The sequence below is a fragment of the Pogona vitticeps genome, chromosome 4 (genome assembly GCF_051106095.1).
Source record: "Pogona vitticeps strain Pit_001003342236 chromosome 4, PviZW2.1, whole genome shotgun sequence".
In the NCBI taxonomy this organism is placed as follows: domain Eukaryota; kingdom Metazoa; phylum Chordata; class Lepidosauria; order Squamata; family Agamidae; genus Pogona; species Pogona vitticeps.
In genome coordinates, this window is record NC_135786.1 from 48,300,854 (window position 1) to 48,372,942 (window position 72,089).

A 72,089-nucleotide genomic window follows, 5' to 3' on the forward strand; every position below is an offset into this window, starting at 1 on the left:
TTCTTCTGTGTAAATGAATTTGAGTGATGCATTTTCATCACTAGAAACAACTGTGAGTCTTTCAAAGACACAGCTGTGACCTTTAAGGAAAACAATCATGAGACAGTATTAGGGTTTGATTTAAGAATTCTACATTGAAAAAAGATTTTACTTGTTAAGCCTTTTCCTTTTGCTGTTCTGCTTCCAGCTGTCTGACATACCTGCAACTGTTGAACTCATCTATGGAGGTAAAAGCATGAACTAGCAAGGGAAATCAGGTTGGGGAGTCAAATATTACAGACAGAATGGCACCCAAAGACATTGTGATGCCTAAAGCACAATCTTTTATTCACCTCTCCCCATAATACACCAGACAAGGTAGGAGAGCTTTAGCCCTGATGATCTAGCACGAACAGGTAAAGGCAAGCTATCAAAAGATACAGGCCTCCCTGGATAGTACCCTTTTTGTGGACTGGAATCTGTAAACAAAAAAGGTGCCATGCAAGCAGGAGCCTGCCACTTGAGACTTTGCCTGCAGGATTGAGAATGTGTACATGATATTGGCCATCATCTGTTTTCAGCAACTGAATCCAGCTTTGCTCTGGGTCCTTTCGCAACACATAATCTATGTAGAGTTTTTCTGGTTTTGTGCTATACTGATTTTTTCCTTTCTTCATAAATCATCAGAAGTGAAATACTGCACCTTCCATATTAAACATCCAATTTATTCTTTCTATGTAGACCACAGTAAGTGCAGCATGCCCTGTAACATGTGCTAACCTAAACTGGCCCATTTGATCTGTGATTGTAGATGGACTAGACAAAGGAGAAAAATACACTTTAATTCTGAGAGAAACTCTTGGTTGCTCAAAAAACCAGTATTTTCCCACACCATGAAATGAGACTATCTGCTGTTGTTGCTATATACAGTTTAAACTATAATTCATGTCTTGTCGTAAGTTATGATCTCAAAATACATATTTATTTCTGATTTTTTTACATAGAAAGTTGCACTCTAAACACCTTAAAATGTAACACCAAATAGTGTTTTTTTTTTTTTTTAAATATAAGAACAAGCAGGTATAAACATAGGCTTCTGCATGCCTTTCTCACTGTGTATTGTAGGATAAGATAAAAGGCTTCCAGTGTTAAGTTTATATCAAACAATGGTTTGGTTCACACCTAGCAAACTGTGGTTTGTTACAAACCAGGAGATGCTTATACTCTCCTTGCAGGTCTGGGAAGGAGGGAACATGAACACCCAAGCCTTGGGTGTACTTGTTCTAGTAACGTCTAGCTGTCAAGTGCAAAAGGTTCAATAACCCCTGTTAAAGGAGGCTTTCCTGCTTTGTCTTGTTGAAGATCATGCTTTGCTGAATCAGATTACAGTCAATTTTGTATTCTAGCCCAAGAATCCCACTGGCCGGTAGACACAAATGGTCCTCCAGAAAGGTTCAGTGTCCATGCTATACAAAAGCCAGAAGAACACACAAGCTCTGTAATCAAGGAAGGTGTATATTAAGGTTTAAACAACATGGAAATCAAAGATGAAAGTGCATACCCATGCAACATAGCAATCTGTAAGCTGACTGGAAACACAAATTCCTATAAATGTACAATTTTGAAATGAGCAGTGCAACAAGCCTCCTGAAGGGGAAAAACAAACTCTGAGTGAAGTTGCTGGGCCCCATCATAAGTCACTCCACGAGTTCATGCGACAATGACAATCAATATCAAAACATTCCTTTATCTACATACACAAGTATATCCATGGGACAGCATTTGCAACAAAAATGAACTTAGCATTAGCAGAACTATGTCTTGAAATTGTCCCAATACCTTCATTTATAGCAGCCATGAAAATGACTGCTACTGTCTGGATATTTAGTACCTCTCAAGCTCTACTCCTGGAAGGCACCTATTATTATATTGCACAAATGGGGGAAAAACTTGACATTTGGCTTCATGTGCTTCAGAACTTTCATACTTCATAGGAGTTAGGCCATTCTGTCTAATAAAAAAGTTAGGACCTCTTATTCCTTCTACTGTGCTAATTTTGAAAAATCAGCATACTCCAGCTCAACAGAGCTTTAGCCATCATCAGCTATACTATACCATCACCTGGACCATTCCACCACATGGACATAGTAAAATCTCATCTGAGGATGCAAGATTTGATTACAGAAACCCTGGGTCAAGATTTGATCAATTTTTTAAAAAAATTCTAGCTGGCTGTATACAAGCCCAGGGACAGAGTTTCTTTATTGTCCTGGAAGGAACAGTTTGCAGCTTATCACATTATGAAGGGGTATCCCCTGTATATACCTGCCTCCTGGTTATACTGCTCAAAAACTCTAGGAGACCCCCAACCCACCCAAGGCCTATAAAATGATACTCCTCCCCCCCCCCAACCTGCACTCCTAAATGGATGTAGGAGTTTACCAGAGGAGTTAAAACTTCCCTTCTGGTATTCTGCAGTTTGACTTTTGGTTCTTGCTGAAGTCAATTTTCTCTGGTAATAATGGATGACTGGTTGATGGGAAGAGTTGTAGCCAGCAAGTCTGGCTGTAGAAAATTCAGGTAGTTTTAAACCCTGGTGGCGAGAACAAATCTTTCAGTTGGAGAGTGGCTTGTGTGCTAGATCCAAATACAAACTTAGCTCTGATAAAGTCCATGTTCCCCTACTGGTGGTGGTTTGTCAGGTGATAGATCCATATCTGCAAAAAAGAAAAAAAAAGAGAGTTTCCTTTCAGTTCCTGTTTGGCAGCGACAGTGGCGGGGGTGGGAAGAAAGCACAAAAGCCATCCATTAAGAAAGAGAATACTACATGCTTTCTACCTATTTCCACCCCAGATGTGGATTTTTACTCCAAACTCACTTCCCACCTATAAAATAGGCTTCATTTTCCTGGACTACCGATCCAAAAGTAAAACGGCTGTTTGGAGGCTGGAGCATTGTGGCCCACTCCAAGCAGGAAGAAAGAACAGGAAGCAGCTGTAAAATAAGCCCTTCCTTGCATTTTTAAAATTCAGACAGCTACATGCTAGCACAGACACCCTTTTCCCTTTCTTTTCAGAAATGCAAGGGGCTGGCAGTTCTTACCTGATTGGGGATGAGGGTGCATCCTGTGGCAAAAGAGGAGGAAGATGTAGAAAATAAAGGCCAAGGTTCCAAAGATGGTGCCACAGACCAGGAAGCTGTAGCTGCCCAGGTCGTGAATGATCTGTCAACGAAGAAAAAACAAAGCCCTGTTGAAGCCCTGGAGTACAGCCTTAGAAACTAATGAGAGCAACACAGTGCCACGGTAAGCAAGCAGCCAGATTAGAGCAACAGCAATATCAAACTGCCCCAGCAGTGCTGACGGAGGTTATATGGGAACCATTTCCCCTGAGTGGGTTGTCTCAGCCAGACTGTCGGACCTTCCGTGGAAGGTGGCCATCTGTTTCCCCAGGGTTTCTACCTGCCAGGGGACTAATGGGAGAAAGCTTAAGAAGTGTACCAGCTAGCTTCTGTAAGAATGCCATAAACCTATTCCTTTTAAAAACCTAATGTGATTATAAACAGAAGAATATTTCCTCCTGTTTTCCAACCCGGAACATGAAATGAGGCCTCCTGTTCCCTCAAGAAAATTTGCATTGGTTGTGTGCCAGTATATATTAACTACATTTATATCCTGTCTTTCTTTACAGGAATTTGGGACAATATATGTTGCGCTCTCCACACAGACCTCAGTTTTCCTCTCATAACCATCCTGAGAAACAGGTTAGGGACTGAGACTTGACTCATCCAGTTCACTCACAAGCTTCATTGCTAAGTAGGGATTTGAGCCTTGTTCTCTCTGTTCTATTAGTCTAGTCTCACAAACAGCTGGCTGGATAGCTCAAAGGTATCTGGCTGCAGAGCCGGAGGTTGGGAGGTTCAATGCCTCACCATGTGTCTCAGGAGAACAGCCAGCCTGTAGAGCCTTGGGTGAGATACATAGTCCCAGAATGCCTCCAAAAGAGAATAGTAAACCACTTCTGAGTACAGTATGCTTAGAAAACCCTGGAAAGGGTCACCATGAACCAGGCTTGACTTAATGGCACATGATAATAGTTATTAATCACATTAAGCTACCTGAGTGATTTTGGTAGCTAGATGGGAGATGAATGAATGAATGAATGAATGAATGAATGAATGAATGAATGAATGAATGAATGAATGAATGAATGAATGAATGAGAGCTATTTGAGCTCAATGGGAAGTCAGCTGGAGAAGCTAGACTGGTTATGTTGCTGTTTGACTGTCAGTTGTCAACAAGCCTGGTTTTCCAAAACACTTAGAAAACATGAGCAGCACTTGCATAAATAAAGAATCCCCCCCCCCCCCAGTGCAAGAGCTCTTTGCTATTCCCCACCAGCTGCCTGCCACTTAGGATTGTGGAGGAAGTGATTCTTCAGACATTGACTATAGTTCCCATCAGCACCAGCTGGCTTGACCAAAGTCAGGAGAGTGGGAAGTGCTAGTCAAAAACATTTGGAGGGCTGGGCTTCTCCATTTCTGTATAACCAAGAGACAAGCCAACTGCACTACAGACCATGTTCAGACTTGGATATGGCCCAGTGGTAGACATTTAGATGGCCCTGGTTCAAATTCTTAGCGTCTCAAAATTAGGGTAAGGAATACTCCCATCTGAAACCCAAAAGGGGTACTGTCAACTCTATCCAGACAATACTGAGCTACACAGACTACCGACTATGCTCAGTTTAATGCAGCTAGCTGCTTTCCTTCTTATGATGTTCTCTGGCAAGAGTTCATGAGAATCCATCAGAAGTGGTGACAGATGGTCACTGGGTCATTTAAGATAGCTCACATCTGTTAGTCTTGGCATTTTGTCTAATGCACTTACCGACCCGACCAGCAACTGTAGAACCATCTCTCCAATTCCTGCTCCTGTCACCAACACAGTAGTGGCACAACCTGGAAATAGAAAAGACACAAGTTGCATTCTTGGTTTAAACCAGGAGTTCATATTTATTGGATTGAGCTCCTCAAGGGGAGACTCAAGCTTACACCAATTAAAAACAAGTGCAGATTTTAAAAAACACCACAAAATGATGTAATGAAGACTGCACCAACATAGCAGAATGCTTATGTCCCATCTTTAAACACACATAGAGAGCTTTTTCCATCTTGAGCATGTTTCTCTCAGGGAAACCAGCATCAACACTGAGGGCAAGTGGTCATTCACAAGTCACTTGTCAATGCAAGGAATAAACTTGCTTTAGGAATTAAAATAAATCTTCCATTGCGAGAGCTTTACTTTCTCTGCTGCAGCTTTTTTCCCCTTGGTAGAGAAAAATGGGAGCCTTGATTTATTTACCTTTATATTGAAGAATGTCTTCTGTGTAAGCCAACACACTAGGGAAAGTGCTGCTGAGAAACAGGCCAAGGGACGCTGTCCCCACAAATAAAAACACAACGCTGGAGGAAAAGATCAGTAGCAGGAAGAACGTTACAACCACTCCAACCTGCAATGATATAAAATGGAAAGACAGGGTGATCAACTGAAGCTCTAAAAAGGATTTATTTTTTTAACAAAATGACCAATATGGATCCAACCTAATGTTGCTATCATCATCATCATCATTGTCTTTTTATTCATATCAGAGCATTGTAGATTTTAAAATTATGGACATATAAAAATATAAGTAAAGTTCAAACAAATTAAAATATTAAAATGATTAGTCTCTTTTTTACTGCACTGGTTGAATTTCACAGAAAATCTGTCCCATATCTAAGCAGCTCGTGGTTAGCTCATTGCTATTTGAATCAGAGCATGAACATTTTTAAACATTTTATTCCTTTTTTAAGAACAATGGACACATTTTGGCAAAATACTGTAACAGACTAACACCACTATGTAATAGAGAGACAAAACATTTGTAGACAGGTAGATAGACAGCAAACACTGCCATTTCCAAATGAGATACTAGTTCCTGATTAGACCAGATAGTGCAGTCACAAGAATTTGCCTTCTTGACAAAAGTTATTCCTTCTCTGCAGCATTAACAAGAAAGAGGAGCCAGATCTGGCCGTACCACATTGATGAAAACCATGGTTGCTGGTTTCATTCTGTAGGACACAGGGATGGAGATGAGCCTGCCCAGTGTAATAAATCCCCAGAAGAGACTGGGCAGATAGCCGGCCATCTTGTGCCCCACTGAGAGGGGCTCCTCCACAGCATAGCTGTATACAAAACCAGAATACTCGCCCTGGAGGAGATATATAAAACCTTATGTCAGAATTGCTTGCACAGGCGCTTCTACAACATTGCATGTACCTTTCTTTCTTTCTACATATAGTTAAGCAGAGCCTGATGGACAGTAAGGCAATAACTACAAAAACATAAAAGCACACACTCCTAACGTCCTCAGCATAGTGCATGGAAGGATGACATGACAGAGCTTTAATAGAAATTATAGTGATATTTAACTAAGCTAGAATTCCACATGTTGTGAGGAATTACTGAAACTTGCAGCTTCAGTAACAATTGCACTGCCAGTCTTGGGCAATTAAATAAAGGTCCGATTTTCTACATTATAAGTAGCTGAAATTAAATCAAATGAGAGAATGCAAAATCAAATATAAATGACAAATGATATTACAGAGTGGTTGTTGTAGGTTTTCCGGGCTGTTTGGCCGTGTTCTGGAGGTTTTTCTTCCTAACGTTTCACCAGTCTCTGTGGCCAGCATCTTCAGAGGACAGGAGTTAGAACTCTTCTCTGTGTTCTCACTCCTGTCCTCTGAAGAGGCTGGCCAGAGAGACTGGCGAAATGTTAGGAAGAAAAACCTCCAGAACACGGCCAAACAGCCTCAAAAAATAAGTAAATAAATAACTAAAAAAAACAACAACAACCCTACAGCAACCATTGGATCCCGGCCATGAAAGCCTTCAAGAAGGTATTACAGAGTGTTTGTTTGAATATAGGTTTCACAAACTTTGGACTGAAGGAATGTTATCAATAATGACCTAGCAGCAAGTAAATAGTGTGTTGGACGGCAGAACAGTTACAGAACTGCTAAAAACAGAATAAGCTACTTTTTAGATGAGAACTCCCAAAATCCCCTTATGTTGCCACTGAGGAATTCTGGGTGTTACAGTCCAAAAAAGAACTTTTTGAACTCTGCAACACGAAGGAAAATGAGACATTCTAGAAAGAACCCATTCAATCTACTCTAGGAAACTATTGTGTAGATGCGAATTCAACACAGTCCTTACCAGGATCCCATCAGTCATGAAGAGGAGAAGGGCTCCAGTCACATGGACAGCAAAGTAGGAGTAAGGAGCTCCTCTGAAGTTCTTGCTCTGGCAGCAACCAAAGAGGTCATTGTGCCCTGGGAGAGAAGACAATGCCCTGTGAGCTTGGGTGCCGATTTGCGGTTAGTCAAGAGCTCTTTTGATTTGTACCACAGCTGCCGCTAAATGTTAGGAACTTTGACTCATTATAAAGGCTGGACAATAGCCATCACCAATTTTTGCTGGAAGTTTCTGGTTCTGCTATTAGTTTATAATGCCCACAGGCAAGAGAGAGACTTGACCTTTATTACAGGAACACAGGAGTCAGGAAGGGAGAATATTGTTGAACTGCTGTGTCCATCAGCCTTTGCCAGCATAGCTGGTACAGAGGGATAACAGAAGATGCAATCTAGCAGTGTAGAGTGGACCACAGATTTCTCCATCTCCAACATAAATGAGTAAACACTGATGTGTGTGTTGGAATGTACTTAATGTGACATTCAAGAGTTTGGATTCAAATGAAACTTGATTGTCTCATACATTGTAAAAATCATCAGAATTCTGCTTTGATTTAGCTTAGATTTCATATCAGATTAGTACACTGATGTTCTGGATTTTTGAGATATCACAGCAGCTTTAGAGGGAGAGGTTGCCTCTCAGATGTGGGTCCTCGTGTGCCCAGTTCCTCTCGGAGGTCCATGGTGCTGTCAAACCTTGTAGGTGTTTCCTTTTCAATTCGTATTCATCTTGACTTGGAAAAATCTTCATTGTTTGCGGATGCTCCTGCGCTGCTAAGGCTTCCAGTCACGGGCTATCTCTAACATCTGTTTCTGGCCTTATACTCTAAGGTCTAGGAAGATGGAGACTTACCCATCTATCGCTCAATGTTCTAGCTGTTGCATTGCCCCTTCCCCCTCCAAATAGGCATCTTATACATGTCATTTCCAGTTGGACACTTTTTTAGGACATTCATAATAAATTACATGTTGCCAAGTTGATTTTGACTTACGGCAGCTCTTTTCAGGGTTTTCTAGGTTTACCATCCCCTTCCTCTGGGGGCAACCTAGGACCGTGCAGCTTGTCCAAGGCTGGCCTTTCTTCCAGCAAACACAGTGGGGAATCGAACTCTCAGCTTCTGGCTCTGCAGCTGAGTATCTTACTTAATGGGCAAAATGCTGTTGGCATAAAGTTATGCCACATAAACCAGATTCAGCACCAGAAATAATTAATTTAAACTAGTTTCCTGTCCACCTGCCCTGCTCTCAGGTTCCAAGGCACCCTTTTGCCCCAGAGGAGCTTTTTGGGAGACTTAGGATGGAGTTGGAGCCTGTAATAGTCAAAGATCACCACCAGGTCACTTGCTGGTGGTCCTGATCCCAGCAGTGGCCCTCCAGTGGTGATTTTTTAAAAACTATTGAAGACTTCCCTTCCCCACATCTTGAGGCTCCCAAAGGTTTCCTCAAGACAAAAGGAAGCTCTAGGAGCCTCAGAACCTGAAAGTGGCAGGGATGGGACATATTTCTAGCACTGAGGCAAAATCAAAGTACCTGTTAGCCTTAAAAGATGCGATGAAGAATGTACCTCTGGCACCTTAACTCCCCATCTGCAGAAAGAAAACAAGCACTTCCTTGCTTACTACAAGGGTGGGGTGCTGTTCGCACCCAAAGGACTGCATTCCTTCATAGATAAACTTCTCATGGCCATATGCCAGCAAGGAAATGGGACGAAGCCACATTACACTAAGGAGGCGGAGAATACGTGCAAAAACTTGCATTTGTAGAATTCCTCACAATCACAGCGAGAATGACATACAGACAGCTGCAAGTCTGTTTTTGCACTGTTTTATGTGCAAAATTGGCTACTTTTGTGCATGACTACAGTACAAGGCTATTTGGGATACAAAGACACTCAAGAGGAGAGAACGTTTGCTGTTGTTTGCCTTAGCAAGACAAAGAATGTGTATCTCCCTGATTTACACACATGTGATCAATATGCACATACAGTAATTAGGCTATAAACAGTTTCTCCCCCCATTTGAAGGGCCTGTTTTCAAGTCTGGGTTTTGTAGGAACAAACAGAGTGATGTTTCTGGGGAAGGAGCACATGCAGAAAATGAGGTGGGAACAATGAACCTTTAACCCTCACAGAGGGGTTTAATGTGCTTCCATCAAGACTTTAAAAAGCCTCCCATTGGAACTGATGGGGTTGTTCTTTGTCCAAGGCTAACTGCTAGAGATGGGCAGCTGGGAGGATCCGCAGAATCACTAGAATCTCACCTTGGTTTAGTTCTTAAGTCCTTCAAATATGAGACAAGTTGCACACATGCACAAGATGAGGGCGAATAAATTGAAACTCCAGACCAGACAGAGGTGCTCCTGGTCAGTCAAAAGGCAGTGCAAGGAATAGGGATTCAGCCTGTGCTAGATGGGGTTACCCTCCCTCTGAAAACAGAGGTGCACAGCTTTGGGTGCACCTGGATCCGTCGTCTCTCAGCCTGGATGCCCAGGTGTCAACAATGGCCAGGCATGCCTTTGCACAATTACAACTAGTATGCCAGCTGCACTCATTCCTGGAGAGTTCTCTATCTGGTCACGGTGACACATGCCTTAGTTACATCACTGCTGGATTACTCTAACTTGGTCTATGTGGGGCTACCTCTAGGAAGGTTCAGAAACTCCAGCAGGTCCAAAACACTGCAGCCAGACTGTTAATTGGAGCTGGTCACAAGGATCACAGCAGTTCCACTGGCTGTCAATCCATTCCTGGACAGAATTCAAAGTCTGCTTGGTGGAGACACAGGAAAGGGCCTTCTCTGTTGCTGCTCCGAGACTGTGGGCTTCCCTTCCACAGGAGGCCAGCTTGGCCCCATCTTTGCTCTCCTTCCGCAAGCAGACAAAGAACTTTCTCTTCAGGCAAACTTTCCTTGAATGACTAGCTGTCTAAGACAGTTTTTAAAATGGGATGGATTTAATTTTTGTCACTTCTAAATCTGTTTTAGCAATGCTTTTACCTAGCATTGTAATGTAATACAGTGGTTCTTAACCTTTGTTACTCAGATGCTTTTGAACTGCAACTCCCAGAAACCCCAGTCAGGACAGCTGGTGGTGAAGGTTTCTGGGAGTTGCAGTCCAAAACTCCTGAGTAACCCAAGGTTAAGAACCAGTGATGTAATGTTTATTTAATTCTCTTTTAAATATTTGAATAATTTACCATTTTTAGCTTTTAATGATGTAAGCTGCTTTGGGTCCTTTTTTAAGAGAAAGGCTGGGAGGGGGAATGAAATAGTGTAAATAAATAAAGAATGTGAATGGTATCTAAATAGGATGCAAAAGACTTTCACACACAGCAATTTCACTCAGAAATAAGTGAATTTTGGGCAGCAGTTGAGTATAGTTGCCTTCACATCTGATGGAGAAGCTTCCCAGAAGCCTTGGGCTGAATGGTAGAGGTTGATCCCCACACCATGTATGCTGAATATACACCTGTGGCTCGATATTGTACTTCATGTGTCTGAAGAAGTGGATTGTAACTCATGAAAGCTCACACAGGAATGTATTTGTCACATCTTGGAAGATGCCACAAGATTTTTTTGTTGTTGCACATTGTTGCCACATGGGTTGGGGGCCCTGAGTTAGAACTGACACGAAATTGCAGCGCGCATACATAATATGTTGGTGCAAACAGAGCAACTGGCCTGAATATGAACTGCCTCCCATCCTCAAATACGTATGTCCACATATGCATGTACGTAAGCTGCTACACAGTACAGCAAAACCACCAAGCAAATACAGATGCCATTAGTAGGCACACAGGAATGCCTTACCGTAAGGATTCTGTAATACCCTTCTTGGAACCCACCATCTGCTCTTCATCTTAAAGCAACCCTGTGTGAGATGATAATTGCTCTTCTTTTATTAGTGAAAGTCACTGCCAATTAGGGAAACTGATGCCTTTACCCAGAGGGTAAAACACCACCCTTATGTGGATGCAATGTGGGCAAAATACATTGCCCCAAACTGACAAAGAGTCCCTCTTCTACTATCTCTAAATGGTAGTTCGAGAGAGATCCTACTGCAATGACACCCAAGGCGTTACTATCATACTGACTGGGTAAACAACAGCAGAAGAACCTGCCATGGATGGTGGGAAGGGACGTCAAGGATAAACCATTCTGGGGATGGGATGGGTTTTACTTCACACATCCATGGACGTTCCAGGGATTATGTTAGAACTACCAAGATAGATTAGGATGTTGCTGTCACACTCAAGATGATGTTGGTTGGGTTTTCTAAACGGTGTGAACATATAACTTTGAATAACTCACATTCCCTGCATACATACGGGATACAGAACCTTTGGCCTCCAGGTGTTTTAGCCTACACCATCTCCCTCATCAGCCCACCCAATACAGATGAGGAATTAGAGGGGCTTTGTCCAAATTATCTGTATCGTCAACAGTTCTCACCCCGGCAGTCATTTTAGAAGATGCTTTGGGGGGTGGACAGGCTGGGATTTGAGATTAACACCAACTAACAGCACTAGACTTTTTCTACAGAAACAATCCACAAACGATACCTTCTGCCATCATTTGTCTCAGCCCTTCAAGCAGCAACACAGTTACTCTTTCCTGTTTCAGCACCAGCTCATGCAAGGAGAAGAGACACGGGGGACTCCATCTGTGTCAAACTTGGTACAGCAGCTCTCACCTATTTCTGACTGAAGTTTTGGTGAGGAAGTAGACGAGTCATCTCTGTCAGCTATTCGCGTTTCCAATGCCAGCTCATCTGCAGGCAGCAAGGGGGGGCTGTCCTTATGACAGCAAGGCACCAGCCTTTCCTTGTAGAGCAGAAGGAACACTGCAATGGGCACGGGGAGCTGGAGAACAAAACAAAGAGCCAGGTTAGCCGGACACAGCCATTCCAAATACAGACCGATAACTCGTCTGCCCACTAGATGGCACTGGTCTGTTAACACAGATCAATTGCTGCTGTTACTGTTGTCACCATTGCTGTTTTGCATGTGTAGGCATTGTGGTTATTGGAACTTCATCATTTCTCATTCATAGGAGAAAGGTATGGTGATCATATATATGGGACAGGAGATGGTCACCAGAAAGTTACTTTTTCAATCACACTTCTAGCATCTCCTTGACCACAGTGGCTGGAGGATTCTGGGAACTGCAATCCAGAAAAACTGAGTTTCAAAACTCAGGGTATGGGGAAACAAGCTTCCCCAGTCTTCCTAATTTTGTGGAAGATATGATTTTAGTAGCTACAGTTTGCTGTGCAAGGATATGTAATGAGGCCACTATATGAAGGTAGAATGTTGGTCTTTTTGCATCTAGAAAAGAAATGGCAACGGGTTATATGGGAGAACAAGCCCACACCACACTGGGAAGATGCTGACATCAATACAGCTGCATAGCCTGGGTGTAGGAGGAGATGTGCAAAAAAATACATTCAACCTGTAGTTGACATATGGAGCTGTGTTATCTTAAGAGGAAATGCACCATAACCATTTGCATGAGCATGTTATATTGTAGCAAGGCAAGCTGTAACACTCAGCCTGGGCCAGAATGTAACCTTTAAGCAAGTTTCCAGAAAGACTTTACACACACCTGGCTGCCAAATGACTCATTCTAAAATTGCCCCACAAATGCCTACAAAAATACCAGTTGATTGGAATGTCGGCATTGGTTTGTAATGCTGTTTCCTATTTGGCCAGCAGGTGGCAGGCTAGCCCTGCAGATCTCAGCAACATGTCAATGACGTAGACCTTTTTCAAGTTAGACTTGGAAGTATGTATTGAAAAGGCTGCAGCAAAATCAGGGACTCCAGTTTGGAGGAGTACTGCCTATAGACCAGCTATAATAGCTCCAGAAGACTCATGAGTACCCCTGTTTCCTCACCCAGCAGTGTGTTCAGCTGCTATATTGCAGGAGTGCCCGCTGTTGGTCCCTAGGGCACCAATTAAAATACCCAAGCTTAAAACTCCTTCACGAAATACATTGCTGCTTTTCATGACCCTTCACATGCACATCTGTGTGAGACAGATGGGGGAATAGTATACAAAAGGAATTAAGTATTATTTGAAATTGCCTTCCTTCCATAGTAAAAGCCAGGACCCCCATAATTAACCGCTGGTCACTCAAGAGTTTGTTTTCACTCTGCCTTTGAATTCATTTAAAGAATGGTAGCTCCACATTTCCTGGTTTTTGTTGGCTCAAGGTATTATTTCAACTCACTCCCTCTCTGTCCCCCTCTCCTCAGCCCTATTCATTTAAGAGGTCTTCATTGTTCACAGAACAATAGAACAAGAACAGCCAGTTCAGTCCCTATGGAAGAAAACTCTTTTCCCCTAATAGTTAGAATCCTTCCGGAGGTCAGGGCCCGTTTGCGTTAATGGCAAGTTTGCAACGCAAGTAAAGGGCACAGCGGTATAAACAGAAAGAGATCTCAAAAGCCCAGTCCGACAACCTTGGGTTAGACAGACATAAAGCAAAAGCTCAGGGCCTGTTTGTCTCAGCCCATCCTTCTCTTCTGTAAAATGGGAACAATGGTCCACCTTGCTGAATGCTGTGAAGATGGCACAAAAATTGCTTTACCTATTTGCAAGAGCCATATGAAAGTAAGAAAGCTGGGATCTTCCACCCCACAGAGGAACTCATTATTATCCAAAATGGACTTTAAAAAAAAATCTCATAATTCAAGAACAACCATGGCTGTAATGAGCTCCTCAAGCATTACATGGCTTTGATTTTAAATGCTTGCTGAGAATTTCAGAGAAATTGCATTTTGGCTATGACAGCAACACATTAATGTCTTGTGGCAAAGGCTTGGAGATCATCCAGGAGAAAAACTACAATAGTTTTGCTTAACTGGGTCAGAATATACATTCCGTTAAAGCACAAGAAACACTGAGCTGGCAGAATTAGGTAAAGTCTTTGCTATGGTTTCTCTTCAACCAATTCAACAAAATATAAGTGAGGCTGGAGAGAGAGGAAAGACCATGAACATGCACAAGCAATGCACTGCTGGCTTCTGAAGCTAGAATCACACAGCCCCATACATGATTGCCCCTCACTTTGGGTCAAAATGCAGCTGCTGTAAAATCAAAGGGAGAACTGGTTGGGAAATGCATGCAAGCTTCAGATGCACCTCCAAGACTTACAAACCATTCCACCCCAAAGTCCTCTTCTGCTGACATAATAAGAAGCATGAGGGGAACGCCTGAACATCTGGATGGCTATATGTGCTACAACATCTTGGAAAAGTCACTCAAACACTGAGCTCAGAAAAGTTACTTTGGGCCTACAACACCCAGATCTGGGTGGGTGAATTCTGAGAATCATAATATATAAAAGGACTTCTCCAATCTCTGCTCAGATATGACTTTCATCAGAGCCTTGAATTCACAATGGTGAGGAAACCATTGGAATGCTTATCTGCCTCTAAAGTTCCCAGTATTGATTTCAACTGGAAAACACAACAGAGCATTGGTGCCAAATCACTCTGGCAATGTACCAGCTTACGCAAACATACATTCAGGAGGTAGGATTTAAGTATTAACAATACCCCCTTAATGTTGGCATTTGGGAACAAAGCTAGTGGAGCCATAAGAATGAAGATGATAATCTGCCTGATGATTAGGACAACCAGTTTCCTAATTGTCTTTTTTTCTAGACAGTGCTTTTCCATGAAGCCATGTTCAAAACTTTGCAGAACACACAGAAATGCAAAGGTGGTTTGTTTACTGCACTTCTATCCTACCTCCTGCCAACCTAGCAGTTCGAAAGCATGCAAATGGAAGTAGATAAATAGGTACCACCATGATGGGAAAGTAACAGCGTTCCGTGTCTAAGTCGCACTGGCCATGTGACCACAGAAGATTGTCTTCGGACAAACGCTGGCTCTATGGCTTGGAAACAGGGATGAGCACCGCCCCCTAGAGTTGGACATGACTTGACTAAATGTCAAGGGGAACCTTTATCTTTACCTACCTACCTTAGTTCTACCTCCCAGTTTATCACCACAACAATCCAATGAGTTAAAGTGGGCAGAAGAAGGTAGTGTCTGAGTCAAGCGCACCCAAGGGCTTTCATGACTAAGCAGGGTTTCGAAGCTGGGTTTCCCCAGGTCTAGTTTGATATTCTCCAGAGATAGGAGGGGTACGGAGGAGTGCAGGCTCTCAGTTAATTTTCAAGCTGGACTTGAGGGGAAAATGCAGAAATGGCATAGCTCATGGTGCGGGACTGCCTGTTGCTCCCAACCTGCACGGGGCATCTTGCTGATGAAAGGAAACAATTAACAAACCAGGAGAACTGAACACATAGAAGGATGGCTGGATCAGCATTACCAAGGAAGGTTTTGAGTGCAAAAATGTGGGCTGACAACTCTGGCAGGGTACAATAAAGGAAGGCACATTAGAATCAATATTGTTTTTCTCTGAAAATAAGACAGGGTTTTATATTAATTTTTGCTCCTAAAATGCATTAGGGCTTATTTTCAGGGGATGTTTTATTTTTTTCATGTACAACAATCTACATTTATTCAAAGACAGTCATGTCATCTTCTGGTTGCTGCACAATGGTGGAGGGTGGGGTTTCCCTTAACTGGGGCTTATTTTTTGGGGTAGGGCTTATATTATAGATTTTCAGGCTAGGTCTTATTTTCAGGGAAACAGGATACTTATAGCAAATCTGAGATTTGGTACGTAGCATCCCAAAGCTACAACAGACAAAAAGAGGTCTCTATTTGAATATGCACAGTGGTTCTCCTCAACACTAAATTAACAGAGTCCACAAACACAACCATCTGCTGGAGGCAGTAATAGAGCAGAAGTTCCATTTGGAGGAGGCAAAGCAGCTTTGAAAGAACCTTTTTCTAGAAAAACAACTGCCAGTGGTGGCTGGCAGGACAGGAGACACAACAGCCAATGGTGAATGGAATCAGAGGGGACAGGGAGAACCAAGGGGAGAAGGTAGTATGCACACATGCGTACACATGCACGTGCACACATACGTACACACCCACCCACTCTCTCTCTCTCTCTCACACACACACACACACACAGAGGGGGGGAGGGAGGGAGGGGGAGGGAGAGAGAGAGAAGCAGGTTGATATTCACGGTTTCTCCTTCATCCTCTTCACCACCCAACTCAGCTTGGAGAGCAGAAAAACACATCTTGTCCCTAAATCAGGGATGCTCCTACTGCTGTTTCCCTCTGTGCCTGGTTTCAAAGTTGAGCAGGTGAGTTATTCACTGGTATACAATTTCTTGTTTCCTTCACCTTCCCTCACCTTATTCCCCCTCCCCTCCCCTCCCCTGCCACACACACACACACACACACACACACACACACACACACACAAAGAGAAAGAGAGGGAGGGAGGGAGGGAGAGAATGTGTTTAAGAGTCCAGCAGGTAGGTCGCTGTTCCTCTGCATCTGGTATGGAGGCAGGCAGGAGTGGGTGGGCTGCTGGTGGTGAGCGTCTAAGCCTGAGGTAGTGTAATGTTTCAGTTGACCAAATGTAGACCACCACTGCCAGTGACCATCACAGTGGCAAGCAAAAGGATGGCTTTGGGTCAAATTAAACCTGGGGGGGAGTCCCCCACATGGAGAGTTGTACCCTCCCCCCCCCCCGCCTGGAGTGATCTGTCAAAGGCTGCCCCTTCTATCCTTCTTTCTTCTCTCCCACCCTGCTCTGTACTGCTGACTTCTCTCCCTACTTCCCCACATGGTGGGGTGCTGGGTTAAACACAGATGACCAGAACGTCACTTGCAGAGGGGACTGGCAAGATAGCCAAGCGTTGTTGCATGAGATCATGCTGAGTGCCATCTGGAGAGAAAGGGCCACAGACTGGGGCCACCCTGGCCCTAAAGACTAACAGACTGATCGAGGCACCAACTGGCACAGCCTGCTGAGTTAGCCCTTCTCATGCTTCCGTGCAACCACCCTTCCAAGCCCAGTCAAGTGCTTTATAGGTGCAACTGTGCAAATCTCCCTCTTTTTTTTTTGCTTGTTTTACCTTTCTTTTCCATCCCCTGCAGCCCCCTTTTGCAAACTGAATGGTGCTGATGAGCTTATTTGGCTTCCCAAGCCGGGTTCCTCTGCCAAGATACACACGGGCAGGGCCAAGGCATTTTATTACAGGATCTCAGGACTCCGCATGCTTGCTTTAGTGTGACATACTGAACCTCCTGGTAGACTGTTTGATGAGAGGCCTTGGCACAGAGCTCGCCAGCCTAACACCAGGCTAAACAAACAACAAAATCAGAATTGTTTCACGCATGACTAAATGCAAGGCAGGGCCAGTTTTTGCACTGACACAACATATATTGCAACAGGTAGATTGATGACTCATGCGAGTCCTCAACTTGGTGCCTTCCAGCTGTCTTGGATCACCCTCCTCCCCAGCCAACTAGGGGTGCTGTAGGCTGGAGATGATAAGATTGCAATCTCACATATGTATCTGGATGGCGCCTATTTTTAGAATACAGTGATACGCCTCCATAGTAGAGAGATTGCCTCAAAAGAGGGCTTGCTTCCCCCACTCCTATCATGTGCATTCATTGGTTCACTCTAACACTGAGTTATTCAGTTATGTTTTTTTATGACTAACAGCTTTCTTCCCCAACAATGCCCATCACCACCAGACCCATCAATAGGAAGGAACAATGGCCGTTGCAATCCAAAATTTCTTAAATAGTGCCAGGTTGGGAAAGACTGACCCAGGGTTGGAACTCATTTAATTTGAGCAGTTAATTGCAGGCAGGCAGGTTGAGCCTTTGCTGTTCCAACAAACCACCTGCTGCACATTCAGGTGCTATTGCTGCCCCATACATTAAAGGAAGGACTGATACACACATCTACCACTGGAAGCCATGCATAAGGCAAAACTCTAAAAGGGTACCGGTGCCCAGCTGTGCTCACTGGATGAGATCAAAGAAGCTAAAGAGTGCAGTACAGCCTGGTCACAAATTTTAAAGGATCACCAAAAGGGGTGCATTGTAGATTGCCAACTTTTCCCCCTGGCCTCCCGCTTGTAACTTTAAGACCACTGGCCGTACTAGCCATGAATGCAGTCAAACACATTTGGAGGGCACCAGGTTGGGAAAAGCTGGTCTAGACAGAGCCAAAGGAATAATCAGGAACAGAACCTGGTTGCCCAGGGCTACCTTTTTTGAATCACAACTCCCAAAATTCTCAGAGCTGTAACTCCTGAACAACTTTTCTAAAATTCTACAGCAGAATTAGGAACACAGGAACCTACTTTATACCAAGTCAGATGATTGCTAGAGCAGTGGTTCCCAACGTTGGGTCCCCAGATGTTTTTAGACTGTAATTCCCAAAAGCCTTCACCACTAACTGGGCAGGATTTCTGGGAGCCAGGATTTCTGGGAGCTACAATCTAAGAAGAAATGGGAGGCCAAGGAAAACCACTGTACTAGAGCTTCCATTCTCCAGACTTTCCACCGAGGTTCCTTCTCTACTTAGCAGTGATAGAGGCTGGAACTTCCTACATAAGAAGCCTCTTTCAGCCCTAAGCCCTGCTCCTTCCCCCAAAGGGTCTCCTTGTTCTATATTTTTTTTTCCTCAAGGAAAAGATACCTATATCCAGCATCCAAAAGCAAATGATGGTCTGAAAAAGTGCTTTCCCTTTAAGAAGAAAGCAGCAGAATAAGCAGCCGCTAACAAAATAATAAGCCTTGACTAGGATGTATATTAAAGGAGAAATCTGCATATGTATAGTCTTGATAGTGGAGCACTGATGCAGACTCAGAATTGTACAGTACCTGAATATCTTTTGCCTGAATACAGGGGACGTGGTGGTGCTGTGGGTTAAACTGCAGAAGCCTCTGTGCTGCAAGGTCAGAAGACCAGCAGTCGAAAGATCGAATCCACACAATGGAGTGAGCTCCCGTTCCTTGTCCCAGCTCCTGCCAACCTAGCAGTTCGAAAGCATGTAAATGCTAGTAGATAAATAGGTACCACCTCAGTGGGAAGGTAACGGCGTTCCGTGTCTAGTCATGCTGGCCACGTGACCATGGAAACTGTCTATGGACAAATGCTGGCTCTATGGCTTGGAGACGGGGATGAGCACCACACCCTAGAGTCAGACACGACTAGACTAAATGTCAAGGGGAACCTTTACCTTTTACTATCTCTTGCCTGAGTACAAGAAGCAGCATTTTCACTGTTTCCACTTCCTTATGCCAGTAGCCCCCTGGGCTGCAAGAGCCCTAAAAATAAAAGAGGCATACAGACCCACAGAGAGGAGTGTACAGAATTTGGTTGGATAGAAATAGGACCTAACAGATCAGGCAACATACATTGCAAATTGGACCCAGGGTAGCATATAATAGAGTTCCACCCTTGCTGGAGAAAAGGGCTAGGGAGGGAGGACATTTTCAAAATGCCTCCTTCTCAGTGTAGCCCCAGTCCCTTTGTGGAAGATGGATCTCAGCAAAGAGCATCTATCCTGCCCCGCTGTCCCATGGGGCAGTCTCCAGGGACCACCCTGCATCCAACCCACTGTGTTTGCAAGACATGCTTGATCCTCGCTTTGTGTTATCTGCATCTGTGCAATGCATTATTCTTCAATAAACTCATGTTCACATTGGAATTACCCAAGGAAGTGTCTTATCCACAAAGTAAGAAATCAATCAATCAAGACAGGAGGTCAAAGGCAGCTGCACATTCAGTCATGTGAGCAACATGGGGTATGGGAAAGGAGCTGAACCCTTTCTCATAAGCTATCCATATAACTAAAAACCGTTCCTGTTCCCAAGATGCTTTCCCACCTATGAAGGAACAGCCTGGGAGACTAGTCATGAACTCCCACCTTACACAAAGGTTGTCTCTTAGGACCACAGCTCCAGGGTTCCTCAAGACCTCTCTCTCTCTCTCTCTCCCTCTCTCTGAGATCATTTGGACAAATCAGCCTCATTTCCGGAGACTACTAACTCCATTTATTAAAAACACTACTTTCCTTCAAATACTTCACACTAGCCACACAAACAAAAGCCCTTGAAAGGAGCATTCATGCTTTTAATTGCCTTTTTTTTCTTTGAAAGGCCCAGAGAGGCTTGCCTTGCATTGTAAAAAGCTGTGCCTTGCTTCTTTACACAAACATAAACACAATTCTTTATAAGTAGCCCAGGTTGTTGCTGTTGCAGCCTCCCACTCTGTTCGCCTCTGGGATCTCTTACTCAACAAGCTGGTGAATCAGGAAGTCAAACATGTCAATAACTCTGGATTCCTTCCCTCATCAGTCTCTGATGACAGCAAAGTCTTTCATTTAATTGGTTGGGGTTGCGTTCTCCTGAGCTGCTTTTAAAAGGCCATAACTGGTCTTTTGTAAGCTCAGGTCAGGGGTTTCACAGTTCTACATCCTTCATTGCTTCTCAGAAGTAGAACCAGGGCAGCTTAAGAATGGTTGTGAGAGGCTTCTTTTTAAAAGATGACTGTTCCTGAAATTCCAAAAATTGCTGCTGATTGTCAAAAGCAATTGGGTAAAGAATCTAGGCTGGAGGATGCTCAGTCTCTAAAGATCCAGGGACAGACATGACCATCCTTGGACCTTGAAAGGCAAAGTCTACATTTAAGCCCATGTATCCTTTCCCGGATTTTTTTTCTTACAAAAACCAGTATTCATACAAAAAAAGAGAGGTATTCTTGCAAAAAGAAGTCAAAGCCTTGTGACTTCTAATGGGCAGAGAGGTTTCTTTAAAAAGTGGCTGAATTACATCCTGGCCCTTAGAGCAGTGGTCCCCAACCTTTTTGTCTCCATTGGGCCAGTTTAGTGTGCAGGTGGGGGGTCGTCCGTGCATCCATGGGAAGGGGCCGTGCATGCGTGTGGGGGACAAGAGATTTGTCTCCGCAGCCCAGTCTTGGCAAGGCCATGGACCGGGACTGGTCCGTAGGTTGGGGAAAACCTGTCCTAGAAGACATGAGGGTCCTTGCTGAGCCAAGAAAACCTGTGGTTGTGGACGTGAGCCCTTGCAGACCCATCTGGCCCATGGGCTGCTCTGCTGCTACATGGGGCAGCTATCATATGCAATTCCCATCACCTGTAAGCAAGAGCAAGGTGAGAAATTGCACTCCACCTGATCTGTTGCCCTCACTAAGCCACTGTGAAAACTAGTACAGTATTTAGACTGTCATTCGCCATCTACTAATTCCCTGTTGTAAACATTACATAATTCACATTATCTCAATGACTTTAACAACTTATCAGATCGCTAATGGCTACTTTGCACTATTGCTTAAGCTGTATCCAGGCCAGCTGCTCTTCCACCAAGCCTAATTATACTGATTTATAAACATAGTCAAACAAGAATTTCTGGTATAGTGGTGGCAAGATTCACAGATTTGGACTAAGGGGACCTGGGTTTGAATCTCCGTTAAACTCACTGGATGACCTTGGGACAGACACATTCTGTCAGTGTGACCTGCCTCCCATGAGAATAAATCAGAGAGGAGAGCAGTTATGTGCATCACCTCAAGCTCACTGGAAGAAACGCAAAATATAATTGGTATTATTATTTTACAGAAGGTTCTTTTACCCTTTCCCCTCCAAATTGTTACATGGGAACAAAAGGGGTGGGGGGAAAGATATGTTCTTTTCCCTTTAAATAAACAGCATTAATTTCGCCTGTTCCACCTACCCATATGTTTCACTTGACAACATCAGACTAGGCATGTAAAGTGGGCTATTCTAATATTTCCTATGTGAGGCAGAAAATAGAAGCTCCTACAGCAAAGACACCTTGCAGAGGCTGTGGAGTGTTAAAAATTGTGCAAACATATGGCAACGGAGGGCTTCAGAAAGATGAAGCTAGCATTATCAGATGAGATCATGAGAATGAATCCTGCCTCCACGATGATCAGAGGAAGTGATCATAACGAACACTTCCACCAGACATTACTTTGAAAAATATAACAATAGTTTGGTAGCTGGAAGTCAGCAGTATTCAGCTACTGCATATGTAGAAAAAAAATATTCCATATACACAAAAAAGGAAACGGTTGCTATAATCTATCTTACTGTCCTGACTGCTAGTTGATAACTCAGAGCCGCCAACGGACGGAAGTAAATAGTTTAAGATATATATTTGAATGCAGTATCTCTTTGTCTGAATGAGACACTCACCAGAGTTTGAGAAGGGTGAGCTGGAGAAAAGATAGAGTGTGACAGGTGCACATGTGTGCAAAGAAACCACAATCTGTAAGAAAGTGAGTGAATGGGGAGTTGGCTAAAGGCACCTTGGGAAGCCACAACAACAGTGGACTCATTGACTCAAAAGGATTTGTATAACTGCTGATTCAATGCACTGAGTCTACTTGAGTTAGAATTATTAACTGGCTTTAGGTTTAAGAATTCCTGCCATCTCAATCCCCAGATCCTCCTGGCAATTCTCCTAGCTATAAAAGGTACACTCTGTAGTTTCATTGCAATTTTAATGACTAGCACATTTGTTTATGTTTACTTCCAACAATACTGCTCTATTTTTTATATAAATCTTCTTCTCCGAAAAACAACAGCTGCTTTGACTCCATTGTGGTGAGGCCAAGGTTCTTTGACAACACAGTGGCAGGTGGGATCTACCACACAAAAGCCTGAGATCCAGTGGACTAGAGAGTAAGGGTAGGTAACATGTCACCTTGGGGCCACCTACTGACCCACAGGGGGCCAAATGAGTGGCTCATTTGGCACCTCCAATTGCCCCAAGAACCCACCCAAAACATAATCTTTTTTCGGAAGGCACACACGTACATTTTTTGACTCAAATAGCTCTTGTGTGTCCTCCAGGGCAAGTGGGGACCCTTTTACTATGTTTTGTAGAGCTCCTAGTACCCCTGTGCCCCTCCTACTCCAATTTTTAATATTTGTTTTTAAAATTAATTTATTTTTTAAAGTGTCCACTAGAGAGTGAAAAGAGGGGTTCAGCAACACAGACAAAACTGAGAGGATTGAAGTTGTGGGAGCAGTGTGGGGTAGGCATGTGGGGCCCCTAGAACTCTGGAAGTTGCCCGCCCTTGCTGAGAAGATCTGCTGCCTCATAGAAGCAGCTTGTAACTTGCCCCATGCTTGGTGGTTTAGGAAACTGTCTGCAGAGCCAGAGTTGGCAGTTCGATTGGTTGAGTGCTGGCTGTGACCAATTTCAGATGAGTCATTTATCCTGCTGTTATCCTGCCTTGTGGACTTAAAATTTGAGGTGGAAAGGGGTGTGTGTGTTCAGATGTCATTCCCGTCCTCTGCTTCTAATCCTCCCATGTACTGTGCCTTTCTAGTGACTAATGTCGTGAGTTCTCCACATGGAAATGTCTTTCATTATGTCCCCCCCCCCCCGAATTCTGTTCTTAAATTATGTGTCCTTACATTATGGGTTAAATCAGATTGTGAGTCCCAATATTGACTTAACAAGTCCCATTTGTTCAATGACCAGTTCCTCTCTCGGACAGCAGAGTTCATTGTCTCTCTACTTCGCCCTTTCTAGTTTGCTAGAACATGAAGAGGATACCTCCCCCCTCAAACACATTGAAATGAACGGGGATTTACATTTTAACAGTTTCAAGGGCTTTTAACAGGCATCTCCCTGCACAATCTCTAAGAAGTTGAACTGCTTGTGCAGTGCTTCATACAAATCTGTACAAACCTGTTAAGCTACTCTAGTAGGGAATAACAACTAGATTGAGGCAAAAGTTTTAAATCAGTTATTGTTATACACCTTGAGTGCTCTTTTAAAAAAGAAAACCTAGTACGGTGGGGTCTTGACTTAAGAACGGCTTGAGTTAAGAACATTTTGACTTAAGAACCACTCTCATAGGAAAATATTGACTTGACTTACATACTTAGATTTGAGTTAAGAACTGAAAAAAACCCACGTGGGAGGCAGAGAAAGTGCAAAATTTGAACGTTCAGTTAACTGTTGGCCAGTGAAAAGGGTGCCTGTCTGCTTCCTCACTCCTCCCAGCATTTAGAGAGTGGATTGGGAGACAGTCTTCAGACTGCCTGGTACTGTATTGCCTGGACTGTATTTTCCCTGCCTTCCCTGAACCTTTCTTGACCTAAGAAAAAAAAAGAAACAAAATATCCCCCTCTAGTGGTCGAAGACGGAATAGCAGCTTCCCATTAGTTTCTATGGACAGAAAAGAGCAGATACGGATCAAATGGTTTTCAATGCATTCCTATGGGAAATGCAGATTTGACCTGAGAACTTTTTGACTTGAGAACCGCCTTCCAATACGGATTAAGTTCTCAAGTCAAGACCCCACTGTATATAAAAGAAACCATTCACATCTCCAGCTCTTTATCCAGCATGGTTTGGGTTTTCAATCCCTGCAGTGTCTCCTCCTGAGGATACTTACAGGACAGAGGTTTTATGCATCCTTCTCAGGACCCTTCACAAAAAGTGACAGTGAAACTGACCAGGTGAGAGAGCCTTGAGGATGCAGAAGACGAAACTGACAGCCTGTACAGATTCTTATTCTGCCTTTCTTGACTGCAGCTACCATTTCCTGTTTGTTTAGTTTACACCCATATTTTCTCAGTAACGTGGCAGCAATACTGCCAGACTTTATACAACTCCTCACCAAGCTGAAATCACTGGCTTCGACCATCATTAACTGCAAAGCAGAGGTAACTGAGCAGGAGGAGAGAACAATCTCCAATATGACATTCAAAACTAGTGAGAAATATAGGGACAAACAGAAAGCAGAAGAGAGCAGTTTTTAAAAAGTTCTGTACAGCAGAAACTTTTTATACCTCATGTACTTGGTACTTTAGCTTGTTTTGTTTGGCAATTGGAGAGGTGTGGTTTGCAAGTTTGATTTCTCAGATCTGCTGATACTGATGTGATTCCAAGCTGAATGCCACATTATCTGTAGCACTTTCCCTTAAACACCCATCAATTCCAGAAGTCACTGCTGTCTCATTTGAAAATCCTTTCAGTGAAGGGAGAGACAGCCCATCAAGTTTTACATTGGATACTAAGGGGAGAACTATATGTTTACATTAATAGTGTGACTTGTAACTGCATCAGGGTCCCAATCATTACCTTTAATCCCAAACAGATCTTTCCTGTTCCCAAAGCAGAAGTCTGGTAAGCAAACCTATGGTTGACTATTTCTCTTAAACAGTCTTCATCTTTGAAAATCAATGGGCTGTAACATTCATCACCCTCAGCTGCCAAAGTCATCTGAACCAACTGCTTTTTTCCCCAGACAAACTGCAAACACAGCCATATGTGCACAGCAATTCTGGCACAATTAATTCATACAAATCAATGGCTTATTTGAAACTATGCGTACAAAGAAACGGAACTGCGGACACTAACCTTTAAGAGAAAGATCTTAAAGATCCAATCCTTCTCTAAACAGCCTTAAGGCAACTTCCCATGGATTTGGTCCTGCAATGGAATGCTATCAAATTCTATCAAACTCATAGCAAGCTTAAATGCAAATTTACAATTAATTGACTTAGACAAATGAATAAATAAAGGTAACAAAGGCAGTTGCTCTATTAAGAGTTCCAAGATTACGAAATTCCCTGGCCTAGGAAATCCAGTTTGTTCCTACTTGTTTCATTCGTAAAGGTGGGAGTGTTTCAATGCTGCTCAAACATCATTTAGGTTCTTTCTTTCTTTTTTTTTTCTTTTGTGGTCCTACAATCCAACAACTATTTGGTTTGCATTTTGGCCTTTTCTTTTATTGGACTGTCTTAACTGCTACAGTGCTTACCTGGGTAAGCATTTTTAAACATTTACACAGTGAAAAACCAAGATATGTTTACTCAGGAAGTAAGTCCCACTGTACTCAATGGAGTTTACATCCTAGTTGGGACTATAGTAAGCCTCTTTCATTTCATCCTATTAGAAGCATGGTGGGTTGTCTCTTTCAACTTTTTCAGCTATTATATTTTGTATTGATGTTATCATCACTTAGTTGCTTTAAGTTAGTGATCAGAAATCCTGACCAGTGCAGCTAGTGGTGAAGGCTTCGGGGAACTGTGGTCCAAGAACATCTGGGGATCCACAGTTGGGAACCATTGCTTTCAGTCAAAGTAGACATCTGCAGCTAAACAAATGACCATTATGGAGTTTTACATATAACGAAAATATTACTTGGCACCTAGTTCAGTTTAAAGCTTTCTTCCCCCTACTGTACACCACCTCTTCAAAGAAGCAAGCTCAGTAGACTTGTAGATGACCAAGCCCCAAGGGAGGAAAAAGAACAAATACTTTCCATTTCGGGCCGAAGCAAGCAGGAAGTGTTGTGATCTGCATCATTTCTTCCGTGGCCTGGACAACTCCAAGTCTATCAAGAGTTCATCCAGATGAAGAATTTGTTTCCTTATAGGTAGCAGATGGGACATGCTTGATACTGGTATTTTTTCCCACCATCTGGATGATACAAGTCACCAAAAGTGGCAGAAAATAACAAAGAAACTGGCTTTCTGAGGTGCTTTTTCAAAACCACCTCTGGTTAGTGGTTTTCTTTTTCTTTCATTTTGTACTGGGCTAAAATTCAATTGGCAACAGCTTCTCTGGTCTGAAGCTTTCAAGGTAATGCTAATCTACTAAAACAACCACAACAAAAGGAATTTCCAGTCAAGAAAATCAATTTTAAAGGGTTTCCCCAAGCATGTTTTATACTGTTTTGGAAGACAGCTGATTTCCAAAGTGGATTAGCAATGGAACTTTGCTGTAAAGGGCTCACAGCCGATGCTTTCAAGGTTAAAAGTAACCTACTTTCAAAAATCCAGAAGGGATAATAATTTTCAAAACATTTCTTTACGTTTTTGAAGTATTTCTGAATCATTTCTCTAAAGCTGTAGATTTCTTAAAAATAAGAGAAGTGGGGTGTTAGGAATAAGCACAGATGGAAACTTCAGTAAAATCTATGGTCATTCAGCAGCAGGTAGCAAGGAAAAATGTTCTGTCTAAATGAGCTTGAGGTACATTTTTATATTTCTTTGAAGTTAGGTGTTGGCCTCTGATAGATTGCAAATGTAGACATCTCAGTACACTGCTGTTTCCCCATATTAAACATTCTTTCTGTGTTTTAAGGAATAATCCTGCTCTTCCACAGCCAGCAGGTAAGGTGACTACAAACCTTGGTAGAAGAGGTGCTTCAGCACCTGTAGGATATCCTTTGGTAAAACAGCATATCCAGGAAGAGGTCTTCCCAGTGCAGCAACGGAGAAATGTCTTCTGCCATTGACATTCTGCCAACAGACAGAGCCAAAATAGGGGTTTATGAGAGTATATCTGAAGGATGCTAATACCCTTGTTCTTTGACATTTCTCCCAAACAGACCCCAAACTACACCAGTCGGTGGAACTGGCATAGTCCATTTCCACCTATTGCAGTCAGTGAAGTGGGGAAGACAGGGAAAAAACACACAGATGGATAAGAAATACTGGTCACAGTGAATTAGTTTCCTCTGGGTGTGGTTGCTCTGTTCCATCTCCCAACACCATTATTCTGCTCATTGAATAATAACCCATAAGACAACAAAAAGGAAGAAGTTCCATTTTCAGATAGCGTCTATGCTTAAAGCAGACATAATCCTTGACAAAAGAAGCCAATAAACATGCCCTGTCTCTTCAACAAAACAACATGCCTAACACTTGCATGCAGCTTGGGGTGTGTGTCTCTTTTTGGACAATCACTTCCAAAATTCCCCGGTCAGGAAAGCCAGAGGTCCTGCTGGCTGAGGGTATCTGAGAGATGTAGCCCAAACTCACAACTTTTCCAAACTATATATTGGCAAGTTTGGTGAACAGGATTGCAACCTGAAGAGATGCTCCTGGATTGCTCATTAAAGACTGCTTAAAACTCATTCTCTTTAGAAGTATTCTGACAGGGATCCAGTTCCCTTGGGGGCTGGGAGGTTAAGCATGGGGTTAAGTGTAAAGAAACTTGACCATCAAGTTCTGTATAGAAAACAGAGACAGCACTAAACTGTTATGCTGTACATTTGATATTTTCAACTTTAAAGTTACTTATGGGTATTACGATGTATTTATGGTAAGTATACTCTTTTGTCTTCTTAACATATTTTCCTTGCTCAGACCATATTTCCTTGAACAGACAATACAACCATGACCGATTCAACCCATCCTGTTGAGTTCAAGGCAAGCATTTCTAAAACTGCAGGTGAGCCAACATGCAAGACGATTCTCAAACAAGCACTTTCTTTTCCTGGGTTTTCAATACTTGTACTGTATGTTCAAAGCTTCATTTCATTATTGGGACTTTAAAAGGATTCTGGAAATCATTCTATTAACACCATTCTACTTCAAAGAGATCCTTTCTGTAAGATGTGAACTTCTCTCATGGTGGAGGAGCCTCGTAGCGCAGTAGTAAAGCTGAAGTACTGCAGTGAAGATTCTGCTCACAACCTGAGTTTGGTTTGGCCTCAGGAAGCCTGCTCGAGGTTGACTCAACCTTCTGTCCTTCCAAGGTCACTAAACTGAGTACCCAGCTTGCTGAGGAGGGGCCAATGTGTAGCCTGCATAATTAAACTGTAAACTCCCCAGAGAGATCTTTAGCCACTATTGAGTGGTATATAAGCAACACACTCTGCTTTGCTTCTGATTTGAAGCCATTGGGTCCTTGTCTGACATACTATAATTTAATTTAACAAGTGCTGTCAACAATATGTTGTACTCAATTTAAAAGCTAAAACACAGAGTTGATCTTGTTGTCCAAGAATGGTCTAAATACAGTGGTGCCTCGCATAGCGATCGCTCCGTATAGCGATGAAATCACTTTGCGACGCATTTTTTGCAATTGCAAAAGCGATCGCTTTGCGATGGTCCCTATGGGGTATTTTTGCTTTGCGATGATCGCAGGGAAGCGATCATCACAAAGCCCCCATTTTTGCACAGCTGATCGGCGGTTTCAAAATGGCTGCCGGGTAAACAAAATGGCCGCCCACTGTTTTCTGGGACGGATTCCTCGCTTTAGAGGCACCGGAAATGGCGGCACTATGGAGGATCTTCACTTAAAGGTGAGTTTTAAGCCCATAGGAACGCATTAATCGCGTTTTAATGCGTTTCTATGGGCTTTTTTATTTCGCTTAGCGATGTTTTCGTTTAGCAGCAATTTTTTTGGAACGAATTAACATCGCTAAGCGAGGCACCAATGTAATCTGTACAGAGAAAAAAACCAGTATGATTCTTTTTGTATGTGTGAGTTTATATTCTTCTTTTCCTGAGCAATATTTTCGTTTGATTCTGGTTGGTCCCCACCCCTCTAGCCCATGTTTGAGAGCAATATATTGCATAGAGACAGAGGAGAGGGCTTTCTCAAGCTCAGCATCCTAGCTGTGCAATGCCTTCCTTGTGGAGGCTTGATTGGCACTAACACTGTCTTAATTTTCTAGAGCATTTGGTAATTATAGAGACCAGGGCTTGGTCTTCAATCCTTCAGTTTGCTATTCTTTTGACTTAATTATTAAACTGCTTTAAACTGTAGTTTAAAGATTTTAATTGTTTTAAAATGTTAACGCTATACTTAGTTTAAAACTGTATTAATCTTTTATCAATTGTACTCCACTCTTGAAAGCTGTCAATATATAAGGCAGGTTAGAAATACAGTACTTTAATCAGTCAAAAGTAACAAATAAATGCATATGATAATGTGTGAACTACTTGATTGGATTTTTTTTTAAAAAAAGCAACCAGAAAGGGGTGGCGATCAGAATTGGGCCCCCAAGGGAATTGGGCCCAATCAGAATTGCTATTTTCCTCCATAGTCAAGATGCTACTGGGTCAGCCCTATGCGTACCTTGGGAGTAGGTCCCACTGAGATGAACAGTATTTATCACTGTGACATGAAGATGCAGAGAAACAGATCTACCCGGACCACCCGCGCGAGCCAGGAGGTGAGGTTGAGGAGCCTGACGCCGAGGGAGGCCCGGAGGGAAAAGACGCGAAACCGGGCCTTCTCGGCGGTGGCTCCTCGCCTTTGGAACAATCTCCCTCCTGAGATTCGCGCGGCCCCTACGCTGGGTACATTTAAAATTCAACTAAAAACATGGCTTTATGTCCAGGCCTTCCCTCCCGCCAGCATTTAATCTAATTTAATTTAATTTTCTCTTCCTTATCTATCTATCATTTATGATTTTTGGTATGTTTTGTTAATAACCGATGTTTTGGTTTTATTTTATTATAATTGTATATATCCTGTTGTTAGCCGCTCAGAGTGGTATAAATATACCAGATGGGCGGGATATAAATCAAATAAATAAATAAATAAATAAAAATTCTATAGGGGGCTGAAATTATCTCTGAAAGGTCTAATAAAACTGCTAATGCCAAAGGAGAAATGCAACTTAATGACAAGGAGCTATGCAGGAATATATAAGCTTAGCTGGAACAAGGGTGGCAAGTGTCTGTTTGAATGTGTAGTCCTTTTCTCCTGTACTGTTTCTAATAGAGGTCTGGGCAAAATATGACCCACCAGATGTTGTTGGACTTTTATGCCTAGCATTCTTCACTACTGGCTATACTAGCTAGGGTTGATGGGAGTAACCGCTCAACAACATCTGGAGTGTTTTATTTTGCCCATCCCTGCACTAGAAACAGCATAAGAGAAAGGGTACAGAGATCTAAACAAAGCCTGATTCCTAAAATTGATAGAGAGGAGGCTTCATTCACAAATTTCTCCTGATTTGTACCAAGCCTTCCCCAACCTGATGCTATCCATGTCTTAGATTATGACTCCCATCATCACCGGCCAGCATGACCAACAACATCTGCAAGGCTTGTCCATAGTTGCAATCACAGTTCAACACATCTGGAAAATACCAGATCATGGAAAGGTGGTATGCACTGATCCTAAGCCATTCAAAAGACAAGCCAACACCAAAATGTCCCTCTTTAACACATCATAATCACCTGACTTTACCAGGCACAAAATATTGCCCAGAGATCAGAACATTACAGGTTCCCCAAGAAAGCGTCATATTCCTTCATGGGAACCCAGTGACTTGAGACATGTTTTTTTAATTAAACATAGACAAACATACAAAACAAACACCAAAACATATATACAGGGAGAATATATCCATCTAACATATAAACCTGACTAGATAAACCATATTGCCCTACTAAGCATCTTTAGGCCATATACATTTAATATATAATTCTGACTACATAAACCCTAAACATACTTAAATTGTCTAATATATAATCTTAAGCCTGTATTGATCTTATATTCAGGCCATTCTTAGTTGCATAGATCAACTATAGTTCACAAGTTACTTAGTATCTTCATATTTCTAACTCATCCTCAATACCTAAACAGTTGTGATCAGAATATGTAATCTAATTTGAGCATTACCTATATTTATCTACCATTTAAGACATTCAGCAAGTAACTTCCCCATTTTTATTATACATTATCTTTGCTTCATGTATAAATCAGGGATTTTTAATTATTTACGGCCTTGTGAATCTAGGAATTCATTTCTTTCATTCTTTTTACTGGCTTTTAAAGTGCTATCTGTATAGTCTCTATATATTCTTTCACCTGCATTCACCTCTAACCAGTACTCATCATAAGTAATTCTAATTTCATCATAAAGGTAGCTTAGCCATGGCCACCTCCCCACATAGAAGCTCTAGGCACAAAATATTGCCCAGAGATCAGAACATTACAGGTTCCCCAAGAAAGTGTCATATTCCTTCATGGGAACCCGGTGACTTGAGACATGTTAAACTACCACTCATCTCAAGCAACCTTTTAAAGAAAGAAGTTCCGGATGATATTTGGCTTGTTAAAGCCGGAGGCAAAACCCATTTGGTTGATATTTATTCAGGTAATATATAAGGAAAAAAAGCACTCAGTAGGGTTACTTTTACAGCCAATAAAATAACTATTGTCATAGGTCAGTTTGCAAGGTGTTAAGTCTGTTAAGAAAAGGAAGAGACAACATCTGCTTCAGATGCAAGGAGCATCAAATGTTCTCCTGCCTTAGGGAGGTTTACATGGTAAATAAATCTGCGGTTTGGTGAATGACAAACACAGCTCACATAATCTTTTCCTTGTTTGCACTTAAACCTAGAAGAAGAGAAAGACCTCTGCAATCCATTGTAAAGTATTTCCGGGTTTATTTGATCAAAAGATGTGATATAAATCTTTCAAAGACAAGATTCATCTACTTGTGCCCCTTGGTTTATGAGACCACTTGAGGCACAATTTCACAAGTGGTGTCAGAACAAAGGGGAAAGGCTGATTTGGTGCAACATCAAAACCTTCCAAAACTTTGTTCATAAGTAAAATTATTTGCACATGCATGCTGGTTTATATGGGATTCTTCCAGACATGCAAGGCAAGCGATCTCCCCTTCAGACCATTCTGAGCATTTGCCTGGAATGATTGTCCACTACTTACATTGATCAAAGCCATAATCCAGAAAGCGTAGGACACTCGGGTCACCACCAGTCCTTTGGTGGGCAGGTCATAGTGGGAAAGGTTTCCAGGATGGTGGGGGACCAGTGATTTCCGGATGTGAGGGAGGTTGCTGCTGCTGTTGGCTGTGCTATTTGTCAGGATACAGTTGGTGTCTGACAGAAAAGGGTCAGCTATCAGAGGACTCAGCAGGGCACCAAAGCCCACAAAGAAGTGAAGGGCCTACACAAAAGAATGAAGCAAATCAGACTTATTACTTTCATCACCATGGCACCAAGCAATTCCAATGAGAAATCTGGCCAAAGGAACATGATAATTGACAATTAACCCAGAAGAGCTGAATTGTGTTCTAGCATGTTGCCTGTATCAAGCTCTCTCCCAGAATGGCTGCTCTGTGCGTGTTCTTTTAGCATCCAATGGGAGATCCCTTCTACAAGATCTAGGGTGTAATTTGGGCATCAGGCTGCAGAGCCAGAGGTTGGAATTCAACATTCCACTGTGCCTTCTAGGAGAAAAATCAGAGGCAAACTGCTCAGCCACAGAGTATCCTGAGAGGAAGGGAAGGGCGAACCACTTCTGAATACTCTGTACAGTACTTAGAAAACTCTGGGCAGGGTTGCTATAGGTCAGAATCAACCTGATAACATGTTAATTATTTTTAATATCTCTATATCACCTTTCTAAAAGAACCTCCAAGGTGGTGTACAGCATATCAAAGAGAACAGAATAAAACATATGAAATAATAAAACCATATTAAAATGTTAAAACGTGTTTTATGATCTTGTCCCGAACTCAATGGTGGGGAGGCTAGCAAATCATACTGGGCTTCAGATTCAGTGTGATAGCACAGGAAATGATAACTCTTCTCTCAATGGGAGCACAGTGCCTTGGTGGGTGCCTAATTGGGTTGCCAATCAAGGTCAACCAACATTTATGAATCTCTGGCAAAGACTCAACTTACCAAAAAACAAAAACAAACAAAACAACGTAACAAAGAGATCCCCCAAAAAGGGGTCAACCTTCCCTTTCTCACCTGCAGAAAGACAGCTGAATCCTTCTGATAGATCTTCACCAGCTGCATATTGGAGAGTGTGTCAATGCACCCCATGGCCAAGCCAGCCACGGCCATGACCACTGCAAGCACCACCACATGATGGCAGAGAGGAATGATGGCAAAAACCACTGAGATTGCAAGTGACGATGCAAAGAGGGCGAGTAGAGAATGAGCCAACCTGGACCAAGAGAAGAGAGTGGATGTTGAGTTCAGCCATTGTTATTTAAAATACTTACTCCCCTGTCACTTGGGCAACTTACAGCAACGGGAGGAGCTCATCAAAGTTGGTTAATCAGTTTAACACCTTTAAGAACATGATCAATGGCAAGGTATTGACATGATACCAGAAGAATCAGGAGAAGGGACCATGCACCCTAACATTATTGGATTGCAACTTCAATCAGCTCAACCAATACAGTATTTCTGATATTGGGGAATGCTGGAAAATGCAGTAGATAGATCTGAAAGACGACATGTGCCTCTCTCTTGGGATAAATGGAGGGACTCTGACATGAGGCATAATTACAGACAAAACTATTAGTTTGTTGTGCTTGAAAAGAGAGAAGAAGCCAGTGAAATTCTTTTAAGGTGTGCTGCCTCCTGTTCTACCAAAGAATATTCTAGCATCTATGATTTGGGACACACTGACTTTTTAAACAGTCTACACAATGTTTTATAGTAACTCAACCTGAATATTAAAAGGTCAAGAGTCATGAAATTTATACAAGAGTCACAATAGGAATAACAAACAGCACTGGTGGGTGGTGCTGTGTGCTATGAATGACTACTGCGGATCTGGATATACAGTGCTGGCCATTTCATCGAGACCCTGATCTGATCCTTCCAGAACTGCTGCACTGTATAAGCCACTTCCTAAGTATTGGATGTATAGGCTGTGTCTCAAGTCTTCAGTGAACCTGACAGAACCTCTGTCTTTTCTGAAATAAGCTTCTGTTTACTGGCACCCTCTTGAACCCATTACTGTTTCCAGGTACCTACTCAGTATATCTGCTACTTCCTATGGAAAAATATTGATAGCTTTTCTTTCCAAGTCCCCAAATAACCTCCTCAGAGGTTTCAAAGAGGTCAACTGAGGCACCAAGAAGAAATCTTGTAGAATATTAACATGCATGACTTGGGCAGGACAGCACTCTCCCAGCACCACCTCCAGGAACTGGTCTTTCATCTAGGAATGGAACTGCCAAGACGTGCTGCCTTCAGTTCTTATCTCCAGGAATTAGTTCATGAGGATATCACAGTCCAGTGATTCTCTAGCTCTCCATATGATGCTGGACTTCAGTATCCAGAAGGCTCAGCCAGCTTGACTAATGGTCTAAGATCTGAGGAGTTGCAGCCAGTTTACCTGTCATAGTGTGCTTTAGGCTACTGTAATTTGGATATAACATATTTTTCTGTGTATAAAATGACACTTTTTCCTTAAATAATTAGACAAAAAAATTGAGGGTCGGATACACGGAAGGCAGCCACTTTCCCTGCCTTTTGTGAAGTCATGGGGCTTAGCAAAAAGGAAGGGAACACTCCCTTCAGGTAAAGTAGCTGTGAAAGGGCTGCATGATCACAGCCCTTTGATCCTGAAGCAGCCATGAAAGGGCTTCTGGGTCAAAGGGCTACAAAGGGAGCCTTCCCTTCCTTTTTGCTAAGGCTTAGCAAAAGGCAAGGAAAAGTGGCGGTCAAAGGGAGTCCTTTGATCCCTGCTTTTCCCTTCCTTTTGCTAAGCTCCGTGGCTTAGCAAAAGGAAGGGAAAAGCGGGGATGTAATTTTCTAATTTGGGGAGGATTGTCTTATACACTGGGTCATCTTATAAATAGAAAAATACACTACATGAGATGTCAAGACTGAGTGGGAAAGATTAAAATGCTATCAAAAGTGGAAGGCAGAAGGAAGGAAGAAAGGCCTAACACAAGGTGAATTGACTCAATCAAGAAAGCCATGGCCTTTAGTTTGCAGGACCAGCTGTTAACGATAAGACTTTAGAGGTCATTCACTCATAGGACTCTCATAAGGGAAGAGTGACTTGATGGCACATAATAACAACAACAGGTGAACACTGTCTTAAGGCCCAAGACTGGGAATCACTGTCATAGTTAATGAACTGAAAAACAGTTAAAGAGTTCTAGGAGAACCACCTGGATTACATACCTCTCTTTTGAGGTGACTGAGACACAATTTCTTGACTTGATGGAGCACCAAATGTGAGATACAGCCAATTTTCTGTAGCCAGAGGTAACTGGCAGGGGTCAAGCATACAGGGAGGTGAGTTGCATATTGAGAGCCACTGTCAGTCCAAGCCCTGTAAATGAACACTGGTCCCTGGGACATATCACACAGCTAAGGACTGTAGCATGTGAGCCACCCAGGTATGACTGATTTTATCTGCTGAAGGCCTCAAAGTTACCACCTCTTCAAACGTCTGCCTATTGTTACATCTCTGCATGCGCTAGTGGCCACAGTATATAAAAAGCCTTAAATGTGGTCACATGCACCACCTGCAGAGCACATTCTAATTGGCAAGAAATCTTCCTGCTATGGTCTGGGAGAAGATACCAAAAGGGTGCGGCTACATAAAGGCTTTTTGCAAAGAGCCACAAATAACTGAACAGTCACTGCAGTTTCACATTATCTTCATGATTCTGCAGCCTGGCAGACTCCTGTGTTTCCTGGATATTTAGATCAATAATACCCCAAATGGTTTGGACAATATTACTTTGTGGGCTAAATAGTAAGAATAAATCACCAAGCTGTCGAGATTATCAGGATGATTATTTCCATTAATCCAGGTGGCCCAGTGTGTACAAAGATGTTTATCAGAGGTGGGGAAGGAGATGATTCCATGGACCAAACGCCCTCATAACCAAACCAATATGGCAGATGATGTCACAGGGAGAGGGGCTCTGTCACATCCTCTGATGTCATCTTGATCCACCCCTCCCAGAAGTCTGCTTTCCCTGTGTGGAGAGTGGCACAGAACACCATAATTTCTATTGCATGGAAAATCTTGGTATCCTGTTCACTGTTCCCTCTGATCTCAGATCAGAGATAACAGGACTTTCCCCTTTCAGGTTCCACACTGGAAAAATGAGAGGGGTGGGAGATCCCCATGTTCAATGACAACATTCTTTGAATGCTGTGCAAAGAATGGCTAAATTCTTCTACCAGTTTAAATGATACTATATTAAATAAGAATGCAGAATATGCTTTTGGTGTAATCTTAAAATAGGTCAACAATGTACTCTCACCAGAACTTATGCAAATACTATTAAGCATCAAACCTATTTTCACAGGGAGAACAAGGTTAAGATATCCTTTGGAGGCTTGTACATGTCAAGAAAGGAAAAGAACTGTAACTAGTTGCACCACTGACATTTTTAATGGAAATTAAACACGTGTTTAATGTTTACCATCATAAGGGGACTTTTTAACTATCCGACTTGAGAATGGTCACTTTGAAAATAATCCATATATGCCTCCAATTATACAGCAACATTGTATAGTGTATACATGGTTTGGAAGAGGCTAGTGCCTTCAAGTCTCATCTGGAGGGATTCTGGCAGGTTGTTATTTTCTCTCTTAGAAGCCAAAGGCCTGAAGAGTTACCGTAAGAGAGAGACAGAATCTGAAAACTGCAGCCGAATTCATAATCCCTCATCTCCAACATCCAGAAAGGTGTGTTTATACCTCACAATAGAAGGGCAACTGTAATACTGTAGTTAAAACTATCTGAATCCCAAACCAAAATATTACTATGCATGTTGAAAGTCAGAAGCAACATTATCTACATGCTCATTCACTGTTCAGTCATTCAAGGGAGTATCTATGAATAGGACACACCTGTCACCTGCACCAGGAACAGGCTGCCAGATCTTAATGATGTGACCCAACATGTTGATGGTTCCCAAAGGGTCCCAACCCTGAGGGGATATTCCATTATTGACTTAGGGGCCTGGCCTACACATGCAGGCCCACATGGACATCTGGATCAGCATTCAGGGCTTCAGAGACTCCAACCTATCTGCACTGCTTGCTGAGGACGACGGACCACAGAGTAAGAATCAGTACGGGCAAACACCTCTCCGGTCCCAAAGTGTTCCTCTGCCATTAGTAGTGGCAGAAAAATAGCTGTCTTGGCAGCGGGTGTCTGGAAACTGAAAGAGGTTTTCACTTGTCCCACCAGTCTACAATCCTGACACTGCTTATGGTCCTGGTGCTGTTTTCAGTACCATTAGAACAGAACCCCATCCCCTTTCCCTACTGCCCAGAGGATCACTGGAGAAGGTGGCTTGGATTACAGAGACCACATGTAACCTCTGCATCATTCACACCAGCCACCAGAAAATGCAGGAGCAACAACATACATATTGGCAAGACTGATGCCTCAAGACTTCTTGGTATGTTATCTCCTTATTATGGGGACAAGAATCAGGCAGCTCAGTGCTTTACTGTTGCTTGTCATGCTAAGAAGAAAAGGCAGTGAGAAAGTATTCGGGATGTGTTCTGAGCTTCATTTAATCAAGACATTGCTTGCCTATTTTTAAGACTATCTTTGCAGCCTTGAGGCAGAGCTGGGCAACCTATAGCCGTCAAAATATCACTGAACTCCAACTTCCATCAGTCCATGCCAACACAGTGAATAGTCAGGCATGATGGAAGTTGCACCTCAGCAAGACTGGAAGGACCACAGGTTTTCTATCCTGCCTTAAGGAGCAGAAACTTTTAGTTTGCACAAAGAAACCTGAAATCCACAGAATGCCCTATTCTTTTCACAACAACTTGCAAACGGTCCACTATCTGCCCAGAGTTACCTCTGGGCAGATAGTGGTGGATTCTAGGCACAGGAGGTGCACAGACTTGGTTAGATAAGGCATCCTTCAGTCTCGAGAGACTATGGTATCGTGCTCTATATGGAGGACTTGCAACAGCGTTTAGTGTGGCTGAGAAGGCCAATTTGAGAGTGACAATCCCTTCCACACTGAAGACAAATACAATCTGTACCCCATCTAGCTCCCTGATTTTGCTGCTTTCGGGACTGCCTCTTTGCCTCAGCTTGCTGGACAAGGGTCTCTTCAAATTGGGAGAGGCTGTGATGCACCGCTTGCCTCCAGGCTGAACGCTCAGATGTCAGGGTTTTCCATCTGTTGAGATCCATTTCCAAGGCCTTCAGATCCCGCTTGCAGATATCCTTGTATTGCAGCTGTGATCTCCCTCAGAGGCGATTTCCCTGCACTAATTCTCCATACAGGAGAATCCGACCATCAGTCATTCTCATAACATGCCCAAGCCAACGCAGACGTCACTGTTTCAATAATGTATACATGCTAAAAATTCCAGCTCAATCTAGGACTGCTCTATTTGGGACTTTGTCCTGCCAGGTGATACCAAAAATCCGTCAGAGACAACGCATTTGGATTTCCAGAGTTATAGCTCAACAGCATATTACTCCTACAATGATACTTCAGGATGGTTCACATGAATGGCAGTGGCCCCTTAACTCTGCTATAAAATGTTCCTGGGATTACGCAGAAAAAGGCTTGAAAAATAGAACAGTTGACAGACTTTGTTTTTTCCACTTGCTGTGATCATGGTACTGGAAGTCAGTGGAAACTTGCCCAACTTTGACTAATGCTCATGATGAATGAAATGCAACTGAATGTGCATCAGCAGTTGTGATCAATAACCTGAGGCAAGAGGAGCCCAGTAAAAGACCAGTCTAGCCTCATCAAGCTGTAAGCTTGCTTAAAGCATTAAGAAATGACAGCGATTTCCTAAAAGCACATCCAGTGTTTGCAGTGTGAGAACAAGTTGCATGCTATTTGTATGCAACCCAGCTCAACCTATGCTTAATGGAGAAATACAGGCCACAATTTTTTTCAAGGGGCACCGAATAAAACAACAACAGTCAAATACCAGCAACGTGTCAGCAACAAGCTCAGAGCTACAGAATAATACTCCAGGGAAACAAAAAGAACACATTAGGGGATAAAGATGCAGATGCTAGCAAAAAAACACTAGGGACAGGAACTGCACTAAGGCTTGCACTCTCTGTGTGCTTGATTGACTACCTTGTACCCTTGCTTTCCATAAGAGCACGTCAAGGAGTTAACTATTAATTGTTATTTGTGAGACGGCAAGGGCAATGTAAAGGTCCGTGGTACTCAGAACAGATCACAAGGCAGCAGAGGAATAAAGAGCAAGCTTTGTTATCTAATCTTATCAAAGACTATGGAAATAATTTGTACACTGCCAGAAATCATTGCAGTAATTTTCTCCATATGCCGTTGCGCTGATGGCCTGAGCCTAGCCATGACAAAGACAGAAGAACTGTTTGTTTCCAGTCCAGAAACAAATTGTCCATCTGTCTAAAGGTGCTTGACTAGATATCATCAAAGAGTAAGAATTGTTGGTAATTTCAAATATGCTCTGGTTAGACGCTTGTCATACAGGAGTGTTAACTGGAGGAGCTAGGAACACAAAGAAGCCTAGTCTGGACTGCAGAAGGCATACTTGCTTTGCTGCAAGAATGGAGGGTGGTGGGATGTAAATTAGCAGTACTTCATATGCAGAACATCTCAGCTTCAGTTCCTGGCATCTCCAGTTAGGAAGGAAAAAAAAAAGACTCCAGCTTGAAACCTTGGAAGGCTTCTACCAGTCAGTGTAGCCCAATGGTAGGCAAGCTGGTCAGACAGCATTGAATTGCAACTCCCATCACATATTACCATTGGATAGGATGGTGGGAATTGAAGTCCAATGATGTCTGGAGGACTGTAACTTGCCTACTGTTGGTGTAGATAGCACTGGACAAGATGGACCAATGGTTAGCATTCTGTACACTACAATCATGAAGTCAATGGTACTAAAGCTCACCAGTTGGCTACTTCTGCTGAGCACTAGCAAAACAAGGTAAAGGATCCCCTTGACATTCAGTCCAGTTGCGTCTGACTCTAGGGCGCAGTGCTCATCCCCGTTTCCAAGCCATAGAGCCAGTGTTCATCCAAAGACAGTTTCTGTGGTCACGTGGCCAGCGCGACTAGATACGGAACACCGTTACCTTCCCACCGAGGTGGTACCTATTTATCTACTCACATTTTAACATGCTTTCGAACTGCTAGGTTGGCAAGAGGTGGGACAAGTGATGGGAGCTCACTCCGTCGCGTGGATTCGATCTTACAACTGCTGGTCTTCTGACCTTGCAGCACAGAGGCTTCTGCAGTTTAACCCGCAGTGCCACCACGTCCCTCTGTGCAAAACAAGACAAGGATGCAACCCACATATTGATAGATGAAGTTAAAGGAGGCTGTAATGGAGGGAAGGAGGCACTATTGTGGAACATCAGTTTATCAAAGTTCAGAGAACATTATTAATGTGATGCCACAGATATGGACAAGTGCTTCTTGCCCTTCTTGAGAGATGCTCAGTGGTTGAGAGTAACAGCCATGCTGCAAAACCCAAAGCCCAGGCTAAAGAGGCACTCTACCAGGTGAAGTCAAGCCTAAGAAGCAACTGTATAAGTGTTCGAAGGCCTTTTTAGCATTGTGCATACAAAGCTACAGTACAGAATTTTCCTAAGAAGATATGATTCAGGTAGTCCAGTGTTTCCCAACCTTTCTGGAGTTGCAACCCCCTTTTATAATAGCCATGGGACCTGCAACACCCTGGCATACTCACATTATAAGGCATTTTAATGGGGTAAAGAAAACACATTAAAATAGATTTTTTTCAGAATGTAACTGTACCCTAATATATTAATATTAATATACAAGTACATAAATAAGGGGTGGGGGCTGTAGATCTGTCTCTACCAGATAACATTTGAGAAGGAAAGAATGTCAATAGACATTGAGTTTAATTCACCTTTTTGTGTGTGGAAATTACCCTCCCTTCATGTCTCCTCTCTCCCAAAAAGTCCCCTCAGGGAAGAGCTCCTCCCCAGCCCTAAAGCCCAAATAAACATCTCCCCCGTGGGCCCTGCCTTATGCCCCATCGATTCCCTGGTTCTCCTCCCTCACCTTCTTGCCCCTTTTGCTTTCCTCCTCCATGACTCCCGCAAGGCACAGGGGCATGTTCCTTCCTAGATCCCCTCTCCCTTCACTGTGTTGCCATTGCTGCACCTGGAAGAGCTGGAGACTCAGGTGGAGCAAACGGCTGCCATCTTGGGTGTCAGTGTTCCCAGCGTGCACCACGTGCTATAATCAATCAGGCCTCTTTGAACTGGGCTAGTACTCCAGTCCAAAGGGCTCCGGAGAAGTAGAGAGAAATGAGCAAGAACAGCTCTTTCAGAGGGGGTAGGAGTGATGGGCATGCAGAGAAGGAAAATCCATTCAAAAGCCCATAGGAATACCTAAGAACTCTAGGTTGTCTGCCATTTCAGTTCAGATTAAAATTATCTCTCTGTGGGCCAAGAGAATTAAAATCAAACAGCATTGTGTATACTATATGCACAATTTGTGAGATAGCGGTTTAGGTATCTGGCTGTGGAGCCAAAGGCTGGGAGTTCAATTCCCCACTGTGCCTCCTTCACAAACTTGATGACCCACAGGGTCCCTTACAGCTCTTCAGTTTGAAGATATTATTATTATTAAAAATAATTCCAACTAAAAATAACTGTGGCAGCCCTCCACTTTGTGGCCCCCTTGGGGGTCCTGAACCCCATTTTGGGAACCCATGAGGTAGGTAAAACATTCCCAAAAGGCACTTCCAACACTAAACACATCATATTTGCTCTTTATGTTCAAAACCAGATACTAGAGACAGAAACTACCTTAAACAAGTGCAGTAGCTTGAGGCATCTTAAGCATAGTCAACACTTCCTTCCGTCTCTCTCCTGCTCTCTTAGGAAGTGTTAACAAAGCCGCCATCAGTGGGAACAAGAGTAAGCCACATTTTAAATGAGAACTCAACATGTGAAATGGGGGAAAGAAAAACCAGCTAAAAAACCCCACCAGAAAACACAGGTAGGATAGAATCAGGCATGGAGGAGTGGCAACACAACACTGTGACTGTATGTGTTTAGAGCAGCCATTCTCCATGAGGGGTATCTGGCCTCCTGAGGGCTCCTGGCACATTTGAAGGGGACACAGACTAGAAACCATTCTTCACATACTGCCTTATAAGGTTTGTTATATGACTTATATAATCCTATATGTTTTCATATTATGTTTACGGCTGTAGCCAAAAAAACCAAAAATGGCTGGTTTGTAGTATGTAATGTAACAGACAGACAACTTGCAGTTGGGTATAATGGAGGAAAAGCACAGTCGGAGCAGCAGTAGGGTCCTTCCTATTTGGAAAGCAAAAGAAAAGAGAAATTCAGAAGGCAATGAAAATTCAGCTCATAAAGTGACATTTCAGCCTTCCCAGCATTTCAACTCAAAGTACATTTGAAGACATCCTTCTCAATCTGTTAAGCAATTCTGGAAACATGGAATGGGGGGAAAATGCAAAACAGAGTTCTTTTTCTCCAACTCTCAGAATGGCATTTAAAAAGCAGTGACCATTGGGAAGATGGAGATCACTAATCCATCTTTTCCCACACAAAGAAAACAATAAAAATCAAATCATTGCACACTTCCCTAATGAACTGAACAGGACATTAAGGACACACAAGATACAACATCAGTAACAAGATGCAACATCAGTAATACTTATTAATATCTGGGAGGAAAATGTACTATCTGTATTGCCCAGATGCCTGTGTGGAAGCCCTTGCACTCAACTTGAATCTATGAATATGCTCAATCATAAAATGTGGCATAGTGAACCTCACAACTGGGGTGGGCTCCAGCTAGAGATTGATGCTTACAGAAGGAGAGATGCATTGGCCAATATCCTATTGTCTCGTTCCAGCTCAAGGTCCACCCATTGAATCAGTTGCCAAATGGCAAGTCAACACTTTTGTAAGGTCCATTGAGTCCATTTGTCTACTTCAGCTGTAATTAGAGATATGATCCTGGCCGCAGTTTTTAATTACATGTTAGACTGGAGAACAAGAGGGGCACAAACTGAGAGAAGCAGACAGGGGCATGTTGCCAAGACTTGTGATAGCAATTTGGCATCTCACTGTAAGTGATTATATTCCCCACATTTCTTTCTTTCTTTCTTTCTTTCTTTCTTTCTTCTTCTTCTTCTTCTTCTTCTTCTTCTTCTTCTTCTTCTTCTTCTTCTTCTTCTTCTTCTTCTTCTTCTTCTTCTTCTTCTTCTTCTTCTTCTTCTTCTTCTTCTTCCTTCCTTCCTTCCTTCCTTCCTTCCTTCCTTCCTTCCTTCCTTCCTTCCTTCCTTCCTTCCTTCCTTCCTTCCTTCCTTCCTTCCTTCCTTCCTTCCTTCCTTCCTTCCTTCCTTCCTTCCTTCCTTCCTTCCTTCCTTCCTTCCTTCCTTCCTTCCTTCCTTCCTTCCTTCCTTCCTTCCTTCCTTCCTTCCTTCCTTCCTTCCTTCCTTCCTTCCTTCCTTCCTTCCTTCCTTCCTTCCTTCCTTCCTTCCTTCCTTCCTTCCTTCCTTCCTTCCTTCCTTCCTTCCTTCCTTCCTTCCTTCCTTCCTTCCTTCCTTCCTTCCTTCCTTCCTTCCTTCCTTCCTTCCTTCCTTCCTTCCTTCCTTCCTTCCTTCCTTCCTTCCTTCCTTCCTTCTTCCTTCCTTCCTTCCTTCCTTCCTTCCTTCCTTCCTTCCTTCCTTCCTTCCTTCCTTCCTTCCTTCCTTCCTTCCTTCCTTCCTTCCTTCCTTCCTAGTGCATGCACTACTCCAGGTGGTTTTCAAACTTAAAAATCACACAGACCCCACATAACATCCATCACCTAGGACAATATGACAATTTAAAAAAACGTATCAAAACCAAGAAAGAACAAGAAAGAAAGAAAAATGTTAATATTGACAGCATCTGGGAGATTCAGTTCTCTGCCTCACAATCTTATGTAAATCCTGTGACTCTGTACAGAGTCATGGGATATAAAATCCTCGCATATTATTCTTAGATTGCAATCTTCCAAGAAAAGTTTGAATACTAAATTCCTGATGCGTGAAAAAGAAAGAAGCCAATAAAAATAATGGAATCTTTTAAGACATTCTAAACATCACATGAAACACCACAAGCCAGATTTTCCATGATTCTGTGTTCACACTTTGTGAGCACTTGGGGTCTGCAGCTGTTCATTTAAGGATGTGCCTTCCCATGCTACATTCACAGCAAGGAATAATTGCATTCTCTCTCCAAAGGTAGTAAAAAGAATAGTTTGTTTCCAGCCAAGAATATGAAAGCACTCTCTCATTCATAGTAATTTAGATAGTGGACTGATCATTTCTGAGGTGCAGCTGGACAAAATACAGTAAGTTCACCGGTAACAAGGAATCAGATTTTAATCCACATGCTAGGAAGACTGAGAGATACATAGCAGCCACCACTTGCACTGAATTTATATTACAGATGAGCAGGCTCTAGTAACCAGGTGTCATTCTGTTTTACAGCCAAAAACAAGTATTTTATCTCCACACCTAAAATATGACAGTGAAACAGTCAATGGTGAAAAAAGGTTTGGGGAATTAAATATTTTTAAGTTGGAGAAGACTGAGGATACAATCTGATTCAGATACAGTGTTCTATGAAACACAGAAAAAGCACAGACCTGTTCTGTGCTGCCTAAAGGACAGAGCAAGATATAATGTGCTTACATGAAGGATGGGAGGTTTTGGATGAAAGTCAAGAGAAGCTCTTGACAAACAGGAATCACTCAACCATAATCCCAAATACTTAGATAAGGTTTGGATAACCTCCAGAGGTCTTGGAGCGGCACCTGCCCATTCCTGGACTTGGAAGACTACACTGCTCCATCAACCCCATTCCTGAAACTTTTCATAAATTGTTTTAAACAAAAGGCTTCCATTGTGCCCTCTAGTGGTCAAGAAAATCAATTTTAAAAAATGGGGGAATGTAATGTGTCCCTGCAATGGAATATGGTAAAGGGGACAGAATATACTGGCACTTCCTGCATAATTTCAGGGAAAGTCTAACAACTAATTATTGTTAATATGTTTCATTAGAGTAGGATGCCTTCTACCAATTTGATGTTTCATTTATATATTTGTAAAGCGGCTTTAAACAAATATGAAATCAGTGGAACATAAATTAAATAAATTAACGCTGGTTTAGGCAATATTGCATTTGTGTTGGCACACGGCAATATTATATAAACCCAAAGAACAATTCCTTTATTACATGCATTTTCAAATTACCCACTAAACACAGTTCTCTGGATAGTGAAACACCACCTAGAACTCTATTCCAGGAATACAAATAGTTACTAGTCAGTAAATGAGGCACAGATTAGTTCATGGCATCCAGGATTTCTGAGGAGATGTAATTCACTCTTTTCCATCCACTGCCCACCAGAGAGTTGTGCTGTGACCAAGCAATGACTTCAACCCTACATATTCCCAGAAACTCTGTAACTGCAGGCAGAGACAGGACATAGAGTCCACCAACAGGAATAGATGGGGTTGCCCTGGCATTCCAGGCTCTCCAATCCCTTGGTCTGTCTTTATTTCTCTTCTATCTACCCTTGGATCAGATTCACTTATCTACTAGGAAGAATGGGACCAGGCACCAACACAGCGAGGTTCTCCTTCTGCTGGAGTTTGCAATCCATATGGTGTTTCTACCCAGGGTACAAGCAAGAAATCAAAATGCAAACTCAGTCTCCCTTTCTATATGATGCTAACTTGTAACTACAGCAATATAATTTGACATTGGCCTACTCTGAGCTCAGCTTGGCCTACTCTGAGCTCAGCTGAGGAAAAAACTCATTTTTACAGCACAATCAATCCAGGATCTTTTCTAGGGGCCCCATGCATTTTTCAAAAATAGCTGTCCAAAGGTATGCTAGAACCCACTCTTAAGCAAACCATGGCTTAACTGGTTTATGCCAATTATGATACAGAACACAGCAAGTTCAAATGCACACGAAGAGGTTGTACTTCTAATTTACTATTCAGTGTGAAAAACAGTAAATTAAAGGCAACCAATGATAGCTGGTTTCTAAATCCAGTTCATAATTGCTGAGCTGAAAAGAATAATTAGTGTAATTAATGTTAATCGAATGCACTCATTGTATAAGCATGCTCTCTGCTTACAGCCCCATTGTGTCTACTTAATGTACTTACCTTAATGCATGCAACACACCTAAACATAACTTGACCAGTAAATATTATTTATATAGCCCATGAATTAAAATAATTTATATTTAAAGGAAGGTGATTACACAAATTAGAAGCATTTATCAGCTGCCAGGCCAAATCACTGTTATATATTTACCCCTTAAAAAACACTGGTCTAAGTCCTATCAGCCCCTCTCTATCTGCAGGTCAATTAAATGTCAGTCTGTTGGTGGCAATAGTTAAATGTTCCCAAATGCCTATAACAAAGCATGCTCAACAGCAACTAAAGACATATTGTGGGGGCAAGACCTTACCACAAAAAATGTTTGTTTTAATGTGATATCTCAATGAAAAGAGCTTACTCCCCAGTGATGGGATCACTGACAATTTCTAAAGGATAACACTGTCCCTTCCAGGGACTCTGTATGAAAGTAGGATATTTACTGTGCTTTGTCTTACCCTACATCAACTTTTAAGAGCTTGTTTGACACTGTATGCTGTTTGCCAACTTTCCACAGGATTAGAGGACAGCTTGAGTTTTGACATCAAGGTTATTAAAACAGTTTTTTTTTTTAAAAAAAAATAACAGGCCCCCTTGGTTACAAAAACATATTGAGAAAACCTCAGTGGAATTTCTGCAGCCCAAGGATTCCCTGTTGATCTCCATCAGGGACTGCTGTGTTCTGTTCGGACCCCACTGTACATCTTTGCAGGATTGTGCCTTGCGCTGCAGTTTCCCAGATTTTGCACCCAACTCCACAGGAGAAGAAACCTTTGATAACCATGCTGACATCATATAGGCAGATATAAGAATCAGCCTACATGATCTCTACAACAGAGTCAGGGTCCCACACACAGAGACAGAGAAACTTGCAGCTTTGACTATTTCTGTGGAGCCACTCAAATGACGAAGTGCTATATAAGTTTTGTAACGCTCATTTTGCATGACTTCTTCCTTAAACCTTCTAAATAATTTTTTGGTTCCATCAAGAACCACTAAGATTACTTTGATCTTATTCAGATGAGCCCACTGGATGCTTTTGAAGATATGTCCCTAAATAATTCAAGAGGAGAGATAAATGAAGGCCACAGAAAAAACCTGAAGGGAATAAAGCCATGGGGATAGTGGGAGAGAGGTGCCCCCCTTTTTGATGTAAGCGGAATAGAATTATGGAGTCATGAGCTAAGGCTAAGGCCAACTGGGAGTGGGGGGAGGGGGAAGCAGGGGAGGTGGCTAGAAATGTGAGAAAATTGCCAAAGTAGATGTGAACTAAAAATAAACCACAGAAATGACAAATATAGTAAGTTTGCGAAGGAGGCAAGAGTGAAACCAATTCTTTTTAAGTAAGGCATTCATGCCAACAGTAGCCAACTCCCCCCCCCCTCTCTTTTTCTGTTCTTGCTCGTGTGTTTTTAGTAGCCTGACTTATGGTGACCCTTTTCCAGGATTCTTCCAGGTAGAGAATATTCAGAAGTGGCTTCCCATTCCCATTCCCTTTTTTTTGGGGGGGGGGGGTACCCTGGGATTGTGCACCTTGCCCAAGGCCACACAGGCAGGCTCTTCTGGAATGCACAATGGGGAACCAAACTCCCAGTATCTGGCTCTGTAGCCAATTACCTAACTCACAGTTTACTGTATAAAAAGTATACAAAGTACTGTATACAAATGTCTACCATTATGCACCATGAGGTCTTGAAGTTTATTTATTTTATTTCTTAATTTAACTTATATGCCACCCACACTACCCGAAGGTCTCTGGGAGGCTTACAACATTTAAGTTGTAAGTGTTTTTAAAAGACTGTTAAAAACTTGGCTATTTAGGCAGGCCTTCCCTCCAGTCAGCTAACTCTTTTCATTTCTTTTTTCTTATCCTAACCTAGTATCCTTTCTTAAATTAATTGTTTTAATTAATATAGAAATTGTATTTTATGATTATATATATATTTTTATAGATCTATTTTATGTTGTAAGCCACCCTGAGTAGACAGGGTCTAGAGGGGCGGGGTATAAATAAAATAAATAAATAAATAAATAAATAAATAAATGTATGCCCAAAGCGTGGAGCACGAAGAACCAAATAGCCAACTTGTGCCTTGAAAAGAACCATTGACCAAATCTGAAAAAAAAATCTGATCTTCACTATGCAGGACCATGGGAAGAGAACAAAGAGTCTGGTGACATATTACATGCCAACAAGTTTCATTTAGCACAGCTTTCATCGACAGCCACTTGCTTTGTCAGGTGCCAAACAAAAGTTGTAAGCCTTTCAGGTGCCACTAGTCTCATCATCATTTTTGCTATAGCCAGCTTACATGGCTGTTCCCTGGACATTCTGAATCGGAAATAATTGGCTGCGAGTCCAAGAAAGTTTTTCTAAAGTAGTTTATACAGCTATTTTTTTCAGATAAGTGACCTCTCCCACTCTGACAGCATTGCAAGTCTGTTTCATTCTTAACTTTGCTATACAGTAACTTGTGGCTTAAAGTTTAAACATATAAATACATTTTCATTTATCTTGTTACACTTCAACCCCTCAGGCTACTGCGCCACAGCTCAGTGAGTTTCCATAACTGTTTGAGGATTTGAACCCAAGACCAGAGTTGTCTAAGGGGGAAGGGGGACCATTTTGCCAGCAAAGGAAGCTGGAGGTGTCAAGATAATAAATAGCAGTGAACTGACATTGTGAGTTGCAACATTTGATATGGCTTGGGCCCCACATATCAGTAGTTTATCTGTCATTTACCACCACAATCTCCCCCCTCCCCTGACATTCACCCAAAGTACTGATTTGATTTTATCATCCATGCACCAAGTTTCAAAAGCAACAATGCACAAGGAGGGTGGCATTCTCAACAAGAGGTCAATAATTTTGGGGGAGATCCAGGTTCCCCCATGAGCCATTTTCTGATCCATGAACATTTGTGGGGTAACCTTGGGCCACGCTCTCTCTCTCTCTCTCTCTCTCTCTCTCTCTCTCTCAGCCTGATTACTTCCCAAGGTTGTTGGGGGAAAAAGGGGTAAGGGAAGAGCCATGAACTCAAAGGAAGAAAGATTAATATATCAATTGCCACATTAGTCTTCGACATGCTGGGTGCCAGAGTTATTCAGATGGTCGTTTTAATAGAACATATTTTTCTTCTGATACCTCATCTTGCTCGGGTGACAGATTCCTCCTATGTATTGTTGAGGCTGCTGCTGCTATATGTCATCAAGTTGCATCCAAATTACCGTAGCCCTAATACAGTTCGCAAGGTATGTGAGATATTCAAGTAGTGGCTTACAACTGACAAAGCCCAGTGAGTTTCCATGGCTGTTTAAGGATTTGAACCCAGGTATCCTGAGTCCTACCCTGACACTTTGTCCACTACATCATACTGACTCTCTACTCTGTATAGGTACTCAGAAAGCTACCTTCTCCAGCATGTGTAGGTCTGCAGCTATACAACCAGATTTTAGGAAGATTCAGACAGCTTTCAATGGGTCTTTGTACGCCTAACTTTGTAGAGGGCCCCCAAGTTAGTCAAGAGGATAGAAACTGCAGTGCACACATTTGTGCTGGATTCGTAAGATGAAGCACCAGAGGCAGTAGCAGGAAAGATAAGGGGCAATAAATGGGGAGGTGGGGAAAAGCTCGGCGCTGATTTCGAGGACAGATAAGCCTGGCACATATTGCAGAGCAGCCTCCCTGGATACGAAAAAGACGACAAGGAGGTGGCAAAATAAAAACACAGTGAGAGCGAACGGGCTTCCCAGCAGCATCCTAGCTCCAGGAGGAAAGGGGGGGGGGAGGAGGGAGTTCGCATGCGATGCTTCAGAAGGGAGAGCAAAAAAACGCACCGAAGGGTGTGGAGGGGGGGGCCTCTTTGGGGAAGCAGAAGGGCGAGGAAGGGAGGGGGAGCCGGTCTGGCTTGGCTTACGTTCTCTTGAAGACGCCTCCCAGGCAACTGCCGACCAGCAGGCAGAACTGTTGCGAGAAGAACACCCAGGTGATCTGCGAGAGGGAGCTCTGGGTCTGGCAGCGCAGGTCCAGGAGGGTGGGCCCCAGGAAGGCGATGCACAGGCCGAAGCTGAAGAAGACGCTCCAGTAGGTCAGGGTGGGCTGGAGGTTCCTCTTGAAGAGCGTCGTCACCCGCGCATCCCACCACCACATCCTCGGCTCCCGCTCGGAAGAAGAAGCGCCTCTTCTTCCCACCGCACCGTCTTCCTCCTCCTGCTCCTCCTCCCCCCTCCCCACCCCACCCCGTCCACACCAGCAAATCCCACCAGGGGCGGGGGCGGAAGGCGCGCCGAAGGGCGAGGAGCGCCCCCTAGTCCCGTGCGCTCCGCACCCGCGCCTCTTCCGCGCCCGAGTGCGGCGTCTCAGCAGAGGACGGGCAAACCCGACCGTTGCTGCTGCTGCTGGCGGCGGCGGCGGCGACAGCTCCCCTCCGCGGCTGCCTCTCTGCCCCTCACCGGAGCGAGAAGAGCGTTTGCCGAGTTCCCGCTCGAAAACACCTGCACCCCGGCTTGCTTGCTCGCTCTCTCCCCCCCCCCCCGCCTCTCCACCCAGGACTAGCCCGCTTCTCCCCTCCCGCCCACGATCACATGGGAGCCCCTGCCCCCGCCCTCGCCGAGCCCCTATCCCTCCTCGGCGTCCCTGCTCTCTCCCTCCGGCTCCCGCTCGCAGGGCGCTCAAGCCGCCGAGCCCACGCTCCCCTGCTGCCCTGGCTCTTCTTTGCGCTCCCGCGTCCCCCCCCCCTCCGCCCACCAGCAGCCCCGCGGGTGGATCGCGCGCCACCGAACTGGGCAGGGCGGGTGGCTCCGCCCCTTCAGCCCGGCAGGGGAGCTGGGCGAGCCCAAGGGCCGCCGACGGCCGCCTCCTTTCGTCAGCTCCCGCCGGGGCCGCAGAGGAGGCTCGAGGCTTGCTGCTCGTCCTCCCGGGCGGACTCAGCAGCAAGGAGAAGCCCGGGAGCGCCGGCGGCCGGCTGGGGACGGCGGAGGCGGGAAGCTTCGCCGGCCTCGCTCCCCGGCGCGGGGCGTGTGGGTATGCGCCGCCACCTGCAGGTCCAGCTCGGAAAGCTGGTTCCGAAAGCCCAGCTCGAACGGGTCGGGGGGCATATCTGTGGCTGAGGCGAGGTTTTCCCGCTGCAGAGCAACTTCCGATGGGACGGCTAGGGAGGAACCTCCTATGACTCAGGCTGTTTCGGGATCTGACGGTGTTCCTACGAACAGGGCACACCTCGCGTGGTCGCTAGCCGTGGCTTCCTCAGGTGGAACAAACATCACACGCCTCATTTTAACTGGCTGCATGTGGCCACCTGCTGGAGGTTGGTGGCCAGGCGCTGTTGCCTGCCTTCCTCCCTCTCTAGTTCACGGAACATCCGATGTCATTAGTGGCCATAAATTGAAATCCTATAGTTTCCTTATCCTAAAACACCTCTTTAGGGACTGGACTGGGTTCTTCACTCCCGCGCCTGCAACTGAACATAGGAAGCATACAGAGTTCCATTTGGTAAGGTATGGGCCTGAGCAGGCCCCTCCTGGAAGTCAAAGCTACCAGTAACCCATTGACATGGAGCACAAAAAGAGTGTAGAGGGGCCCGATTCCACCATGTTCGGCTTGCAGGAAAGGGATGTGGACACTTAAAAAAGCAACAACAGAAGCTTCAGAGTGAAATACCATTTCCCTTCTCCACATAGACCCAGAGTGAGAGATCGACTTTAATGGAAGTGTGCACTCATTGGCTGAAATCTAGTGGTAATTTGTCTCTAGAGTAGGCTCATTGAATCTGTGCGGATTTAATGAGAACTTCTCCCAAGATTAGATTGATTGAATGGGCCTACTTTAGTTGTGACTTACTAATGGCTTTCAGCCTTGAATTCATGGGATGGAAGAGCTAGCATTGCCTTATATCTCTGCAGATGCAGTGATAACCAAAGACTAGCCTTATAGTTGAATTAAAGCATTTACTCCTTAATAGCCATAATCTGGGATTCTGTTGTCATGTAATGATGGCTCTTTGCACAGTGAGTTATGACAACCTGTCTTTTAGCCATTTGCCATTGGACACTTAGTATGTACAATAGATGCTTTGGTTACAGTCTCACCAAGCACTTAAGTGTCACTTTGCTTGCATGGGAAATTAAAACAATGGTCTTCTAATTACTGAACTCTTTGGAATCTCCTTTCTTGGGGACTGGAATTTTCAGTCTGTGAGCCATTGTTTTATTTTCCGTATACTTCACACAAAACATGATGTATGAACTACCTTTTTCCACAGTTCTCAGAAGGAAAGAAAGGAGTAATTCATGCAATCTCTTGCAATTCTTTAGTATTGTTCTCAACCATGATCTGAAACAAACTAAAAGCAGTCTGCACATGCTTGAGAGCACAATTGTGCCAGATTTTTCCATAGATCATAACTGACAACGAATCTGGCTATGCCTGAAGTCCAGTTATGTCATAGATCTGTGCCCTATCCCAAAACTTAACCCAGAGTGAGGAACCTGCAGGCTTCCATGCGTTTTTGGATTCTAACTCCCATCAGGCCCAGGCAGTATGGTCAGTGGTCAAGAACAATAAGACTTGTAGTTCAACAGCAAGAAAATACACCTCTTCCCTGAGCCAGTCTTCATCTATTTCACTTCCTCCTTGAATTACATCTTCCACAGAAAAACACCACACAGGTGTTGCAACGAAGGCTTTTATTTTATGGGGAGTGAGAAATGTTGGATGTTCAAGTGGAGTCTGAAAAGAAAGAGGCACATGAGATCATTTTGCAAATATCTTTTTACTGGCTATTGGAGAGCACAAAAAAAATCCAGAAGAAGAGGAGTCTATACTTTATAGACTACAGCAAAGCCTTTGTGCCGGTCATGAGAAACAAAGTGCCCAATGATACTCTGATTAATGTGGGCTGGATAGATCAAGTGTCAGGTGGATACACAATTGACTACAGAATCGTACTCAGAGGGTGATAATTAATGATTCCTTCTCCAACTAGGAGGAGGTAACAAGTGGGGTACCCCAGGGTGCAGTCCTGGGTCTGGTGCTCTTCAACATTTTTATTAATGACTTGGATGAGGGAGTGCGGGGAATGCTTTTCAAAACTGGGTGAAATAGCTAAACCCTGGAAGACAGGAACAAAAAATGTCCGTGTATAAGACACTCCCATGTATAAGATGCCACCCCACTGTTCTAACCCTAAATTAAGAAATCAATATTTTAAACAGAAAACTGAACACATTTTTATTTAGTAATTAGGTAACATTTACATGCCAGTACTGTCATATTATGCATCACACTTTAACTTTATTCAGCCTCTTGGCTCAGAACGCTTGGACATGAGGAAAGACTGAAAGAACTGGGCATGTTTAGATTTGAGAAAAGAAGACAGAGGGGTGATACATAACACTTTCCAAATACTTGAAAGGCTATCATACAGAGGAGGTGCAGGATCTATTCTTGATCATCCCAGAGTGCAGGACACTCAACAATGGGCTCATGTTACAGGAAGCCAGATTTTGACTGAATATCAAAATTATGAGGAAAAACTTCCTGTTAGAGCAGGAAGACAGTGCAACCAATTACCTCGAGAGGTAGTGAGTGCTCCAACACTGGAGGCATTCCAGCAAAACTTGGACAACCACCTGGCAGATATCTTTTGATTTGTATTCCTTCATCAAGCAGGGGGTTGGACTTGATGGTCTTACAGGCCCCTTCCAAGTTCACTATTTTATGATTCTATGGGTTGTTCTGAAACAAATGGGTGTGCCTCAGGACTTGATAGTCCTGATGCGTAACTTGTACTGTGGACAGGAAGCTACTGTTAGAAAAGAATATGGAGAAGGATAAAGGTTTCCTATAGGCAAAGGTGTTAGACAAGGGTGCATTTTATCCCATTATTTGTTCAAACTGCACTCAGAACATGTCATATGGAAAGCCAGACTAGATTCAAATAAAGGAAGAATGAACATTGGTGGAAGAAACATTAATAATTTAAGATATACAGATGACACCATTTTACTGGCAGAAAGCAGCAATGACCTGAAATGACTGTTAGGGAAAGGAAAAGAAAAAAGTGCCAAAGCAGGACTGCAGTTAAACATTAAGACAACAAAAATCATGACTACAGAAGAACTACACAACGTTAGCATTGACAATGAAGAAATTGAAATAGTTAGAGATTTTGTATAGCTTGGTTCAATAATCAATCCAAATAGAGACTGCAGCCACAAAGTTAGAAGACTGAGACTATGAAAGGCAGCAATGAAGGAATTAGGGGAAAAATCATTAAGTACTAGAATGTGTCATCAAAATACCAAGATGAAGATCATCCATATTCTTGTATTCCCAATCACTATGTAAGGGTGTGAACGCTGGGCATTTAGGAAAGCTGAAAGGGAAAAAAAATTGCACTGCACTGCCGGAAAGACAAAAAAGGGGGTCCTATATCAAATCAAGCCTGAACCATCTCTGGTCGAAACTGAGGTGGTCCTGCTTTGGACACATAATGAAAGGACAGGATCCTCTCATTAAGGCAATGATGAGGCAACCACTTCCCTGTGCCTGGTGGCAGAGCAGGCTTTTCGGTAGCCAGCTGTGATCAGCTATCAAACATCTGGTTGGAGGGAATTACTGAAGAGATCAGACCATGTGGTTTCCTTTCAGGGCTCCAGCATCTCTCTAGGCATTCAGCTCTGCTTGACTCCCTTGAAATGGTAATAAGAAATCTGCTGCCTTTCAAAGTGTACTGCAAAGTGAACCAAATATGCTGAGGAAGTGGGAAACATCAGAACCCCAGTCATGAGTACACTGGAAATATAGGCAGAAAAAAAATAGTATAGATTTTTCTGCTTTTCTAGATTGTGGATAGCTTTAATTTTTAAAAAATAAAGAAGAACACACACACACACACACACACACACACACACACACACACACACACACACACACACACACACACACACACACACACACACACACACACACACACACACACACACACACACACACACACACACACACACACACACACACACCCCTGTCAAATCTGTGGCAGAGTTGGAGTGGCTGATGCTTTGCTTACGCAGAAAACTCCCTCTGGAGGAGGCTGAGTTTATAAATATTTCACCTGCTGCATTTGAGACGCTAACTGGCAATTTTTAGAATGCTCTTGCTGGCTTCTTCTCCCTCTCTCTCCCTTTTCCTGAGCAAAGCAATACACAGCAACCCAGAGCTGATGCAAGCAAATGCTGTAGTGTTATGTGTTTTCTTTTTCCCTCTTGGGTGCTCATGGGACGTGTGCATGTTTATTGCTTCATCTCAGATGTTTGCTGGGAATGGCCAGAGGGCCAATTCGACCAACAGGATTGCTATTTTAAGCCTGGAGCATTTAAACGGACCCTGATTTCTGATCCTAGTTTAGTTCATTCTATTATTTATTCATTGATTACATTTATAGCCCACTTTTCATGCAATGATCTTGTGGTGGTACATTTAGCTTTCCTCTTCCGTGTATTATACTTGCAACAAGAATTTGGGAATACACTGTCAAGATTTCATAGCAGGTCAACTCATCTTTTTATGGGCTAACCACCTTTTCACACCAACAGAATGAATGGTATTGCTGTTATGGCTGTAGGTCTTACACATAATTTCCTGGGAAGAGATCCCATTGCATTTAATGGGGTTTCTCTCTAGGCAATGTGGAAGGGCTGTAGTCTGTAAGGAGCTTGGCTTGAATTCTACGAGTTTATAAGACAATTGTGGAACCTGTGGCTCTCCAGATGCTGATAAATTATTGCTTTCATAATGTATCACCATTAATGAGGCAGGCTAAAGTTGATGGGAACACGGGCATAACAACATTTGGAGAACCATTGGTTCTAGGATTAGGCCCATCTTAATGCCAGGCTAATCATATGTCACAATGATCTGTTCTGTGCTGTCAAGTATTATAATGACTCTATGTTATTTGCTAGGCTTTGCTTTCCTATGAGTCATTTTGAAATGTTCTCAATACCACCAATTACAGTCTTTTTCAGGAGAATGGCAAAACCCCATATTTTTTGCTATAATTAATTATTCTGTTTCAGAAAAGGCATGTTTTCCACTTTCTCCTAGGCATATACAAATGAAAGTCTCACTGGATTCAGTTTATTTTATTTATTTAACATTGCTCTGCCACCTTTCTCAGCATAGGGGACCCAATTAAAGCTACATAGTCCCCATGGCTGAAAACAGCATTAAAACTATACTAAAAGCCAGAAGCCTTTGTCAATACTAAAACCACCATTAAAAACATTTTTAATATTTAAAAATCTCTAAATTCAATAAATACAGCATTGTTAAAACCCTCACACTGCTTGAAAGCCTGTCTGAAAAGGACAATATGTAGGAAGGGCCAACCTAGCAGCATAGAGGAGCACATTCCAAACTCTAGGAACAGCCACTGAGTAGTTCTATACCAGAAGGTCTTCCACCTCACCTGGAAAGGTGATGGAACTGAGAGAAGGGCCTTCTAGGAAAATCTGAAAATCTGAGATGGCTCATATGGGGTGACACAATCCTTCAGATAGCCCGGACCCAAGCCATATAGACCCAATAATAACAGCTATTATGAATCGAACCTGAAAACAGACTGGCAGCCAGTGAAGCTGTTGTAACAGGGGAGTTATATGCCCCTGTAACCAGTTTCAGACAGCAGCCTGGCTGCAGCATTGTGAAGTATGGGTACAGTATTCTTTATAACATTACAAACGAACAGACCGTTCCCTAAATCTGTTACACATTTATTATTAACCACATGGCGCATATGATATTACTAATAATGGAATATAGTTGAAAGCTGTAAAATTCTTTACAGTATAATTCTTTGCAAAGGCACAAAGATTTTTGCCATTTTATTTGTCCAGTTCTTTGTGGTGAATCACTGTGTTCAGTCTCTGCTTGAGTGCAGGGCCTATCCACAACCATTGGCTGCCTGAGGCAAAGGACAAGATGGAGGTGTCTCCTCGTTCCACATATTGAAGTAGCCATGGACTAGTATCCTTAGTGATGGGTTAATATCCTTAGCAGAAGGCTAGTTTAAGAAACTACAGATAGGACATTTGATGTTTAACAACAACAACCCTGCCTTTCTACTAAAGGATAACATTCACAGCTGCATACAAACTTCTTAAAAGGAAAAAAAAAACAGATTAAGCCAAATTTAACCAACCAACCCTAAAATCAAGTAAGCCAAACCCATTGTAAAAGCATTAAAATTAAGAGAGTATGTTAAAACCATTACAGTCAACAAGGGATACATTTAAAAAACACAGCAGGGCATGTTGAACATCATACGCCAGTCTGAAAAAGATGTGCTTTATTTCCATTCCTAAAATCAGTCACAGTGGAAAGATATCACAACTCAGAAGGGAGTACATTTCACAGTCTGGGAGTCTCATATTCACAAGTGCATTGCCCAGCAGAAAGGAACAGCTGGAGAGTCTCTGAATAAGCACCAGATGGATAGTGCTACCACTCTTGGCATATCTGCTGCCTGAGGTCATGGTCTTACCTCATCTAATAAAAAATTAAAATTAAAATTATGAAGACATAAATGTTGTGGAACCTTAGAAATTGACTACTATATTTTAATGTGAGCTTTCATGGATAAGTCATTTTCTTCAGTCTGAAGAAGTAAAAATATAGCAGTTAATCATTAAGTTACCACCATGATTTTGTCTCATTTATTTATTTATTTATTTATTTATTTATTTGTTTGTTTGTTTGTTTGTTTGTTTGTTTGTTTGTTTGTCTGGTATGCTAGCGCAGACTAACATGGCTGCCTCTTCTAAAACTTCATTTTATGAGAGGACTGACCCTGCTTAAGTGCACAGTAAATTATGAGGGAAGAAAAGATAAAGCCAGCGAGATAATATACCATCATAACTAACAAACGTGCTTGCCAGCAGCAAAGCTACCCATAGCACATCACTTGGTGGTGACAGAGCTGTGTGATTCCAGATGGAAGGAATGGAGGAGAAAGGAACTGCTTGATCTGGTCAGCCATGTATTTGCTCAAATCTCATTAACCCGCTCTTTCAGGACAATACTTCCTGCAAGGGCTGTGTTAGGTTTGATGCAGATGGAAAATTACTAATTTAAATCAACACTGAGCCAATATGGCACAACATAATTGAGATGAACTCTTCAGGAGAAAAGGCATATTAAACATTGGGCTGGAGTAGGGGCCAGGCACCCTTCATCAAGAAGTTTGGATAAACAAAGGAAATGAGGAAAGCATTGAAGTTTAAAGGAAAATCTGGGCTTTCCAGCATGTCTTAGGATACTCCAAGACAAAGCTTTTATTAGATATTTGCTATGCCTTTTTTAAAAAACCTGGGTGAGCTCTCCATTGTTTCCCCATAATTAGTTCTCCTGTATTTTTTTCTTTCTTTCTGTAAAAAAGACATTAAAGAGGAAAAGAGGGATTTGCTGTTCAGTGCCTTCTTGTGAGTAGTGTGAGGAACTACTTTGGAAGTATCCTTGGGCACTTTACTTATTATAATAATATTATCTTCTCCAAATCCACCTGTTACATGCCATCTTTGTAGAAGAGGGGAGATGGAATTTTTGTGCGTGGCTTAAACAAGACAGGTTGTTGGGTGTGGCCCCCCAGTGTTAACTAACCAGAGACACTCAGAACAGAGGAGAGGTCAAGCTACTTTGCCAAAAAGTGCAAGGAATGAGGCAAAAAAAGAGATCTAAACCACCACCACCCACATGGCTGGTTCTACTGTTAGGCAGAATGAAACACCCATCTCAGCCTGCCAGCTATTTCCCCATTATAAGCCACCAAAGACATAACTACCAGTTTTGACACCTGGATTGTCACTGTCCTATTGCTTTAGCTTTGATCACATGAGACTGGAAGTTGTAGGACTTAGGAACAGGAAGGAAGGGACACCTGAATCCCTGTGCATGGTGGCTACATTGGTTCTAGGCTCAACTCACCTGTTTTGTGTTGTCTCTGCCAAGACAAGAGCAGTGGAAGGTTGACTAATTTGGGCAAGCATGTATGTGCCTCTCTGGAAGCAAATATCAATGGATGGGCTAGGAAGAGTCAGCGGCGGGGGGGGGGGGAGTGCATAACATTTATTGCTAACTTCTGGAAGTACCAGCTGATGAGTTCTCGTGGGGCTGAGCTGGCTCCTGGCATAGCAGCAAAGTCTGGGAACAAGAAATAAAATCCCACTGTCCCAGGACAGCTAAGATTTTCTCTTTCCTTCTCTCCAACAGACAGAAGAAGGTGTGACTTTGGAGACCCCACAAGTTACAGCTCGATAGCTTGGGGCTGTGAGGATTTCTGCAAGATGTACTCCTTCCATATGTCCCAGTCCAGAATATAAGATCTTCAACAGAGGCTGTGTTGGTTGTCCATGACCTGGATGCATTCATGGCATGGGGCTCTTCTGTAGCATTGCCCCAGTTGTGGAATTCCCCTACAAACAACAATGGGGTTCCAAAGGAAACTGAATAGTCAAGGAATGCTAGACAACAATGCTTTAAATGAGGCACTCAGAATTGGGTGTTTTTTTTTTTTTTGCCTTTTACTTCTAAAACGGTTTTAATCTGATTTTAAATAATGCTCTGTTTCTGTTTTTTTTTTTTTAATCATACATCAATTTGGGAAAATGTAGGGGATAGAAAAGCCACTTATAATTACTTCTAAACAATTATTTAACTATCTTAAATAGCTAGTACTTTTCATTTATTTATTTTGTCTTTTCACTGTGGGTTTATCTTGTCTAGACTGGACGTTGTTACATTAAATATCTAATTACTCTGAGTGCTTTAGTAGAAAGCATGTATAAAGGTAGTATGACAATAAATAAAAGCTCGGTTTGTTTCATATACATTGGTGCTTATTAAGAGGAATGTCAAATATTTGTTCCCAGCACAAAACTGCAACTTCAGCTGAAACCATTGCTAGAAGAAGACTCATTATATAGATCTAGATCAATATGCTAGAAGTATGAAGAGCATGTGGCTAGTTTTGGGCAACTCACTTGAATTAGTGTTGATGCTATATACTAGTGTTATGTGTGTTATTACTGTTGCTATTTCAAATGAGTTTTTACTACTGTTTTGTCTACTAGTTTTAATATTATGTTTGTTTGTTTGTTTATTTATTTATTTATTTTTTAATTTGTTTAATTCTTTTTTAAAATCTTGTAATAATGTATTGTTCTAGCTTTTAATATTGTTTCTTTTAATATTTTAAATTGCTTTGGATGCTTTTTAGGAGAAAGGTGAGATATAAATATTTTAAATAAATAATAAATAAATATGATAGACTTCGCAATTAAGACATATTATAAGTTATGAAAACTCTCTGCCTTCTGAAAACATAAGCTGGAGTACCCTACTTGGGTGTGAGTTGTAAACATTTTCTTAATGATAATTAGTACAATCAGTGATGAAAGTAAGAAGGCCAAGGCAATAAATGCCTTTGAACCTAGCAAGCAGAGGCTGACAAACACAAAATAGCTGAAGAACTATCTTGAAAGCATTAGGACGTAGGTCAAAGGGATCTAGAGAAATAATGGGAATGGCAGGGCAGAAAGATGTAGCCAAGTTTAGATTATTCTTTTATCACATCAAGGTAAGAATCAGAACTTCCTTCATCATTTATCCTTGATGTTCAAATGCCTTATTGGATATTATTGTATCTAAATGACAGGAGGAATGTACAACACTTGCTGAAATTGCCTCCTCTATAAAAGTGAAGAATTCCTGTTCTTTTTCTTCTTCTTCTTTTTATTAGTGGTGTCACCCTAACCCAGTTCTTGTCCCTGGCTAATGTACACGGTATAGTTCATGAAAGGTGCAGTGCTATAAGTCAGCAAAGGGGGCAATTCTTCCTTGGGACTTTCTCAAAGGGGAGTCATGAAGACATTGCCAGGATCAACACACATAGGGTTCCAAAGGAAACTGAATAGTCAAGGAATGTTAGACAAGATGTGTGGGCTGCAAAAAAATAAACATTTGTTTTAGTAGGCCTACAATTGAGGGCTTTAAGCTGGAGCTCTTAAAGCTCAGCTGTGTGGCAGGGAGATACCTTGAATTGTGAACAGATTTTTTACCCTTTACTCACAAGGTGTTCACATTCTTGGATGGGCAGTCACTTGGGCCTGAATTGGCTGAGCCTGCACCCACAGGGTCAAAACAAATGACAGTAAGTATGTTGGTAGAAACAGAACCTACTTAAGATAATGAATTAATTTGTACCTCTTAACATGAGGCTTCTCAGCTCTTCAAACGGCTAATTAACTTGCTTATAGTTTGGTGATTTGTCATCACAAAATAAGCACAGGTTGGACTTGCAACCTGCTTGTGCAGACATGGCAGCTCTTCCCACCTCTTTTGGGAGGGAAAAGGTTTTATCAGCTTCTAGTTGCAAAGTTGGTGTGTTATCTATTTCATCCCTCAGAAGCTTGGTTTCCCTAGGACTATGCAGTTCCATGTCTGAATCAAAGAGGATCTGTCCACATCCAAAAAGAATTGACTTATTAACATGACTCCTGAGGTCATAGAGTGCCTCTGATCATCACATGCATGATTTCTTGCAATAGTTTTTCCCTGGGACATTCAGCTCAGAAAGCTGCAGGTCATTCTTCAGTGAAGATTTGTCCAAGAAAGGCATAAGAGCACACGTAAATGACAGAGAAAACGTATGCCTATTGTGGAAAATGTTGATAGAGGGAACATTTTCTCCTACTCCAAGAACAATGGCAAATCGATTAGCAACTTCGTAACATGTTTAAACAATAAACTTTCAGAATTCTCTGCCATTTGATGTTGAGATGGCCATTATCTTAGGAAGCTTTCAAAGAAGATAGGCAAAGCCAAGGGAGTATGGCAGGTGAGTGCTCTTAGCCACAATAGCCATAGTCTCCATGTAGAGAAGCAACATGGAGGGCAGCTCTGTCAAAGGCCTGTTGTCTTGTTGTGCTCTGCTTCTCAGAGGTACTTGCTTGGCCACTGTGGGAACCAGGATGCCAAATTAGATGGGCTTTTAGTGAAATCTGGCAGCACCATCTATAACAGGGTAGGCAAAATGGTTGGGAAAATTGTTACTTTGTATGACCGAACACTGGCTAAAACTCTGTTGTTTAGTAAATTACACTTGAATAGGCCCATTAAATCAATGGGGATTTCATGAATCAAGCCCTCTGTAAATTCCATTGAGTCAAGTGGGTGTATTCTAGTTCAATTTATTATGCTAAGCAACGGAATTTCGGCACTGCCTTTCTCCATGCCAGAAATACCATTTTTATTCTTTTTGTTCAGCTGATAACTGTGAGTGGTCATCACTTCCCTCTCCTTAAGATGCATTCGGAGTGATTGCTTTTTACTACAAAAGGACTAGACTCTGTCTCCCGATGCAAGGCTGATGAGACTGGGCTAAATCGTTCTGTGCTTTCTGTATTTCTCTGCCTTGTGCTCTGCTAACAAACAAACAAAGAAACAACCCCCCCAAATTCTTAATATGAAACTCTTTTTACCACTACCCCCAATAAGAATAAACTCCGTCTGCTGTGTGTGGCCCTTGCAGTTGGAGCCATATGGTTGGTTACCCATGGCAGGAAATGTCCTTCACTTTTTTGCGTCCCTCACTGCCACAAGACCATTGGATGTTGCTGTCTGTGCCCCTGAAATCACAGTGTTTTTTTTTTTTTACTTGCTCCTTGTTTCACACTTCCGGAAGGGAAGTAGAGACTTTGCACATTGATTTAACTGAGATTGATAGTAAAAGTGCACTAAAGTCAGCTGCACTGTTCACAGGAACAACAGGAAAAGTGACAGCAATGAAGTTTGTAGTGCATCCTGGGGGCTCCAGTGTAACACCCCAACCTTGGAAAGATGCCTACCCCACCCTAAATCCTGTATCGTAATCATATTCTATGGTAGGCTTAATTACAATCATTTGTTGTGGTCTGTAGTCCTCCAACTCATTTGACATTATTTCCCAGAGGCAGTGCTTTCCTGCCTAGGACAGTTCACTGCATGAGAATGAGCACCAGCGTGAAAATCTGCCTTGTCACACACCATCTGGTCTAATTAAAAAAACAAGCTGTCCACCGAGTACGTATCCACAACCTTCTGTCTTTCAAGCACCTTCTCCTTCGCAGGTAACAAAAAATATCGCTGTGTGGTTTTCACACAGTGGATGATGGTAAGTTCCGATTTTTAAAAATTCTTTACTGAGGTTTGACCAAGCAAAAACATATTAGTAATTGACCAAGGCAGAAAGAGAAGACAGACGGCGGTCCCTGCAGAAGTCAAGGTGAAAGGTTGCCATGAAATGGCAGAGGATTTTTATACAGATTTCTCTCCGTCCATCACCAATGGGTAGCTGACCAGTCTTTCTCACACACACCCCAGACAATTGGAGAACTTCTGTTCTAAGAATTTTACACTATACAGTATTCCCATTATTGGACATCTTATATTGTGTATCATTTCTTTGCTTGTTTTGGGGGCAAGGTTGTTCTAGTGCTTGTCACTGTTTTAAGAGTGATATAGGAAGGAGGAAATGCTGCTGGTTGATGTGAAGAACATCCTACTACATTTTAAATGCGCTTTCCTAGGTTGGTGAGCAGTTCAAGAAGGTACAACTCATTCAGCAATTTGGGGAGTTGAATGAGAGGTATTTATCTTGGCAATCACTTTAGTATAATTAAATTAGTAAATCAACAATATGACTACTGGGGGATGCTTACTGTGATTGTGACCAATTTAAAGAAGCTCTGGGCTCATTTTTGTGTGGCTTCATTTGCCCTCTGTTGACACTGTTATGTAATCAAACCTGATTGGCTCTTTATCACTGTGATACGATCATATTGTTTGCATCATCCTGATTTACTGGAAGAGATTTATGTTAAATGAGAAAGAAGTCCTAATCAAGAGGGGATAAAGTGGTGCCAAAACTATAGAAGATTAAGAGGAAAACAGGAATGGACAAGATGAACTTTTGGAAAGGAAAGGAATCAGGGGAAGATTTCACTCTCCCTTAAAGCAACTTTTTGTCTGAAAAGTGTTATTGGCTGAACATACAGCAAAGAAACTTAACAGTGCTCAAGGCTGCATCTGCAAGCCATAATGTTGCACACCCTTATTATTTTAATTGGCACAGTGATGTCAGAGTCCCAGGGGATTAAACTGCATGTATGTTGTAAGTAGGGCAGGATGATAATTGTGCTTCATTTTAGAAAATGATAAATTGCCATGTCACTAAAGACTCTTCAAAGATTTGATTCTGGGTGAATAAAAATGCAGATCTCATCTACTTGTTCTTGTTTAGTCATTAAGTCATATCCAACTCTTCGTGACCCCATGGACCAGAGCACACCAATGTTTTCCACTGCCTCCCGGAGTTGGGTCAAATTCATGTTGGTAGCTTCGATGATACAGTAGTGCCTCGCAAGACGGGCGCCCCGTTTTACGATGAAACCACATTACAACGAACTTTTTGAAATCGCAAAAGCGATCGCTTTACGATGGTTTCAATGGGGGAATTTCGCTTTGCGATGATTGGTTCCCTGCTTCGGGAACCGATTGTTGCAAAATGATAATTTTAAAACAGCTGATCGGCAGTTTCAAAATGGCCACCGGGTAAAAAAAGAACACATTAATCAGGTTTTAATGCGTTTCTATGGGCTTTTTAATTTCGCATTACGACGTTTTTGTTCTACAGCGATTTCGCTGGAACGAATTAACTTCGTAATGCGAGGCACCACTGTACTGTCCATCTGTCTTGTCCTCTCTAGTCCCTTTCTCCTCTTGCCTTCACACTTTCCCAACATCAGGGTCTTTTCCAGGGAGTCTTCTCTTCTTATGAGATGGCCAAAGTATTGGAACCTCAGCTTCAGGATCTGTCCTTCCAGTGAGCACTCAGGGTTGATTTCCTTCAAAATGGATAGGTTTGTTCTCTTTGCAGTCCGGGGGTCTCAAGAGTCTCCTCCAGCACCACAATTTAAAACCATCAGTTATTTGGTCTTCTTTATGATCCAGTTCTCACTCCCATATATTACTACTGGAAAAACCATAGCTTTGGCTATGCAGATCTTTGTTGGCAAGGTGATGTCTCTGCTTTTTAAGATGCTGTCTAGCTTTGTCATTGCTTCCTCTCAAGAAGCAGGCATCTTTTAATTTCATGGCTGCTGTCACCATCTGCAGTGATCATGGAGCCCAGGAAAGTAAAATCTGTCACTGCCTCCATATCCTCCCCTTCTGTTTGCCAGGAGGTGATGGATCCATTGGCTATGATCTTAGTTTTTTAATGTTGAGCTTCAGACCATGTTTTGCGCTCTCCTCTTTCACCCTCATTACAAGGTTCCTTAATTCCTCCTCACTTTTTGCCATTAGAGTGGTATCATCTGCATATCTGAGTTTGTTGGTATTTCTTCTGGCAATCTTAATTCTGCTTTGGGATTCCTCCAGTCCAGGCTTTTGCATGATGTAATCTACATATAAGTTAAATAAGCAGGGAGACAATATACAACCTTGTCATACTCCTTTCCCAATTTTGAACCAATCAGTCGTTCCATATCCAGTTCTAACTGTTGCTTCCTGTCCCACATATAGATTTCTCAGGAGATAGATAAGATGGTCAGGCACTCCCATTTCTTTAAGAACTTGCTATAGTTTTCTGTGGTCCACACAGTCAAAGGCTTTTGCGTAGTCAATGAAGCAGAAGTAGATATTTTTCTGGAACTCTGTGTTTTTCTCCATAATCCAGCGCATGTCAGCAATTTGGTCTCGAGTTCCTCTGCCCCTTTGAAATCCAGCTTATACCTCTGGGAGTTGGTGGTCCCCATACTATTCAAGCCTACCTTGGAGGATTTTGAGCATAACCTTGCTAGCGTGTGAAATGAGTGCAATTATACGGTAGTTGGAACATTCTTTGGCACTGCCCTTCTTTGGGACAGGGATGTAGACTGATCTTTTCCAATCCTCTGGCCACTGCTGAGCTTTCCATACTTGCTGGCGTATTGAGTGTCGCACCTCAACAGTGTCATCTTTTAATATTTTAAATAGTTCGACTTGAATTCCATCACCTCTACTGGCCTTGTTGTTAGCCATGTTTTCTAAGGCCCACTTGAGTTCACTCTCCAGGATGTCTGGCTCAAGGTAAGCAGCCACACTATCTGGCTTGTCTGAGACATCCAAATCTTTCTGATATAATTCCTCTGAGTATTCTTGCCACCTCTTTGTGATGTCTTCTGCTTCTGTAAGGTCCCTACCATTTTTGTCCTTTATCATGTCCATCTTTGCATGAAATGTTCTTTTATTATCTCCAAGTTTCTTCAACAAATCTCTGGTTTTTCCTTGTCTATAATTTTCCTCTATATCTTTGCACTGTTCATTTAAGAAGGCCCTTTTGTCTCTCCTTGCTATTCTTTGGAAGTCTGCATTCTATGTTCTGTAATTTTCCCTATTTCTCTTGCATTTTGTTTCCCTTCTCTTCTTTACTATTTGTAAGGCCACTTTAAGGCCACTTAGCCACTTTGGTTTCTTGCCTTTCCTTTTCTTTGGGATGGTTTTTGTTGCCACCTCCTGTACAATGTTATGAGCCTCCATCCATAGTTCTTCAGGCACTCTGTCCACCAAATCTAGTTCCTTAAATCTGTTCTTCACTTCTACTGTGTATTCATAAGAGATTTGGTTTAGATTATACCTGATTAGCCCAGTGGTTTTTCCTACTTTCTTCAGTTTAAGATCAAGTTTTGCTATAAGAAGCTGATGATCAAAACCACAATCAACTCCAGGTCTTGTTTTTGCTGACTGTATAGAGCTTCTCCATCTTTGACTGCAGAAAATGTCCATGTGTAGAGTCACTTCTTGTGTTGTTAGAAAAGAGTGTTTGTGATGACCAGCTTGTTCTCTTGACAAAACTCTATTAGCCTTTGCCCTGCTTCGTATTGAACTCCAAGGCCAAACTTCCCTGTTGTTCCTTTTATCTCTTAACTCCTTACTTTAGCATCCCAATCCCTTATAATGACAAGAACATCTTTCTTTGGTGTCAGTTCTAGAAGGTGTTGTAAGTCTTCATAGAACTGGTCAATTTCAGGCTCTTCAGCACTGGTGGTTGGTGCATAAACTTGGATTATTGTGATGTTGTAAAGTTTGCCTTGGATTCGTATTGAAATCATTCTCTCATTTTTGAGATTATATCCCATTACAGCTTTTCCCAGTCTTTTGTTGACTATGAGGGCTACTCCATTTCTTCTATGGGATTCTTGCCCATAATAGTAGATATGGTGATTTTCTGAATTTAATTCGCCTATTCCCATCCATTTTAGTTCACTGATGCCCCGAATGTCAATGTTTATTCTTGCCATCTCCTGTCTGACCACATCCAGCTTACCAAGGTTCATAGATCTTACATTCCAGGTTCCTATGCAGTATTTTTCTTTGCAGCATTGGACTTTCCTTTCACTTCCACGCACAGCTGGAAGTGCTGAGTGTCCTTTCGGCTTTGGCCCAACCACTTCATTAGCTCTGGAGCTACTCGTACTTCTCCTCCGCTCTAACTCAGTAGCATGTTGGGTGCCTTCCAATCTGAGGGGCTCATCTTTTTTTTCCCTGTCCATGGAGTTTTCTTGGCAAAGATACTGGAGTGGCTTGCCAGTTCCCGCTCCAGGTGGATCGTGTTTAGTCAGAACTCTCCACTATGACCTGTCTGTCTTGGGTGTCCCTGCATGACATAGCCCATAGCTTCTCTGAATTACACAAGCCCCTTTGCCAGGACAAGGCAGAAATCCATGAAGGGGCTCATCTACTTACCCCCAAGTTAATGAAAGAAGGACTATTTCTTCTAATTATGTACTTGCCGTGCATCAGGATTAGTAAACCGACAATAAACAAAGATCAACAGAATTGGGTGGATCACAGAGATTGGGATAACTAAATCATTGTTGGCTCTCAGACTTGAAGTCATTTGAGGTTCCTTTCATATTAATTTAATTTATTTATTTATTTAACTTATATGCCGCCCACTCTACCCAAAGGTCTCTGGGCGGCTTACAACAATTAAAATTAAATTAAAATACAATAAAATATAAAATGATTAAAATACAATTAAAATAGATACTCTAAAAATTGCCATCAGGACCCACAGTTGATGTTATTTCAATTAAAAGGCTTCTGGAACCTTCTGGAATCAAAAGCCTTATGGTTATGCCCCCTCCAAGAGTTACTTTGCAGTGGGAGCAGCAGCATTGCAAGGGTAGCTGAGCATTTGAACATCCCACAGTTCCATGAGGAATTCAACACATTGTCACCCCAGAGCAATGAGGGAGAGTTAAATGAAAGCTTAAAGATGCAGCTACTGAGAGCAAATCCATGGAGCTGCACTAGAATGATAATGCCCCCCAAAATGACTGAACACAGAACTGGTGCTTCCCTTAGGCAGTGTGAGACAATCACTTCAGGTAGCAGATTTTGGATGTCATGACATTTGTAATGTTACTTTTAAACAGTAATTAGATACAGTTATAGTTCCCAGCCAGCTAGAAATAGTAAATTTTTGCAACAACAATTTAAAAAAATTAACTTTTCAGCTCATCTATATCTTAAAAATAATGAAACACTTTTCTAAACATTTGAATGTAGTCCCACACGTTACAGTTTGAGCCAGTGATCAAACCATCATGAGAAGAGCTCAAAGGACCAAACGACATGTAATGGTTATTGTCTCTATGTAGAACAGTCTCTGTGAAAGAATTTCCATAAAGCCATGGACTGTGAAGAGGATTCTATGTGACTTAGAACACAGAATGGATGGGCAGGAGGACAGAGTGATACACCTACCCCTCTCTTTCCAAAAGCCAATTTTTTTCATTACTGAGCTTCTCTAACTACATGTAAACACAAGCTGGAAACAAATAAAGCTAAAGAAGTTGTCCTTCTGTCCTCCCAAGCTGATCTTTCATGGGAGGTCAACAGGACCTATTATTACCCTAACAAGCTGTGTTCTGTGGACCACATTATACTGTATGTTACAAATAGCCCCTTGTTGGAAGAGTGGGTTCCTTAAGTACTGAGGAAATCTGATTGTCACTTCTTACACCTCCTTTAGTTGACAGACTAGCTTGTTTTTGTTTTGTGATTGCCCACTAAGATGTGAGCAGAGGCTTTGTTTGCAAATGTATTATTCAGTCATCTGAATCCATGGCATGCTAATGAATCTTTTCTTGCAGCAACTGGCAATCTATAACATATTGTTTGACTGTAAGAACCAATCAAATGGTTAGTGAAGTGCCACCACCCCAAACTCTGTGTCTGTCTCTTGCAAGAGCAAAAAGTAGATGCAGGCTGTCTTCCATAGGTGGTCTATGGTCTGAGTGGGAGGGGACACTCATCCTGCCATTCTGAGATAGGTACTCCTCTTGCTCTGACCTACTGGACAACATTTTTTCTTATTGCAAGATGATTGCCCTTTTTTTGCAACTGGTGTGAGCAACAGCCTGTTTAATGTAACAGGATATGAATTACAGCTGCATTTTAATAGAGCGTTCAGCAGGAAGCCAGATGCCCTCGTTCAGAGTTACATAATTATGACTTGCTTCTATTATTACCTATTTCACCAAGCCATGTTCTAAGGAGGGAGCAATAATGTAGCTTAAAGAAAGAAGGGGGGGGAAAGGAAAGTAGAAAAGTGGTGGTAATAGGGCTTTTGGTTGTACTCTGGCATTAAACGCAAGAAGAAGAAGAAGAAGAAGAAGAAGAAGAAGAAGAAGAAGAAGAAGAAGAAGAAGAAGAAGAAGAAGAAGAAGAAGAAGAAGAAGAAGAAGAAGAAGAAGAAGAAGAAGAAGAAGAAATTAGGAAAGGAGAAACACACCTCGGAAGGTATAAGAAGAGTTTGTGTTGTTATACGTTATCAAGTCACCTCTGTTGGAAGGCAGCAGTATAAATGAGTAACCTCCAACACATCCTATCTCTGCTTAGCACTTCCAAACTCAAAGATATGGCTTAAGTTTTGGATTAAGATTAATGGAATTTAAGAGATGCATCTGGTCTCATTCCGAACCCTTGGTCCATCCCATTGTATTCAAAATGACCATCCTTGCTGGAAAGGGAACTGTGAGAGTTTGCTGGAATGGAGAGAAGAGTTTTATGCATGGCACTCCCTTCAAACACTTGAAAGATGAAAACAAGTATATGTGGAACATGCACATGGGTCACTATGCTGTAGCAGTTTTCAGACAGATAGCTGCGTCAACTTGTTTCAGTAAGAACAAATGTATGTGGCTAACCTTTAAGACTGATTTATTTCAAAATAAGCTTTTATTGATTACAATCTATTTCTTCTATGTTTATAGATGTGGGCTGTAACCCATCAAAGTTTGCACTGTATTAAATTTATTGGTCTTAAATGTGTCACATTATTTATGTTTTAGTTTGTGCTGCAGCATATTCTTTTTTTTATTCAAACCCTTTTTTTCTTCTTTTGGCCCGTGTGTGTGTGTCTGTGTGTCTGTCTATGTGTCTGTCTGTGTGTGTCTGTGTCTGTGTGTTTGAATGAGAGAAAGAGATTTAAAAGAAAATGATGACCAAGGGGCAGGAATTAAATCTCCCCATCTATAAGCAGTGGTTTCAGATGAAACTGGACCCTTGCATGCTTGTAAAAAAGGAAGGGGAAAAGTGTTGGCATTTTGTGTATTTAATGTAACATCTAATTTAATCCCCAGTTTAAGTCATATGTGACATGTTGAGATTTGTTGGAAAGCACAACATGAGTGAATTTTTTTAAAAAAATTAAAGACTAATACAGGAGAACCCACAAATGTGATGCTAACTCTTTTTTTCAGACTCCGTGCTTGGAATTTAAAAATAGTGAGAACTTGGAAATATTCCCTTTAAAAAGCAAACAAATACAACCCCCATAATGCCCATTTCTAGGCAATTCTGAGAATTATAGTCCAAAAAGGTAACTTTTCGAGGTCGGTAATTTATGGCTGCAAAAGTTAGTCTGCGATTCATTTTTTTTACAAAATGGGGCTTGGCAAACAGTGCAAGAGAGGCTCCATGGTTAACATTCTTGTGAAGACAGCCTATATTGATAGTGATTCACCAGGTTTGGCACATTTAACATTCTTTGCTTCCATTTTGGGAAAGCAAAACTCTCTTGGTGAGACACATACTTATACAGCAAAGCTGTT

The 72,089-nt window shown here is 42.4% G+C and overlaps 1 protein-coding gene across 1 annotated transcript; it reads right to left on the reverse strand.

Moving 5' to 3' along the window:
• Positions 1-300: 300 nt before the first annotated feature.
• Positions 301-52,112, reverse strand: SLC60A1 (solute carrier family 60 member 1). The gene is made up of 10 exons (XM_020797519.3): positions 50,810-52,112; positions 33,722-33,920; positions 32,670-32,909; positions 11,965-12,133; positions 7,241-7,356; positions 6,060-6,233; positions 5,342-5,489; positions 4,868-4,938; positions 3,082-3,202; positions 301-2,696 (listed from the first exon to the last, which is right to left on the reverse strand). Exons 1-10 carry the CDS (start codon positions 51,040-51,042, stop codon positions 2,635-2,637), a joined length of 1,533 nt encoding a protein of 510 aa, XP_020653178.1. The 5' UTR covers positions 51,043-52,112; the 3' UTR covers positions 301-2,634.
• Between the last annotated feature and the right edge of the window lie 19,977 nt (positions 52,113-72,089).

What these genes read in the sequence shown, in the direction of transcription:
- SLC60A1 (XM_020797519.3), bottom strand. Translation starts at nt 51,042, where the DNA reads ATGTGGTGGTGGGATGCGCGGGTGACGACGCTCTTCAAGAGGAACCTC. An exon ending in GGAGGCGTCTTCAAGAGAAC is followed by an intron (nt 33,921 to 50,809) that starts GTAAGCCAAGCC and finishes CTCTTGGTCCAG; the next exon opens with GTTGGCTCATTCTCTACTCG. An exon ending in AGACATTCTTCAATATAAAG is followed by an intron (nt 4,939 to 5,341) that starts GTAAATAAATCA and finishes TTCTATTTCCAG; the next exon opens with GTTGTGCCACTACTGTGTTG.